Source organism: Agelaius tricolor, unplaced genomic scaffold (assembly GCF_023055355.1).
Source record: "Agelaius tricolor isolate 1412-34295 unplaced genomic scaffold, bAgeTri1.0.p SCAF_10, whole genome shotgun sequence".
Taxonomy (NCBI): domain Eukaryota; kingdom Metazoa; phylum Chordata; class Aves; order Passeriformes; family Icteridae; genus Agelaius; species Agelaius tricolor.
Genome location: NW_027269270.1, coordinates 8,440,122 through 8,512,210, shown reverse-complemented (window position 1 = coordinate 8,512,210; position 72,089 = coordinate 8,440,122).

Below are 72,089 nucleotides of genomic sequence, written 5' to 3'. Positions count from 1 at the left end.
AATCTTTGTGGGCAGGAATATAATGGATGAAGAAGAGATGTCTGTATCATTTCGTTCAGTTGGTCATTACATGGAATTATAAATATTATCAATAAGCCTCAATGTCATTATTTTGTTACACTTGCCAAATGCAGGCATGCACTCTAATGAACATTCTCCATTAGAAATATTGCAGCCCATTAGCCAACTCAAATGCCTGCAGACCTGCAGTGTGCTGCTTACCTGATCCAGGAATACACTGTACTGCTTCCACTGCAGCACCAGGGCCCCCCACATCCCCTTCCCCACACTCTGAGGGCTCTGGGCAGGCTTCAGCAGGATGTGGGCACCAGCAGCCACCTTGTTGTAACATTTTGCTGAGTCTGAAAGTCCTTCTTCAAAGGAAAAGAAATTTTAGTGCCTGTGTAGCCATATCAGTATCTGCACTCTGTGCAGTAAATCTTGTTGCAAGTTTCAGGGTATTTGTTTTTAAAGAGAGAATTAATAATAATTGTTTCCTCCCTAATGAAGATAAGCGTCACAGGAGACTCAAGCTAGCGTGTATTTCATGTATATGGTCTCAAAATCTTCTGTATCTCTCAGCAATTTATTTTCACTCAATTAATTTTATTTTATGATAAAGTAAATGGCCCACAGTGCTGATGGGCATTAGCTGTGGAGCTATCACATTATAATACAATCAGGTTAACTCCTAGCACTATGAGTTAACACTCCCATCTGCCACACATGTCCAAAAAATTATTATCTTTCTGGAAAAGCACATCTCTAAGTCTGCTGGTAACCTGCAGCTGGTTACTGTCACAGGCTGAAGGAGTGTGCACCCCACAGGGGCTGCAGTGCAGGACCTGTGTTCCCTCTGAGAAGCACCAGAGCAGGTCAAGTGTGTTTAATATGTTTGTTATTATTTATAGGATTTTTTTAAATTGTGCTATTCTCAATGTGTTAAACTTCTGTGCATTTTAAGCAGCAATAGGAAAAGTTGAGTTTCAAAATATTGCAGACTTTGAAAAAGAAAGTTGATATTTCCTGAAGATGCACTGAAAAATTGTTACAAACATTTCTAGAAGGGTAATCTGCTGCATTTGAGAGAGGACAACACAAGATAATTCTTTTGCCCTAAGTTATGTGTAATATATTCACAGTCAGGAGAAAACACATTTCTGTTCAGGTGGTCAGAGGTGCCTGCCTGCAGCCAGGGTGCATTTCCCAGCCTCTCTCCAGGTGTCTTCATTACATCAGTGGCTTTGGGGCACTGCATCTCAGCAAGGTGCAGTTGGATGTGTCTCCAGAGGCCTCCCAGCATCCACTGGAAACTGGGGAGGTGTGCTCCTGCAATGTTGATGCTGTCCTCTTGCTGTGCTCCCTGGACTAAGGATGAGTCAAACCACAGCTGAGACCTGTCCCATCTTACCCATCATGCTGGCATTCCTTTAGGAAAGGCTATCATACTCTTCTTTGACAGCTTCAGCATGAAGTAAATGAGCTTTTGCTCAGAAAAAAACTGAGCTCAAACCCATTTGTAAGGTTCAGAGCAAGGCTTAATGGTCATGTTTGAAATTTGCCCCACGCAGGGGTTTGTTGTGGAAGTGCTGCCGCAGCCTTTGCTGTAGCATTAGCCTGTTCTGCCATGAGCACCCTCTTCTTGTCAGAGCTGCCAGGTGGCATTGGGACAGGCCCCCACACGGAGGCACCCCACATTTGATAGGGGCCAGGTGGGATTTGCCCTGCAGCTCCTTGCTGCCACCTCTGCTGGTGCCATGTCGGGCACTCACAGAGGGCAGCATGGGCAGGACTGTTCAGAGGCAGTGGTGCTTCAGGCAGGTCCATGGCTGGGCAGACACAGTTTGGTTTGATGTTGCAAGTCCTGAGCACATCAAGTACTCCACAGTGATTACACTGGCTTGGACACAACAAGTTCTTGCTAACTGGTGAGATTGGGAGGCATTTTTTTTCTCACCCCAAATGTAACTGAAGACTTTCCTTGCAGTCAGTACAACTATAAACTTTTTTTTTTTAACTTAGGTCTACTGCCCTAGCTCTGGGAGGTGATACTTGAGGGAATAACTCTTTATTGATAGTGATAAAAATGCCTTAGCCCATAATAACATACTCCCAGAGTCTGTGCCACTGATTTTCCCTCCCGACAGAAATCCTTGCAGCCTAGAGCAGTTTGCTGTGTAGAGAATGCACAATCTGATGATTAAAAATGAATAGTTAAAAATCTTCCCAAAATTTAAATATTAAATCTACAGTGAAGTTTGTGTCTCTTTGGTTTGGCCTACTCAGAACCTGACTTGAAGCAGCCCCTCCTGGGCTGCAGGGAGCATGAGCCTGGGGCAGGCTTGGCCTGGCTGAAACTGGTTTTAGCTCAAGGGAGAGATCTGCTTGAGCTGCAGTGCCAGGGCACCATCCCACCTTCCCTCAGCATCCATGGCTGCCCTGGGGAGACTCAGACCAGCAGGAACCTGTGCAGGGGGCTTCAGGCAGCAAAATGGCAGTTTTATGGCTAAAGTGCAAACTAAAAATGCTTTCTGAACAAGCACCCAATAAAATTGCATTATTACATCCTGTGAACAGCTCCAAAATCCTTAACTTGGGGATATCAGCAGCTCCTCAGTGAAACTAAGCTAATAAACAAGTAGATAATTAACAAAGACAAACATGAATCTTGGTACCAGTGACTTCATATTAAGAAAACTTCTGGTTTTAATATTTGGCATGTATGCATGAAATAATTTATTGCTGTTTCAAAGCAATTTCAACTGTTAAACATTCATTGGTTTGCTGAAGGAAATAGTAAAAAAAATTCTTTCATGTGAACATTAGTTCTTAATTTTAACATTTCCTTATTTTCTATAATGGGATTTGATGTGGCAATAAGCTTTAGGAACAGATCTAAGTGGAAAAATATTGCTAACAGGTGAAGGTTTTCTTACCAGATCCCTGACTGTCTGCAGAGCAGGAAGGTTTCATCAGCAAGCACACTCTGAGGCACAGTGCTTGGGTGTTAGAGAGGATCACCTCCCTCCCATGCCTTCCTGAGCAGCAGCCTCAGGGATGGCTAAATACATCCACAGAGGAACACAGAGCCCATCCCTGTGCTGCTACTGCTGCCCAGAGTCTGGGAAGTATCAATTTACTGAAGGTGGATGTAAATAAGTGTATCAGCTTATGGCCGTGTGAGCAGCTGGGGGACCTGTGCATGGAAAAGTGCTGTGCAATTCTCACTGTGGGTCTGCCAACCCTTGGCAGCCCAAACCTGGCCACAGGCATCTGGTAAGCCCTGGTTCACTGTCAGAGCTGGGAGAAAAGCTCTGCTCTGCCCAGAGATGCTGCTAGTGGTAACTTTAAGTTTGTCAAAAAACTGAGTTGTACATAGAAATCGGGCGGTTTTGCACACACACAAATTCCGTGCCCTGTTATATCTGGTTTAGGTTTGTGCATTGATGGAAGAAAGAAGACATTTTACTTGACAGCACTATGCAGCTGAGAGATAATATACAGAAACATCTCCAAAATAATTCCCATCTATTTTTATTTTTCCAGCAGTCCTGGATAGTGTCATGGAATGGTACACCTTTAACTCTGAAAAACAAAAAGCCCATATGGGCAGGACCCATCATCTGTCCAGTGCCCAGTGCCAGACTGACCTTGTGCTGCCCCTGCTCAGCACGAGTGTTACAGCCACTGTGACCTGCCATGTGGCAGAGAGGTGGCTGCAATGGTGTTAGAGGAGCTTTGGCTGAAAGTAAAATCATTTGGTTCTGAAATAATTTCTAACAGCTAATGCAATGAGAGGCACAACCAGGACAGGGTGTGCTGCGCTCTCAGTTTGCCTTGCCAAGTCCCCCTACTTGCTCAGCACCAGTAGCCCATGGCTACCATCCCTTTGCAGTCCAGGCACCCCATGTGCAACATGCATGGCACGAGCTCCCTGCCTCACCACAGCTCTGTGGGTCTGCATTAGAAAGGTTTTATTTAACAGAAGCATGGAAAAGTGGTGATATGGTTTTGTTTCCCAACCTTATTTTACTATTAGTGCTCTGAGATACAGAGAGGTATGGAGAGGAAGTAAAGCTTTGGCATACTTTTGGATATGAAATTTAGCAATTTCTTTGCAGTGAATTTAATCCCCAACATTTTTCCCAGTTTGATATTCACTATTATTAGACACAATTAAAAATTAGTAAAGCTGAGGTACGAATTAACATTTGTAATTAAACTCTCTCTCCCTCCCATGGTTAGCATGAATTTGATGTCAATTTACAAGGAAGACTCCTTTCTGCAGCAATTAGCCTTCGAAGAAGTAGGCAGTAATGGAAAGCACTGGTTAAGTTAAAAAGAGTGGCAAGCCAAGGTTATTTAGAGTTAGGGGGCACTTTCTGCTCGGTGCAGGGCTGCTGTCAGACTGCATCCATCTCTGCCAGTGCCCGTGCAGACCCCGTGGCCACTGGCAATCCCCCACTGGGCACCCACCCCAGCACCTGAGTGAGCCCCTGCGCATGGAAAGGAGCAGCAGGCAAGCCCTGTGCGCTCACCCAGCAGCCTTTGTGTTGAAGTTGGAGGTGCTCTTGCTCCTCTTGCCGCCACTCTTCCCCCGCGCCGCGAAACCGGGGAGGTGGGAGCTGCCCGCCTGCGCGGCGGCTGCCCTACATAGAGCGACTTCCTAGGCTTGCATCTCATTTCAGTGCAAAAGTCAAACTGAATGACTCATGCCAAATCTTTTTATCTTGTCTCTGCGACTGTCAGCGTAGCAGAACTCCAATATGACTATACTTATTGGAAGGATTATTTTTAAGTACGAAGCATATATTTATATGTGCGTCGATACTTCATAATTTTCAGCTGAATTGATCTACTGGAGCAGAATAGTCCCTCCTTATAATAATCTCCAACATGTTAACTCATTCATCTGGGTAAGCCAACAAGTTCAAGTGAGGCCTCCAATATGTTAATTATTCATGCATGAATCTTTTATTTCATCAAGCCTCATCCGCCCCAGACTGCCTTTTCTAGGAAAGCTCTATGTTGAGAAGAAAGCAACAAATACTGTACGGTGATTTGACGGGGGGGAAAAATCATCTGCATATTCCAAATTATAAATTGTCTAGTCTCAGCCTTTTTTCTCTACTGCCATCTATTGTGCAGCAAAAAATGCATAGTTCAGTGGCATAAAATTGTGAGTTCTGGTTTAAATGAGAAGGTTTGGTGGTGGCTTCTGGGTGCTTGCAATTGCTTTTGGTTTATAAGAGAAACTATTAAGTTAATAAGGAGAAGTAAAACTGACCAGGAAGCAATAATTAGGAGGCCTTAGGAGCACCTAAGAATATAGATAGGATCTGGTGTTAGAAAGTACAAAATGGGCTGCCGGGCCTTTTCTTGTAAAAAATCCCCATAAAGGGGAAGCAGGCCCTGGTTCCCTGGACAGTTGGCACCTGGATGTTCCAGCACAGGGCCAGCCCATGCATGGCCTTGGGGAGAGTAGACCCAGGCTCCTGTCCCCCTGTTCAGGGCTTGTCCCCACCCCAGGGGAGCCAGGCAGGGCCCCCTTGTCTGTGTTTCTGCTCCCCCTATCCCCTGCACAGCTGCAGCCCCTCCAAAGGGCAATTGCTGTGCAACAGCAGGAGCTGACAAGAATGGAAATGGAGGTTTTGTCCTCTGCTTCTTCCCTCTTAGGGGCTGCCTCCTCCCTCCAGAGTGTCACGGCATTTCTGCAGAATGGGTTGTGCCACCCGTGCAGTGAGCTAAAAGACACTGTTGCTGTCTGTAGTGACAGTAACTGGGCAAAAATGCCTGCAGAAAGGTGTGTGCTATGGGCCAAGTGTTTTTCCTTGTGGGATTGGTTCAGGTGTGTCACAGGTGTTTTGTCTCTTGCTCCTATTGATTTTACACAAACCCTGCTCACTGAATTACTCCTGGTTTACCCAATGTGGTGGGAGAGCTCATGGCCAAAGCCAACCTCAGAGAGCCTGGGTTTTCAAAAATGTCATCTGGCTTCAAAACTAGCAGTGTGTGAGTTTTCCTCAGGATTTTACTTCCAGCCCTGGTGGCCAAAGACTGGGACCCATCATGGCAGAAATCAGCAGGCAGCCCTCGCCCTCTCTCCTTGCTCTGCTGATGGGATGTTGTGCATGTGGCCTCCAGTGCTGTGGGTTACTGGTGACCCCTGGTTCTTAGGGATGCCTTGTCCAAGTAGGCAAAGGCAGACCTGTCAGTAAAGGGAGGATTAGTGCCACTGGAATCTCAGGGCAGGCACCTCACTGGGGCACGGGAAATGCACAGCAGATGCACCAGCAGCTGCCTCTCCCGCTGTAGGGGCAAGCTCATATCCGGGCTACTGATTTGAATACGCCTGTATGGCATCAAAAACAGTAAATCCACAAAGTAGAGAGAATTCAGCAGCAAAATGAAGTGCAATATCACAGTAGCATTGATCTATGCTTAAAAAGATGAAATCCTAAAGATTATTATCAGAATATTTTCAGGTGAAAAGAAGGTTAAAATAATGAAAATTAGGATCAAGTAATGGCAAATATATAAAAATTAACAACCACCCTAAATACAACTTGCATGAAAAACAGCTGAAAGCCAGTTACTGGTGGCGTACATATGACAGAGTATTAAATTAGTTTTGAACATGTGAATGGTGTAATGTGCTGTGGCCCCAGGGCAGAAAGGAATGCAGCCACCACAGCAAGTATTGTTTCCTCCACCAAGGGCCATGGCAGTACCTGTTTTACAACTTCACAAATACTAAAAAGTCATCCATCTATATCTAAACCAAAATGACATTACATATTTTCTCAGATTTATTAGTAAACTACTAAGTAGTAACATTAAGCTTTTAGAAAAAGATTAACAACACTGGAGCAGTAACCTGTCATCTTAATTTAAGGGAAAGTCGCTGAGAATGCTCACTCTTTGTGAGGGAACATGCAAAATCCTTTGCTTAATGGATGTGGAAATGGTATTGGATCCCTCTCGCATCAGGACATTAAGAGCATGTTATTGGTTCTTTATTTGTTTGTTCTTTAAGTTTGGAGCTGGTTTTGTCTGGGGTTCGTTCGCTGCTGTGGCCGCTCCCCCGACCCCTCCGGAGCCCCTTCCCTTCCCGCTGTCGCCGTGCCCGAGCCCAGTCCCGCACCCCGGAGCCGCCGCCGCCGCCCGTGCCGAGGGTCCCCTGTGCCCGCCGCTCCCGGGGCCGCGGGCAGCTGCCTCTGTCCCTCCGCTCAGCCCGGCAGCGCTCCTCCGGGGCTTGGACCGTCGTGTTTGTGCTTCAGGCTGATTTCCCCGTTACCAAAGGCTATTTTGGTGGTGCTGGGAGAACTCAAACCTTTCAAAGAAGTTAAAAGCAGAGATGGGAACAAATGCCTGCATTCGCTGACATATAACAAACAGGATTTTTTTCCTCTTAGGCTGGGAGGAGCAATATCAATACATATTTTTGTCTTCATTTGCTTCTCTCCAAGCATCATGTATGGCAGCAGCTTCAGTCTAGGAGCAGACACTGATCTCTTCTCTCTGGTGGCCAGTGACAGGACACGAGAGAATGTCCTGAAGTTCTGTCAGGGGAAGTTTAGGTTGGATATTAGAAAAAGGCTCTTCACCCAGAGGGTGGCTGGGCACTGGAACAGGCTCTCCAGGGAAGTGGTCCCAGCACCAAGCCTGACAGAGCTCAGGAAGAGTTGGACAATGCTCTCAGGCACAGGGTGTGACTCTTGGGGATGGTGCTGTGCACGAGTTGGAGTGATGATCCTTGAGGATTGTCACTTGCTTCTAACTCAGCATATTCTGTGATTCTGTGAAAAGTGCTCCTGGTTCCTGCTGTCTGGAACAGAGCTGCCCAGCAGTACCCCACAAACCCACTTTTCATAGGAAAGCTCATGGTTTGCCAAAGCCAACAGATCTCCACAACACGTGGGTTGTCCTGCACCTGTGATGGCAAACCTGCCAGGCTCTGCTCAGTGTTGGTAAATGCTGGAGACAGGGTATCTGTGGACTAGTTCCTGCTGGAATTGTTTCACAAAGCCACCCAGGAGCCCCAAATTGTAGTGCCTAACTGTGTGCTGCCCTGCATGGAGCTGTGGGGCAAAGGCCACCAGGCTCAGCTTCACCTGGTTGCTGCCAGCTGAAATGTGTGTTGGCTTGAAAAATGGTAAATTTGAACTGCATCCCAGCATTAATTTACATTTATATTGGAATCAAAATGCTGCTGCTATGCTACTGCTGGGACCTGGTGACACTGTTGCTTACTATGCCTTAGTGTAAATGAAATGGAAGATGCCAAACTATAGCAAAGCAAACCTTACAAAAGCTTTTGAGTCCATTTGAACACAGAGGCAGGCTAAACAGAATTGTCCATATCGAGGCTGGACAAAAATTCCTGATTGCTTCCCAGACAAGAAGTCCTCAATATGTACCAGTGAAACCACATATGCTCAGACAGCCCATTTGGCACAAAACTCCAAGCCCACTTGTACCTGCAATTATTGTCCTAAAATCTCAGAAAACCACGTGAAGGGAGAGAGCACACAAAAATCTTGCTAATGATTCAACAATAAAATATAATATAGGTACTGAATCAGTATTGCATTCTGGTCCAAAGCTCATTTGGGTCAAAGCGTAATTCCAAAGGAATGGGATACAGATTGGATCAGCCCTTAATGAGGTGTCACAAAAGAAGTGTCAGTAAAATATACAGGCCAGCATATATTTTATGGGGAAGATAGTCTGAAGTCAACATAACAATTTACTAATTCAGTAGAACAGCTGGAAAAATAAATTTGTTTAGCTAGAATAGCACATCTATTTATTGAGCCTCCTTCTGAAGCTGTGCACATATCAACAGTAGGATTGGTCTCTAAAACACGGGGGAGGAGAGGAGGGGGATGATGGTGAATTCAAATTGATGCACTACTTATTCCACACTAGTAATTCAATTAATGATTTTATAGACCCTACGCTGTCTCACATTCTCAGTCGTTCTCAGGCAAATGAGATGGGGAATCAAACAATTAGCTGGGGTTGGCAACACAGCGGGTTCAGCCTGAGCAAAGTGCCGCACAAAAGCCACCCCTCTCGCTTCCTGCTGCAGTGTGGGGCAACAGGGAGCCTGCCTTTGGCTTTTGGAGAGGAGGCTGGGCAGCTGCTTTCACACTCTGGCTATCAGAAACTTTGGTCTGTTATTCTCACTAACAGCAGTGGACTGCTCAGCACCAATGCAAAACACTTTCATCTCCTTACTCGTATCTATAACCTTTTTGGCAGCAGAAAAACCCTAACTGAGGTTTTCCATACTTGATCTTTGCTGAGGGCTGATGACATAAGGAAATAGTTGTGTGTGATTTCTGACTTATGACCAAACTTTTGGTCAAAGCTACAGCAAAGCCAGTGCTCGAAATTTGAGATGAATGTAAACTTAATGCAGGAAATTGTTTCGGTACCTGCCTAATTTTAAGCAGTGAAATTGTCCTCCTGCATTCACCTGAATTGCTGAAGTGTTTGAAGATAAACATTTGCTGACATCATGGCCTGAGACCCCCTGGTCCATGCTACTCTTAGACCTGAATGAAGACAGGGCAAACAAAGTGAGGGTCTCCCATAAGTCATGGTTTAATATTTCATTTGGCTCTGGTACTTCATAGCAGTATTTGTTGTTCTGCATCAGCAGACCTGCCATCAGGAAGTTATTTTGGTATGCACATGTGCATGTACGTTGCAGACACCAGTCATCATCGTGTCCCCTATCCTGCCTGGGTTGGTTGGCTGGGTGTGTGTGGGTGCCCAACAAGCCCATGCCCTGGCGCAGTCTGGGGTAACAGCCTGTCTGGATGAGCAGCAGGCACGCAGCATCGAGGCATTCAATCTTTTTTTCTCAACCTTCATCCTATTAGTCATTGTTTTGTTTGCAAATGAACTTCTCTCTGAAGACTTCAAACTGCAGTTTTGCTAAGACATCTGACAACTGCCATCCTTGATCTCAAGGATGCTCTGTGCCCATGAGACAGGAGGCAGGCAGGAATGCCAGCTGGACACGCTGCCAGCACTGCCTGTGCTGGGTCAGAGCTGCAGGGAGAGTTGCACCCTTGGTGCATGTAGGGCATGGCCTCAGTGCTGATGCCTGCTGCTAAAGCACACTCAGTTATTTTCTTCCTATGCAGCAAAACTACCTTTTTTCAGGAGGCCAGTGGAGGTCTCTATATTTTATTCACATAATCCAGACCTTCAGTGTCAGTGCCTGAAACGAATTACTGTTTATATTAGAAACTTAGTTTAATAAATTAAGTCTGGTCTATGACCTGTCAAAGTTCCTATAGTCTGCAATTCATATAGAACAGATGCCTTTTCCATGACTCTTAACTAGAAGTGGCCAACTTGATTGCTTCCTTTTTGCCATTACTACATTCTGTAGGTTTAGTTATCTACTGCCTACAGAGAATTCAAAACAATTTAAAAGGGCATCTGGTATAAAGCACTCTCTGGGAAAAAAAAATCTTTCCATATACAATAACTTTCTGTTTAGGTCAGAGAATTATTCAATAATTGGCACTTGTTTGACTAGACCATTCAGAATCAGTTTGGTTTGGGTTTTTCAATTGTAGGTAGAATTACAGGACTTTTTTTCTTTCCAAACAAGCAGGTTTATAAGTCCTAATTTCCAACATATTTGTGGCACTGCTATGATTAAGACCTAACAACTAATTTTTGTACAAGTAACAAACACATATTTCAAAAGTGCCATAAATAATTCAGTGACTTTTTTTGCCCCAGATTGTTTATAAATTATAAATTTTCATTTACTCTGTCCTAGTTTTAGATAATACTGATAAAAACGAATAGCTAAAAGCAATGGTTTAATTGAAGAACAGAAAACAAGGGTAGGATGGTCAGAGCAGACCTCTCTGACTTGTGTTCCACTTTCTCAGTCCCCATCATTTAAAAGGCTGGACCCTCTAATACGGGCTGTTAGAAGTCCTCACTTCCAATATTTATGTTTTGTGAAGCACTCTTAATGCACAAACAGTTGTCACATGAAAAGTTAATAATGAAGCACATCTATGAGGATGAAAAGAGAGCGGGGCTGATGCTCACTGCATCAGGAGTTGCACATCCAGGCATTTCCAGGTAATATTTTTTTCCGTGTTGCACATTAAAATGATTCGTCGCAGGACCTCGAGCCTGCCAGCACAGCGGAGGGAGGCTGCTGGAGTGGGACAAGTCCCCACAAGGACCACAGGGAACAGCTGCCTGATGAAATTTTCATTGTGCTCCCTGCTAACATGTTAAGCTTTCGGGATGGGCTATAGCCACGTCGTGGTTGGAAGTGAGAAACATTTTTCTGTGTTCCTGTGTCTGTCACAGCCTGTGAGTAGAAACAGCCCCAGGACAGCCTGAGCTGGGGCATGCAGCTGTGGTGTGGTGCCCATTGGGCAGAGATCATTTTGTGATGGCTGGGCACAGGTGGCTGACAGTGGGGCTGTCAGAACCTCTGCACCCCTCGCTTCTCCAGGAAGGCTTAGCTCCTTTACAAACTTGTGTCCCACCACAGGGCTGTGGCCCATGAGTTTCCCATCTACATCCAGAGGATATTTAATGAAAGTGGCTGTGATTAGTGCTTTCTTTGGTGATGATTTTCACAGTTGGTGCTAGCTGTGTCATGCCACTGAACACAGATTGTGTTCTTCTGGGAAGTTCTTTGCTTTGGTGCTCTCCTCTTTGAGCAGAAAACCAGAGTAAGGCCAGAGGAAAGAAGAAATCTAAGCTGGATGGACCATCAGTCTGTCTGGTTTTGCAGCCTGCTCCCACCCATGGCAAAGCTACTCGAGTTAGAGGACAGCTAAGGAAATTTTGTAATATGACAGGTTTGAAATAAACATTAGTGAGCTTCTGCAAACTCGCAGCTTTCTCATATCCTGAGTTGAGAGAGGTCCCTACCTGCAGCAATGGGCTCTTCCTGTCCCATTTGGGAGTGAACACTGTCCTGGCTTGCTGTTTCTTTGGAAACCCTGTTTTGTTTTGTTTTTTTTTAATGTGAAGATTAGTACTAGTAAATAAATGTGGTTGTGGTGCAAATTGCCAGGAAAGCTGACATGAGGAGGAACATGCTGACACCCCCCACTGCAATAGCTGTGTCACCAGTGAGCAACACCAACCTGCAAGACCCAAGGTTTCTGTTTGTGATATAGAGATGCTGCTCCATCCCACTGCAGCTGAGTGAGTTTACACAGCCAAGAACCAGGCCCAGAAACCTTAAAAAGCCCGACTGGTTACCCAGTGCAGGCAGGGAGAGGGAATGCAGATGAGAGGAGAGTGGGGGCTGCCAGGCCTCTGCAGGGAGCTGTGCTTCATATTGAGGGATAACCAGCCCCAGGGACAGCCCACCCTGCTCAGGGCTGGGGCACACGGGGCGTGGTGACAGCACTGCCTGCTCCCACAGCCCCAGTGCCACCGTCACCTCGCAGAGCTGGGCTGGAGTCAGGCACTCAGAAACTCTTTATCCTGCCTGCTTTCAGCATTGATCACAACAACACGGGTGATAGGATTACTCATTAGGTAAAAAAGCTGTTTCCTCTGTGGAAAACAGAACTGCACAAGGACAGTAATTTATACATCTCAGTGTTTATAGTAAGTATACATATAAATTATGTATACACGTGTAAGTAATATGTAGAAGCATAATTCTGTTTGTGTGGGAGAGAAACATCTCTTACTGTGTTTGTGTAGACCCACACTCTAATGCAAATATGTTTTGTTGGACATTCAAACTCAAAACAAATAGCAAGTAGAAATCAGGATTGGGAAACCAGAACGTAAAAGGCAGAGCTGGGAGCAACTCTCTGCACAAGTACAGGACTGGTGCATGGGTTGCTTTCCTACAGGAGGATGAACAGCACTGGAGATAGGGAGCACTGGGAAAGTCTCATCACCTCACCAGTTTTAGTGCAGCACCTACTTTCTGTGAAATAGATGCCTGCAGAACTCATCCCATTGTAGTTGCTGGCAAAATTCCTGTTGGCTTGTGTGTTTTACATTGTACAATCATCTCAGGTTTCACGTAAGAAGGGATTTGGTACTAAACAGGGCTCCTAAGTGTGTAATTGTAGAGGTTGATGGTCTGTGCCATGCATGTGTTTGGGCACAGGTTCAAGCACCTTGCTGAAAAGGGCTCAGAGTTGCTAACTTGACTAAGGTGCTGCTGCTTCAGTGAAAGGCTTCTCAGTTTATATAATTGATTTTTTTTATTACCTGTCAGGCCAAAACAGGCAAGGATCAATTCAAAGTGCTACTTCCAAAAATACTTATTCTCTTCTCTCATGCTTCCTCTATGAATTTTAACCTAAGTCCATTCAGAAATCCTGTGTAATTTCCAGCTGTGTATTTCTTGGCATTTTTAAATTAATTTATTAATCTCAAATTGTTGGAAGGTTGGTCTTTCTTTTCCTTGGTGTGTATGTCCTTTTCCTGCTGTAGAAATGACATGACTCCAATCTGCTGGCTATGCCCTTCTCCTTCAATTATTCTGTTCTGAAACTTTCTTCATGTTTCTAACTCTTTTTTTTTAATGGCTTGTCTTTTTTTGACTTCTACCCTTTATTTTACTGTCTCTCCTCTCCACAATGCTCTAATTATCTTGGGTTTCCACAGCCATTTTGCAAGCCACTAGCCAAGGCAATTTCAATATATTTGAGCTTGCCAAAGTATTCTTGGATGGTCCCTGCAATGGAATTATACTGTACTGAACCTAAATTTGACCCGCTGCTGCTCTGATTATAGTCCTGCCTGATCTGCATTGAAAAACCCCAGCACATTTAAGGAGACAGGTTTCCTATTATCTTAAGAGGCAGCTGTCATTCTCCCACATTTCTTCTTTGTCTAATTAGTTTAGAGAACTTGTGTCTGTCAGAGCCACTCTTGATGGCGATCTTTGCGCTCCTTTTCTTAAGCTGAAATGCCATTGTCCCACAAACCATCAAGGCTTACTGTGAGAGACTCCATTATACAGCACTCTGAAATGAAATATTTTTTTAGCCAAATCCACATGTGCCTGGTTCATAGACCACTGGAATTAGAGGGACTCTTTCCACTGACTTCAGGGCTTTAGATTCTGCTCTATTTGCCCTAAAAAGTGCAAGCTTTTGGCTAATGCCCCATGGCATTGTCCTCCCAGACTTAGCTTTACCTCTCATGCTTTCCACTCCCAATAAAAAAGTTTCTGCACTCACCCTAGATGACCTCCCAGGGCTGTTTTTCACTCCATTGCAGGACTTCTGTTTTTTCAGCTGTTTCACCCCAGCTGGAATCACACACCCAGGGGAGTCAGTGGAAGACAGTCAGAGAATTTTATAATGATTCTAAGGGTTCAAATGTAGCAGCTCCCATAGTTCATGTCTATATCCATATGGATGCTGTGTGACCAGGACTGCACATCCCTTTTAGTGGGCACATGGAAAACCAGCACATAAAAACGCCAGGATCTGATGGAAGCAGGATTCAGGGCCATTCTTGTGGACACTTCTGGAGTGGACAAGCAGTGGGATGGCTCGAAATTGCCCACACCAGTCAAGACAGGGGGCACACTGTGCTGCACAGCAGGAGGAGCTGTCAGCCAGCACCTCGAGTCTCCAAACCCTGCTCAGCTTTCTGCTGCAAGGCCATGTCTTATAACAGCCAGAACGGCACTGATCTGCTGGTTCACTTATTTTATTTCAAGTATTTTTATTTCATTAAGAAAAAGAAATATCCCAGAATGTGCTGGGCAATAAAAATAAGCATCTTCATTTCAATTTTATTTTTATTTTTGTATTCTATCACTGTTATTTCCCTTCATCTTCCTCTCAGCCTCACTGCACGTACCAGCAAGCTCAGCATCATGATTTGTGGCAATGTATGAATCCCTTGATGTTTTTCCATTTGCAAAGTGTGGTATGAAAGCCAAATTTCATGTAAAGAAAGGTTAATCCAGTGATACCTGCTGAGTAGCTGATACCAACTCTGGTTTGCTTTGAGTGTCTCCCTAAATACCTGGGTCCTATCTGAAAGCATTTGGCAATGAGCTGTTGGGTTCATGAGGCTGTTGCAATGGCACTGTTGAACATTGCCTAGTTGAGGGTCTGTTGGGGCTCTGTGATCCTGTTGGGATCAGTGGGAATCGATTTAAGGGCAAATGAGCATCTTTGACAGCCCAAAGCCTGGGAGAGCTAGGAATGATATATATCACGGTCAGAGATGGCAAGCTCTTGGCTTCAGAGTCTTGGAAGAGTTCAATGTGGGCATCCACATATGAAGTCAGCCTGCAGGGGCAGAAAAGGCAGGAGCAGCTTTGGTTGTCTGTCTAGATAAATGTCTCTGTTCCGTCCCACTCAGTAAAGTCACTTCAGAAGAATATGATTTTAAAAAAATACAGCACGTTTTTAGTGCACGCAGATGCAATCTCCCCTGGCTCGTGCTCCCAGGCAGGGGAGCAGGGGCTGGCTGCAGTCACACACTTGGGTTTCCTCCCTGCACACAGGTTTAGGATATCTGTGTACCAGCCTGAGTACAAGCTGGGGGCATCAGGACAGTGTCTGCAGACCTGGGGACTCACAAGATAAGACAACTTGTTAGGATGGAGAGCCAGTGCCAGGAGGATATTTAAACACTATCAACAAACTAGTCATAAAAAGCTGAATTATCTTAATATTACCTCTGTATATATCTGTTGACCTTACAGGATGCCAATTCCTTCAAACTTAAAAAATCTATCCATCCCTTTTTGATGTCTGCTTCCTCCTTTCTGTTGGAACATACCTTTATTTCGGAAGCTGCCATACTGATACTTCTTTGCTCTCCTTTCAGGACGATCTAAGGTTTAATTGTGAATCTCCCAGACATTTTTCTAAAGATTTAAACTCTGCAGATCCACAAGCAATATGTGATCTATCCAGTATACCCGATGAGCTCTTGTTCAGTCTTGAAGCTGTCTTTCTCCCATTGATTTCCTAGCCACTCTCCTCCCTCTCTGCTGCAAAGACAGTGTAGACACTGTATGTGCATGGCTGGTGTCTGTGCTCCATTTTTTTGCTTGTCCCCAGCTCCCTGATGATGTGTCCAAGGGCTAAAGCTGTAGGGAAGCCCCTGGCCCCTCTCTAGTCCCGTGGAGCTGGGAGGGGCAGACCCCTCAGCGCCTCTTGATTATTTCCCACCTGCCATGAAGCTTTTTCAGGCATTGTCTTGGCAATCAATGGCTCTTCAGTGTTTTGTAAAAAGATTCTTCGTCCCTGTCCCTTGATGGTGTTGAGAGTCCCTGCTTACTCGCTTCAAGGTCTCCAGCATCGGCAGAGCGGTGGCGTCTGCAGATCACAGGTGGCTCAGGTCCTTGGGTCCTTTTCTTTATCCTTGGAAGCCTTGAAAGTTTTCCCCAGACAGGAGGTGAAGAGTCTGTTAATTTCACACTTCAAAATAATCTTTGCCCTCTATTTCTCATTCTTAAATAGGATTGTGTTATCCAAGGAGATGTTTTAGGGACTCAGGAACAATGTGGGGCTTCTCCAGCTTTCTCATCCAGTGCTCCCACAATGCTTTTATTTCCATCATCTTGAAGCATTTCTTGCCATTCACAAGAGCCGACCACAATGCCCTGCAGGCTGCTATCCCTCTGGCTCCATGTTTGGAGGCAACCAGCCAGACAAGCTGGTGGTAAATATCTAAATCTTGGCAATGCTAAATAAATTACTTTCCCCTGTGCTGCAGAAGGTAGGGGACACAGAACACCTTGGCATGTTTCTGGCAACCTGCATTGCCGAACTGTGGGAAAGTGAAGAAGGAGGCAGCCTCTGCTTCTGCCCACGGGGCATTGGTGCCCCAACAGAGGAGCCAAGTGCTGGGCATGAGCCCAGCAAAGCGTGACACCCCCCCACCAGCTGGTGTCTTCTCTTTCCATCTCAGCCCTTTAATCCAAAGAGGTAGAGAGAAACGTGTGGGATTTGCCTGCTGTCCTTGCAATTGGTCTTTCCTGCAGTCTGATGCCACCAGTGCAGCCCATTGTCTGAGCACAGCTCAGTGCCACTGGCCCAGTGCAACCCCCACCCCATGAGGATCCTCTGGCACTTCAGTCCTTGGGTGCAGCAAGCACCAGGTTTTATTCAGAGACTGCTGATATGAAGAAATTGAGGCAAATAAACATTTGTAGTTTACCAGATATGGTCACATTTCTAGTCAGATTTTCTCCTACAACTTTGATTCAATTTCAGCCAATTAAAGTTCTTGTCCTCAGCTTGTCTCATACTGCAGGTCTTGTGCACAGTGGCTGGGAAAAACATAAACTAGCTGAGTTCCATCACATTTTTAGTGGTGCAAATTTTTCAGATTTTCCTGCGTGGAGCTCGAAATATTTTAAAATTAGAATTTTTATGCAGAAGGATCTAAGAAGTGCTGTGGTGAGGCACCCACATGTAAACAAGAGTGAAGGACAAAATCATGGGCTGAGCTTGGCTGGGAAATAATGAGCCTGGATAACTGACATGTTCATGCTGCTGCCATGCTACCTGGGGAACATCTAAACACAGCTTTTGGCTGACACTACTGTCATCTTCTCTTCCTACTAGAGAAGAAACTGTGTGTGTATCTGCTGCCAAATATGGACCTTCACTTCTGTGCTGTGGGGCCAGGCAGCTCATGGAGTGCCAGGCTGCCCTGTGCAGCCTGCAGACCACTCAGACCCCACCCTCACTGAGCTGAGTTTATGGGAAGACTGAGGGGTCTCCCTTCTCCCTTCCCTCATGCCCAGATCCCCACCAGGAGCTCCAAGCACGCTGCCCAGTACTGGTGGGGTGCAGTGCGTTGTTCAGGGAGGGAGATTGGAGCAGGCTTGGGAAACAACAGGATGTTTTAATCTTTGCCTGCAAAGCTTTGCACAAGAACGGGTGTTATGTTTGGCTGCATAGAGGCGTCCTGTCTTAAAGAGCTGTTTTCCTTCTTGCCTGAGGGGGAAGGAATGATATCAACCAGATTTGTTGAATACTAGCAGTTTTATATGTCATCGTTGGGATTGTAAACACTTTAGGTTATCAGCCCTCTCTTCTCTCGATGCTTTTGCCCGGGCCCTGCATGAGGAGCCCCTTCCCCTTGTTTTTTGATGCTACAAGGACACTGCTAAGAAATCACAGCAGTATTTCTATTCTGCCCCAAAGGGCTCACAGCTGCAAGGGCTCCTCTGACCCCCAGAGCTGCTGCTGTGCTGTCCCCAGCAACACTTCTGTCATTTTAGGCCACGTGGGCTCTCCTGTGACCTCCTCAGTGGTGGCTGGTCCCTATCCCCAGGCTGCAGCAGCCAGGCGAGGGCACAAGTCCCTACACAGACACCGTTATTTGGAATGAACAACGTCTTCCTGATCACTTGGGCAAAGAAAAACCATATGTGTTTTGGATTAGTTTTCCCCAGATGTTTTTCAGCTTGCATTTACCCTGGAGCTGAATGGGATTTGTTTATGTGCTGCCCAGGTTTCCTGTTCCCGTGGGCCCTGGCACTGTACCCCTGCAATGTCTGCACTGCCCCCTGCCCCTGGGACAGCAGGTCTGATCCCTGAGGGCTTTAGAAACTCTGCAGACTCAATCATCCCAAACCACCCATCCCTCTGGAGACCCTGGGCCCACTGTTATCCCACAGTGCTGGCAGTGCCCTCTTATCCCCAGTGTGGTGATGCACAGGTGGCTGCATCCAGCTGAGCCAGTGGAGTTTTGTCTCCAGCTCTCCCTGCTTCTTGGAGTCCCTCTCTGCTCTGCACCCAAAATGCTCTGTTTGTGCCCTCACTGCAGCTGCCCCAGCACACATCATCACAGATCTGCACATGGCAGAGCATGTTTTTGGGGATGTGTGTCCTGCTCACACCCTGGCTGCAGGTGAGGCAGCAGCTGCCCACCCTCCTGCCCAGCTGTGGTCTTGCAGGATCTAAGCCAGCCATTCCTGGCTGTAGGAGCAGCCCACGTGCCATACAGGGCACTGCACAGCACAGTTATCAGCTTGGGAAACATCAAAGGGGAGGAGACCATGGTGAGAGGATGGACTTTCACAAAGGTGCTGGCAGCAGGACTCACCCTTCAGACTCTGCCTGCAGCAGGAACCTCTCAGCAAATTGGGTCAGGTCCTGCTTTCAGCAAAAAATGTTCTCCGAAGCTGTTAAACAACTTTGTATTCTGACTTTAAGATGTTTATTTTCCTCTATCTTTGTAAGACTCACTTTTACAAAATTAAGTGACAGAGCAAGGAACTGTGGGATCTTTGATTCAGTATCTTTCACTTTACCAAAAAAGTGAATACAGTGGTGAGTTCACAATGCACTATCTCATGCTACCTGGGAGCTTGGTAGGAATGGCATGAACTGGGGGACAAGTGACCCTTGCTGAAGAGCCCATCTTGATCCAGGCTGGCTTTGTTTGGGAGAGGTTAAGTGCACTCCAGCACTGATAACCATGATGTGAGAGGCTCTCAGAGAGAACAGCCAGCCCTCCTTAAAACTGAGTGACGGAGAGATGATCATCTCCACTTGGCAAGGAATTGCTCATACTTGTGTCTCTTGTTGTACTTAAGGAAAGCCTATTTCCTTCAGTCAGGGGGTCAAAATTGTGCTCTGGTTGCAGGGAGCTTGGGAGCAAAACATCCCATGGGTGCAGGAATCCCTCCTCAATTCCTGGTGTGCACTGAACCCATGCTCAGGCAGCACCTCTGCATCATTTATACTTTAGTTCCCTTAAGAATAAATACACGGTTTCCTCTCAGCATTTTAAACAACTAGAGAGGCAGCACTACACTACCAGCTGCACTGAGGTCTATGTGCCTTTGACTCCTGCTTCAGTGTCCAAGCCCCTGGTCTCAGTTTCAGTGAGGAAAGGCCATCCCATGCAGCACACCAGTGTCAGAAGAGCTGGAGCTCATTGTTTAAGAGAGCGTATTAACAGAAAACTCAGATGTTTAGTCTTCTCTTCCCTGAGGTTTTAAAAAAAAATGTTTTCCAAATATTGTTGCATGCCATAAGGTCTTTCCCCCACTGCCAGTCGCTTCTGCAGTGCTTGGATGGGAGTCACGAATTCACTGGCAGGCTGTGCAGCAAGCGCCGCTTCTGGCTCCTGCCGCCCCTACACCGGCCCCTGTTAGGAGGGATATGGCAAGTGCTTGATCTGCTGCCCGTATGGCAGCCCTTATGGGGCAGACTCAGGGAAAAGGGACGCCTGCCAGGGGGTTGGCCCCTCTGGCCGCCATCACTCTGCCCCCTGATGCCTCCTCCCCTTCAGGAGCCTGCCTCTGCTGAGACTCCACTCCCCCAGCATCTCCCTGCTGCCATTCCTCGTCTTTGACACAAAAATAGGGGCTGTGGGGTAAATCCCATCAAAATCATGATTTGCTGGGATGCTGATGCCCTTTGGGTTTCCTCATCTGCAGAGCATCACTGGTGACCTGCCATCAGCATGGTCCCTCAGTAACCCCATTCTCCCAGTTTGTTTTCCTTGGAAAGGCCGTGGCTCCTGCGGTTGCTGACAAAGTTTCTTTGTAAGCGTCCCGCGGGCTGTCAGTGCCTACTTGCCTGGCCGGCAAGGAGGGCTATCACTAATGTGTGTCATTTATCAAAGCAAAATTACATGTGTCCCAAAAAAAGGGACAGCATGCAGACAAATTACAGCATGCGGCAAATTGCTCACTTGCAGAGGAAAAAAAAATACAACCCTCTGTTTTCCTCCCCTCCCAGAAGTAGGTGTTTAATTCAACATATTAACACCAAGAAATATAATTATAGCTGCAGGATGAGGGAAACCCAGCTGCAGCACAGCACAGCTCTTGCCCCATCCGGTGGGTGTGTTGTGCCACATCCCAGCAGGGTCAGCCCACGGCCCGTGCTGCCCTGGCCAGGCAAGGCCCCCGTGCTGGAGCAGGGACCCGGCATGGGGAACAGCCCCGAGGCCATCCTGCAGCACTCCAAAGCACCCGGGGCCACAGAGGAAAGATGGCTGTGCAGGGTTAGAGACTTAGATTATGTTTTTAACTACCTTCCTGCATTGAGGGACACTTGCTTTCTGTCTGGCTGCAGCTGTGCTGCTCTGGTGTGAGCTGGGACTGAGGCTGGAGAGGAGGGTTGGCTGTGTTGGTGAGTAGCTGGTGCTAGAGAAGCGGGGCTGGAGGGAGACCCCCCAGGCAGGTGTCAGCCACATGCTCTGGGAGCCAGCAGCCCTCCCAGAATCCCAGGGCAGGGCATGAGCCTAGTGCAGCCCTGGTGAGGTACCTGCCACAGTTCCTCTGTCCCGAGGGAAGGGGAAAGGGGACCTGGCCCCAGCCACCCTTGATTCCTACCTGGCTGCCCTTGCAAGAGCACCTGCAGGGGTCTGCTCACCTGGTTTTGTCTTTCAGATAGTAAAAGCCTTACATAGTTAATTGATTTTCATTAATCATGTTCTTCTCATCTACTTGTTTATGTTCTTCACTATTCACAAATCTGATCTGACATCTGAGTTACAGATTTCAGAAATTAACCTTCCTCCAATATTTCTGTTTCAAGGTATCTCTATTTATTTACACTCCTGTCAAGTGCCTTTCAATAGGAGTGATTTCTACTTTTGGCAAGCAGAGGAGCCTATTGTTTTCCATGGAAATCAATTTTGCCAATGGGGCAGAACCTAAATGGGTGATTGTGGGTCAGAATGTAACACCCTTACTGGAGCTCAGCAGCCCTCAGCTGTAAGGCACCCCACAGAGCTGGGCTGCAATGCACCTGTCACAGCCTGGGCATCCCAGACACCTGCCAGGAAGAGGGAGCTGATGGCAGATCCCTCTGCTCCAGCAGGAGCCAGGCAGGAGGGCTGCCCTCTGCACTGTTGCAGCTCCCCAGCAAAGCAGCAGCCTGGCAATTCAGTTTGGTTTGCCACAGTGACCTGTGTGCTCCTCCATCAAACAGAGAACAGCTGCCTCCAGGAGCAGGGCTTCTGTATTTCTCAAGCAACAGTTAACCTGGCAATGACATTATTTTCTTATTTGTGGAGGATGGTGTGTGCATTATTACTGAGGCACCTCAGAAATAAAGCTCTCTGGCTCACTCCACATTCAAGAGCTACTGTCTTTTATGAAGCATCATGCAAAAGACAAGAGAAGCTTCTCCCGTTGAAGCTGCAACAGACTTTGCAAAGGAAAATAAAATAAACCACAATTCTTTATAAGAATAAAGAAAAAGAAAAAGAGAGGGAGAAAAGTAAGGGCACATTGCACTAAAAATTAAAGGTAATTTTGGAGTGGTCCAGAAACAATTGCCCCCGTTTTTCCTGGTGATGGTGGTGCTGCAGGCAGGAGAGGAATCAGGGAGTGAGAGCTGATGGGCAGCACCACACAGAGGCAGTAATCCCCACATCCATGCTGGCAGAGACAGTGACTTCATATGCTTCAAATGTATGTGTGGCATGAGAGGGTAGTTACTTGCTTGGTTTTTTAAGCATTGTTCTTGGGACTAGACTGTGCCTGTATGTTAGCCATTTACCTTGACACAAATGTGGTAATGTCCCCATGAAATTTGCTGGGGTGGACAGAGTGGAATGTGGTACTGGAACAGCTGGATGGCCAAAGTCAGGGGGCTGGCTGGAAGGAAGTGCCATGGTCTTGCACTCAGGAACTGCTGTTGTTAGCTAGAAGCACCTTGGTCAGGAGGTACATAAGGGCTGAAGACCCAGCTGAATTAATCAAGCTTTGGGTGAACCAGGAGCCTCAGCTGCAAGGTGGCTATGGAAAGGGGAAAAGCAGTGATGGAGTGTGTTGGTCCAGGCAGCCCCAGCAGAAGCAGCACTGAGCAGCACCATTCTGTTTGATGTCAAGGTGGCAGATAACCATTCACCTTCCCGGTGACGTCAGTGGCTCTTAGCACTGCAAATGAGCCTGACCCCAGAGCAACCTCACAGCCCTTCCTCACCCTTGGCTGCTCTCACCAGCAGACCACATTTGAGTCAAATGGCAGAGGGGAGTAAAAGCCACAACCTGCAATCACCAACCTGAAATAGCCCAGAGGGACTGGTTCCTGACCTCTCAGGCTCCCTGTGAGTGTCTCTCGCCTGCTGGAGCGTGGGTGGATGCCGAAACCTTGTGGGCCACCTGCACCCTGGGTGCCCTGTGTCATCAGTGAGGTGGTGGAGAGCAGTGCACCCAAAATGCCTCCTGTGACAGGGTGATTAGGGAATTGCTGGCCAAGCCTGTATGTCCCCAAAGACCAGGTCAGCATTTGGCTGCCCTGCGGTTACAAACCCAGCCCGTGACCTTCCTGCCATCTGTTGTCCGGCCTCACAGTAATGGAAGGGTTTCTATTCTTGCTGAGCTGAGTCCCCTGGCTCTTGCCCATCCTGTAAACAAAACCAGCCCTCTGGAAGTCAGCAGACACCAAGGATGTAATTTAGTTTCTTAACAGCCTTGCTGAGGCTATTTTGGTCCACAGGCTGTGATGGTGGCATGGCGCTCCCTACTGCCTTGGTCAGTGATTGGGGTGAGGAACAGCCAGGGATGAGAGCCTGGCAGGACACGCTGATGGTCGGGGAGCTTCAGCTGCCCAAGGGCTGCTGTGTTAGTCTTGCTTCATTACAATTATCTCTCTCCAATGATCTCCTTACCTTCTTTCTCAGCTGCAGTAAGGTTATTGTACCAAGCACAAGCATATTGGTTTTTCATGTCCCTCTGAAAAGCGAAGGAGAGCCCAGTTTTCCCCTCAGCCAGGTTTTCCTCACCAGCAGTGTCCTGTTGGTAGTTTTACTCCAGCCCAAGCCCTAAACTTTTTTCTACACTGGCTGTACTTTGCCATGGTGTTGCTACATGGCATGCTCATAGTCTCAGGGATAACGCACCATAAATCACTATTTATGAACACCCAAAAGAGTGTACTTTATTTTACGTCATTCACATTAGTTTGGTTTTGGTCTGCAGACCAGTGTGCAACTGTCAGAGCAGTGGGGCAGAAGGACGTAATCAGGAATATTTCCCTTTTGGGTACTCTTTAAGAGCAGCCAGGCAGCTATAAAGGGAAACTTCACTCTTCATAAAATATTAGAGGCAAAAATTAGTATCTTGTCTGCATTTTGTATCTCAGTTGTTCCCTCTCCTTTCACTCCCCATGAACTGTGCAGCTTATTCACCTGCAGCCCCCAGGATTTTGTCAGTTAAGGCACCCTTCAGGAACGTGCTCATTGCCATGAATCCAATGGCTGTGGCAGAAGCTTCACACAACAGCTTCACAGCTGAAATGCCATCACCTGCATCCCAAGGCTGCCACGGTGCCGGTCTTGGTCCCAGCATGCCATATGACCCTCTACAGCAACTCCAGTCTTGCCAGCAGCCAGGAACACCAAAACCATGTATTAAAACTTTAGCTGTCTGAAACACTCGTTCATTAGGAACCAGGCCCTTTTCCTCAGTGCTTCAACTCTCTGTACGTGTGCAAACTCATTCAAAGCCTAAATTCCTTTTCTGAATTAAATTGTCAGCCTCCCACTCAGGCAGATACATAATCTCTGACTGTGTAACATCAGCTCAGCTTTCTGTATAACACATGAATAAGCCTTTAAAATTGTATATTCTGCCCTGCAGCATTTATCTCATATTTTGATCCTGATTTCTCCCTGCTAAAACTCTTATTGGTCCCTTCAAGTGCATTGATGGTTTACACGCTTCTAATTTAGTGTTCATTTGGGACTTGCCAGTTCTGTGATCATTCTGTATCAGTTTGTTCATTTTCTAATGTATTCTCAAGCCACAGATTATGATGAATTTCTGAATCTGGTAAAGATAGCAACAAAATATTTTCTTCACATTTCATAATATGAAGATGTAGCTGTTTATACTTCTGAAGGAGATATTAATCACCATTTTAATTCTCTTTTTGAAAGAAAAAAACTCATTATTTCTATTTAGAAGCAAAGGGAGGCTTCAGGGGTAATTTTGAGGGTAGGGTAAGATAAGACACTTCAATTCATTAATATTAAAAAAATTATAACGGCTAGTGTTGATACAATACTCCAGAATTAGTGGAGATTTGGTGCCTGCCACAGAGCAGTAGGTTGAAACATGGTGATTAATAATAATGCATTATACTTTCAGTAAATTGTCTAATGTATTGCCTTCATGACATTTCTCATGACCAGTTTTAGTTCCCAGCAAACATTAAAGGCCAAGAAATAGCATCTTGGAAGCCGTGAGAGGAGGAAAACTCTGAGCCATGGCAGAGCCCTGGTCATGAGGCTGTGGTAGGCACTGCTGCTATCTGGGAGTCGCTGGGAACTGCCAGTCTCCAGCTCTTGCAGATCCTGCTAGATTATAATAGATGGCAAACCTCCATCGACTTTGAGCAAGGAAAATATCCCATTTTTTCATGTGCAGTGTGAATAATAATTAAAAGAAACATATGGGTTTTCAGCTGATGTACAACTACATAAGGATTATCAATGATATTTTTCCCCCATCCATGTCCTTTGCCCCATGGATCGATTCACTTATCCAAAGGCATCAAAACTCAGCAAAAAAAAAAAGGCGCCATGCTTCTATTGTGCGCTTCCAACTGCAGCGCTACCTTTTTCTTCCCTCAGAAAGAAAACGCAGCCCGCCCTGTAATTAGCAGCAAAACCATGAATACTTTCTTCGTTAACCACAAATGGTTCTTTTCGCGACGAGCGGGCTCACATATGTTCTAAATATGTTCAGTTTCATTAGGCGGCGAAGCGCTGTGGATCTGCTATTTTATTCAGGAAGGCAAACAAGAGCTGCATATGTGCAACATAAGTTAAGGAGAATGGGAGAAACTCAAGGCACTTGCAGAGTGCCTGAGATGCTCGGACGTGATGATTTAATGTGGGATTGCACCCAGCTTGTTTCCGTCAGCCTTGTCACTCGCAGAGATCAGCGTGATCCAACCGGTGGTGCTCTGACTGGTGGTGATCCGACCGGTGGGGCTCCTGCCCTTTGCCAGCTTGCAACTCCTTCAGAAAAGTGGACCTGGGAGCTGCAGGTGACCAGCGTGTGGGGATTTGTCTCTGCTGCCCAGCAGCAGTCCCCCAGGCTGAGGGGCCAACAACTGCTCCCCAAAAACCCTCTTAGAACAACAGTCAACAAAGGCGGCTGCAGCAGGATGTGCCACTGATTCCTGATGCCTGCAGGGTGAGAGGGATGAATTCATCCCAAGTCCAGACCCCCACACTGGGGAACAGCTGGACCTTGGGGTGCCACAGCAGTCTGCAAGCTGAGAGAGATGGCTGGGGGCACCCCCAGTTTATCTCTTACTGGAGAAAAATCTCTCCATTTTTTTCATTTGTAGTCATTAGGGATTTTTTGCTTTTTGCTTTGTTTCTCTCGTTTATCTGATCAAAATGTTCCAAGAATTGAAAATGTGTGTTTTTTCATAACTCAGAAGCACACTCACTTTTTCTTTTTTTTTCTTCAAGCCATTTTGGACACAGGAAGCAAAGTAGCAGGTTTTTCAGACCTCAGTGTCCTTTTTCTGTCTCTCCCTGGAAGGCATGATGGACCAGTTCTAATCTATGTAGCACATTTATACAGCGTAGCAAAGGAAGATTTGTGTAAATCACATTTTTTATGTAAACACATACAGTGTTAAAAATATTCACACCCTTGAGTGTTTCCCCTTCACGTGTGCGCTAATGAGGGGATTATGAAATATGTTTTCTGTGCTTTACACTTGGTCCCTCTGATCCCTTCTCTCCCACCAGAAGGGACCCTGGGGAGGGTGGCCCTGCCTGCGGGCAGGGAAATGCTGCTAGGAGTCGCAGGAATGTGCGCTGTGTCCTTGATCCCTGACAGGAGCTGGAGCCACTGCGTTACTGACGCAGTGTCATGGGACTTGGCATTCATCACAGAGAGAGTTGTCTCCTATGGAATTGCAACCTGTTGCAGGCACCTGGGGGGACTGCAGTAGGTGATGCTGACTGGATGTCCACCCATGCCTGCAGCCTTGCAGTGCCCTCGCTTAAATTGCATGCACGGAGTGATATTCCTCAGAAATAAAGACAGCAAAATATAAACAAAGAAAAATAGCTCTCAGAGGGCCCCAGGAAAGGAGCCGTAAGAAATTAAATCTGTTACAATTTGCTGATGGTGTAGAGATATGTTTTAAATGCCTGATTTGTGGCAGAGAAGCAGTTGTAAAGCACCAAATCAAATAAACAAGTGAGAGCTGCTGTTGTAGGAGCAACCAGCAATCAATAAGTATCCCAATGTCTGCCGCAACTCTATTCATTTTTCTTTCCCCTAAACCCAGGAATTCTATTAATAATGTCTTAGGCTGTGCATGGACTGCTCTGTAATCTTTGTGCAGTGCTGCTGAGCAATTTTCACCTCGGCACACCCCATGCCTGCTGCCAGGATCTCAGGAAGCATAGAGTTAAATAAGTTTGCTTTTTCCTCCATCCAAACAATTGGAATCAGCAGTTTGCATTATTTTAGAAATGAATGCTTGGAATCAGCAATTTTCTTTTTCCCTTTTTTTTTTTTTTTTAAGATCTTGAGGGTTTTTTTTATTTAAAGTGGAAAACTACATTAAGTGCAAGGCACTCAACAAAGAAACAGTCATAAAGCCTAAGTATTCTTAGAGTTATAAAATATGTCCGTGGTGGCAATTCTACTGCCAACAATGAAGTTTTAAGCATTAATATGCCTTCATTGCAGTTTTAATGCCTTAATATTGACTCTATAGCTCTTTTGGGTAATTTTGCTTTCTCTGGTACTTGAAAGGTGATGATGTCAGCGTTCTTCATACTGATTCATATGCAGGTTGATGAAGCTGAGTTATTTATTGAGTTCCATTATATTTTCTATAAACATTAGTTCTCAATAAACAGAGACATTTAGCCGAGGGTTTATTTATTAAATAGGTACTGTACAGATGGTTTTGCCACACATGATGTGCTGCAGAGGATATTACTCAGGAATAATCAGCTGTGTTATAGCTTGGCTAAATTAATAAGATGATAATGATGAAATTGATGCTTTTGAGCTAGGCTTGGTAAATGGTTTTTGCATAAACAAACTGATAAATTTGAGAAGCAATTACTTGCTTGTCAAAGATAAAAACACAACAGGGCCCATTTATAGTTAGGTCCTATTTATTTTTAAAGATTGTACCAGATTTTATGTTTAATACGCTGCAATTAAAAAATAATACTTAAATGAAGAATAATAAAAAACTAACTTTCTGAGCTCTCCTTCAAATCTGAAGATGCAGCATTGCTTGGTTAGACATCAAGTAAACTTTTTTCAAGGCTTTCACTACATCTAGAAAAAATATAATTGTTTTGTAAAAGATGCTGCCTGGAGTTGTGCAATGCAGACTCTGGCAGCGCTTTTGGTAGCAGTATTTGCTCTAAAATTAAGCTGGATTTCAGCTAGAGAAACACAGTCTCCAATTCCCTGTTTAATGTGGATTTCTCTGCAGTGATCACGCAAGCAAACAAAACACACATGTACTCCCCACACACCCACCTCCAGGTACTTGCCAATAAAATAATGAAATGGGTGTGGAGAGAGGTAGGTGTGTACCTCTATATGCACAACAAAGAAGACATCACTTGACTTGTTTGCTAGGAAGTGTGTGTGTGTTATGTGATTTTGCACACCAGCCAGAGTAGCTTATTCCTGTTCAGAAAAAACAAAGGGACAGGTGATGTGCAGCCCTTCAGGTGGCCCCACTGGAGGGCAGCTCCTGAGCTTCTGACACTGTGTTCTCAGAGAGGTAGCAGCCTCTACAGTGACCATGGTTGGTGGTTGGTGGTTTCCTTCTGAGGCTTTGAAGGCACCTTATTACACACATTTTAGTTTTGTAATGTCCCTGAGAGAGAAATGTCACACAGCTTTTTGTCACCTCCATGGTGGGGTCAGGCAGCTCTTGTGTGCACTGGTGGGACAGTGATGCTCCTAACTTCCTTCACCTTCCTATGCACTGAAGGAAAGGCTCAGACCTCCAGTTATTTCTTTATTTCCTTGAAAATCTCTGTGCACCCATGTCTTCTGCATAAAAATGCTGCTGTGGGCTGTCCTAAGTGACTGTACCTGAGAAGAGGAATCAGATGGCCAAACACAGCAAGCTGCACAGGGACGTCCTAACTTAGGAGTTTCCACTACACACTTTATGACACAAAAGGCTTTTACTCGTAGTCCTAAAAGGATTTTTGCTTCAGTGATTTTGTCTGTAAGGACCTAAAGCCAATAGCAATGAGTGGGAAGAATCCAGTCCTGCAGCAGCATGCATCAGCACAGGCAGGGGATCCTGCTTGCCCAGGACTTCCCACCTGGCAGTGGCACAGCACTATCAGGAGGCTTTGCAAAGGGAGTGGGTGAGCAGCCCTTCCCCTTGCTATTTAAAATGTCACACCGTGAGCAAAAAACAGATTTCTAACAATCCTCCTTTGCTTTCCTAAAAAACCCTTTTTCTTTTTTTTAGGAAATTTGCTCCTGAAGTACTAGTGCAAGGTATTCTATGACTTGATGTTAGCAAGTACTTCAAGTGTTTGTCTTGCAGCTGTTGATAAAGGATTTAAGGTCTTATGCCAACCTGAAACTCTCGGGAGGGATGAGCAAGAGAATCATTCTCTCAGAATGTAGGCAACAATGGCTACATAAAGGAAAATTCATAGCGTGTCACAACTTTAGCTATATCTGTAAATTAGTCCACAACTAGACACAGTTTTTGCTCTTAGTACAGGTTGATTACCTGAATTGCAGGTATTCATTGTAACAAAATGAAACAAGAGCATTGGTTTAGCCTTAAAAATCTGAAATGAAGTTGTCTACAGTACTTGTGCCAAAGGTATGAAGCTCACAGGTGGGCTTTTCCCTGCTGTGTGGGTCTGGGTGCTGCCTGCCAGGGTGCTGGGAGCACCACAGCTCCTGCTGCAAAACCCAAACCAAGCTGGCAGCCACCACCTTGGCTCTGCCCAGCTCCCACCAGCCCAGAGGGAGAGGAGCCCCTGGAATGCTGCAGTAAATGTTCTCTGGACCCAGAGCTGCCATGCTGCCTTTATACAGTTCCCCCAGGTTGTGCTTGTGGGAAACAGAGGAGTAAGTTTGCATTCACAAAAATATTATTTATATCATTATAACTATTTATAGGCTTTCACAAATATTTTTAAAGTTTGCTTGTTGCTCCTCAGGGAGATTGGAAATGATGTGACTTTTGAAAATAAAAAAAATACGGTGCAGATCAACTTGCTCAGCTGAGATGGGTTTGCAGGGGACAGGGACTTCCCTGCACTGCTCCTCCAGGAACAAACTTAGCCCAGATATCAGTGTGAACTGACATCCCTGCTGCTGAACTGAACCATTTTTAGCAAGGAGGTGTTGAGTAGGGAAGGATGAAGCCATTTCCATGTTGTGGTGCCACATTTACCCAGGCTCGAGGTCAGTGTGAAATGGAGCTGATGGATGGCATGGGTTCACATAAAAGTGGATCTTGGCAAAAGACTTGGGTGAGAACTTCCTTGGGAAAAAAGAGACTATATTCTTTTGGGTATTGCCAAGGCTCTTGAGGAGGGAAAAAATTAGAGAAATCGATGTCACTTCAGTGCTTTCAAACAGAATAGCTTTTTATGTATTACTGGAAATTTCAGGTTTAAAAAGTGAAGTTTTTGTTTGGCTTGTTTTGGGATTGTTTTTTGTTTTGTTTTGTTTTGTTTTTTAATACCACGTTCAAAGAAAATATTTACTTCAAGTAAAATAGTGACGATTTTCTGTCAATGAAAATCTTCTTTTCCTGTATAGCTTTACAATACCCAAATATCTTACTGGTCAACGAAAACTGAGACAGAATTTTCCCAAATTTCTGTTGAAGTTTTTTCCTGCTTTAGACAAGGTCAGTGTTCAACTTTGGTTTTGGTAGGAGAGTCAGCTCTGATCTGCTGCCGCCAAAGAAAAAAAAAAGTGAATAGAGAGAAAGCTGGATCTGCAGCTGCCCGGGACGCGGGGACTGAGGGCGGCTGGCCCCAGGGTGAGCTGTGTGGAGCCTGCAGAGCCCGTGCCCGGCCCCTGCCCGTGCGGCTGAGCATCATTTGCTGGCGCGTTTGTTACCGCACGGAGCAGCCGAGCGACGTTCGCTGTGACTCCTGCGCCTGCCTTGAAACCCTGCGTACGGCGGCGCTCCCAAACAGAATCATTCATTATTAATTAGGTCACAATAAAAAAATCCTACGGATGCATTCGTGACACTAAATGAGCCGATCGCAAATAATGCGACTGTAATGAATTCCAAAGGAATAAATAATGGCTGAGCCATTAGCATAAAGTGCCAGTCGCAGCTCTGCGCTGCCCGCCTGCCCGCCTGGCACCGCTTCCAAACCCGCCCAGCCGGGCCAGGCGCGGGGGTTCCTGCCACAGGCTGCCGGGGAGGCGGGAGCTGTCCCAGCCCCTGGCATGCTGAGCGGGTCAGGACTCTTTGGTAACTCCACTGGGGCTTGCCGTGGCATCACCCCCAGGACGGCCACCCCAGAGTCCCTTTGCAGGCAAGAAATAAGATAATGTGGAAGCATGCAGGAAGATATTTTTGCACCTCTTGCTCTAATATATAATCAGAGCTTTTGTTCCATGTCTTGCACAAGCAAATTAATTAGAAATTTATCTGACCAAGAGTTCAGTGCAGCATACATTTAAAGCAGAGGACATCCCTGTGCTTTTGTTTGCTCTCCGTCATGGAACAATTATCTGCCCATTTAGGAAATTCAGCATTTGTTTCTATTTTAATAGAAGGTCCTAAGAATACAAAAATACCAGACCACTTCTGATTGCAGCGTGCTTAAAAGCCTCCAAGAGGAAAACACCACTTGCAACCTCCCTCCTCCCACCCAGAGCGTTGCCCCAGGTGTTTCCAGGAGGCCACTGGGCAGGCAGCAGCTCCAGCCTGCAATGGGACAGATCTGCACAGTGCTGTCAGTGACAGCACAGCCACCTGGGCAAAAAGAGAGCTCAGAGAGCAGGGAAATAAAGACAGGATAAGGCTGAAGGGAGAGGGGTGCAGGGAAGCAAAACAGGGCTGGTGGGGTTCTGGGAAAGTGCTCTTTCCCCCAAGCTGTGTGGCTGTGATGTGACAAAGTGACATGGTAAACACTGCACCAGTGGTTCTGGGGACTTTGACCCAAAACAGACCCTTCCATCAGCCTCACCAGGCACCCTGGCATATTAAATAAGCAGAACAGGTAATGGGGTGGTGGTGGGACCTGTTTTGTCAGCGTCCCTTCCCTCCCAGCATCCAAGCAGACAGGCACGTCAGGTGCTTATGCCCCTCTCATGTCTGCTGTTAAAAAACCCAGCCAGGGAATGTCATTAGAAACAGCCACACCATCTGCCTTTTCCTCCCCTCCCCTTTAAATAAGGAAACACCTTGTCAAACACATCCCACTAAATATCCCTAACACCCTCCCGCGCGCTTCGCGCTCAGCAGTTCATGGGATCGTGCACCATCTGGACCCTCGCGCTCCATCTCGCCGGCGAGGGCCCAGCTCGGACCCACCGCGTGCCCGTGGCCAGGGGCAGGGTTGTACCACCCACATCCATGCATGCCAGCAGGAGGTCAAGGAATTAAGCAAAAGCAATGAGTTCATGGGGGAAAAAAAGACCACCATTCCATATTGTTAAACCTAGAAAATTAACCAAGGAGGACCTTAAACATAGACATTTATTAACATGTAAATGGACTGAGTCAGCAATTAGTTAATAGTCAGCATAATTGAATAGAATATAGCAATGAAGGTGCCATTTAATTATTCTCATTTTGTTTAAGATAAATATTTACTACAATCGTGGGATTTCCCTTGTCTTTGGCAAGGAACACCAATATCAAAGTATCAAACTGTGTCAAAGTTTCTCAAGAACTTTAAAAAGGCAGGTTGCCACTTCCTGTCCTCACAGTGCTGGTCCCTGACGCCATGGATGAGCATGGCTGAGGAGCACTTCCCACTCTCCTCTGCTTGGGATGGCTTCTGTGGGACCCAGTGACTGGCGCCTGTGGGCCCTGAGCACACAAGGTGGGCACTGAGTGTGGTTTGGGGTTTGCACGGGCTCAGCTCCCTCCTGCCACAGCCCTGCAAAGCCAGGCAGTGTCTCAGGCACACGTGTGGCACACAGCCCCCCAGCCCTGCTCACTGACCGTGCAGACGAGTCTTTGTTCTTGGTGATTACTGTGCAGACAACACACTCACCCGGCTGCACCGAGACACTGCGTACGTACGCACCACGCAATCTGCTGATAAGGGAAATAGTGTGGAGAAGAGCCTAAGGAGATAGAAGAACATTATTTTAAATTATCTTGAACATAAAAACAAAGTGAGGATTTGGCAACCTTGCAGCAAAAACCTCAAAACCAGTTATTCCTTTTAAATAAAAACAAAAATGAGAAACAGTAACTATTAGAAATCCCACCTGGTGCTTTCTCTGCGTTAATGATGCTTCTTAAATTGCATGTGGGTAAATGGTAATTTTGTCTCACACCATTAAAAACTAATGGAACCCTTGATGATAAGAAATGCCATAGCTAGCTTGTTGGAAAACGTTTAATTAATAAAGTAATAAAATTATTGTAAACTAGTGCAGTTTCACAGAGGATTCAATGGGATATAAAACAGATAAAACATCCATGAGAGTTGATACAAGAAATAAATGCTCCTCTATAAAAAACAGCACTATAAACTTAAGCTGGTCTGTGTTATACTGACTTAACACAAGCTATGATGACACTAAAGGTGTTTGGATGAGCCTTTCATGGGAAGTGGTGGGAAAACCTCCTGAGCGCAGACAGGTGTTTTCATGAGGAGCAGAAAGCCAGCACACCTTCCCCTGCACTGGTGTGAGCCCAAAGGTGGCTGCTGGTGGGCTCTGCAGCCCTGTGAGCCCATGAGAACAATGCTGATGGCGTTATTGCTGTTACTGTCCTGACCCAGAGGCTCTGAAGTGAGGGACACCACCTTCACTAGCCTGAGTGCCTTTGGGATGAGGCACCATCCCACCCTGCTGCTACAGCCACTTTGGTGCATAATTTTCATTAAACAAGTGGTATCAGAGAGTGAAGAGGAGGCATCAGACACTTTCCTGCCCCAGGGAATTGCCCCTGGTGCTCTATGTAGATGGATTTCAGCTCCATGCAGGTGACCAGCTGGTGGCATGGCTGTGACACCATGCTTGTACACACTGGTGCATGTGCATGACATCCCAGCTGCCCTACAGGAAAAAAAAGGGTTGGAGAGTGGCAGGTATGGGGAAAAACATGATGGCAGAGAAGGTGGGTTACTGCTCCTCATCCTGCTGCTACCCCAGTTTGTGTTTCACATCATCCTGCAGACATTTTCTAGCAAGATTTGGGAACAGTTTCCTGTAACTGGGAGATTGTAGAGAGGCTTTCTGCATTGCACAAGCTGTGCCAGGTACCCCGGTACATACTCACCCATGTATAGGAACCCATACTTTTTCATTACACTCACACCTCAAAAATTTGCACATGTTTAGCTTCAGGATGTCATTTCCCAGGTGTCCAAACTTCCCTTTCTCCTGAGACTCAAGCTGAAATCTCAGTGACAAGCACCATCAGCTCTATTTGTGAGCAGCGCTCAGCCCATGCTGACGGGACATGGGAGGAAGGAATGGCTCAGAGAAAGGCACACACAGGCACATCCTGGATTTTGGGGTATCATGAGAGACACTTGCAGCACTGGCACTTGTCAGCCCCTAAGCAGAACCAGCACTGTTGGGGCAGCAATGCCAAGCAATGCCAGCACTCTGAGATGTGCCACAGACAGATCTGGAAGGTTTGGAACCAACATGGGCCAGTATTTTTCTAAACCTCCAATAACGTTTCTCTGTAAAGAGCTGGAAGTGTTTCTTTAGTGGGCAGGCATGCCTCTTTTCCTCCCACATCAGAATAGTTGATGCTCACACTCTGCTGTGCTCCCAGTGTGGATGGTTTCTTTTACCAGAGCTTTGTACAAACACCATCACAGCCGTGAACTCTGCCTCCCATATAACTAAAAGACATGATATTGCAGTATGTATAACTGGTACATTGCTGCAGCACAAAGGTTAATCTTGTGTTCCTTCACTGCTTATGGCTTGGTTGTAATAAGGGGATGGTCAGACCTTACTCATAGAAAGTCTGATCTCCCCACCAAGCCACCACAGACACTGCTCTGCCACTCATGAAACCACAGCTTCTGGTTAGTGTTTGAAGCAACATCTACTTTTCATTTGAGTGTCTCTGGTTTCCTCAGCAGTCTCCACCTTGATCATAAGTTAGAAGCCATCCTGCTTGATCTGTAGTTTTAAAATGTAGTGGGTGATTTTTTTAAACAACATCAGCATAAATAACACTGCTGACAACAACAGTCGCCCACTACTGCCCAACTTCCCGGGTGCCACACCACACCAAGGGCTCCTTGCTCACTTTGGCCTCGACATATGGAGAGACTGGCAATAGAAAATCATTTCTCCACCCAAGGCACCATCCGCCTCTGGGAAACCTACTGTGGTTTCCTCTTGTAGGCAGGTTTATTTTTGAGGTAGCCTCAACAATGTGGGCATGGGGAGAAGGCTGCTGCTCTTTACTGAGGCAGAGTGAAAATGTTTATGGGGCTCCATAATTGAGCCCCACTGGCAATACCAGCAATGACTTTTCTATTTCTGTGGTGTGTGAGAAATGAAAACATAAGTGGCAGTGCATAGAAGATTGGTATGGCCAAAGCTGGGATATTTGTTCCCTGGCAAACTGTGGTTGCTCTTGATTTAGCCACAGTTTTCCCAGCTGATGTTTTGCAAACCCCACAGAAGATTCAGCTTTCAAGGCTGTGAAAGTGAACGTGGGGCTGGAAGCCGCCCCTGCGCACACTGGCAGGGAGTCAGGCCGAGCCTCCTTCTCTCAGAAGATGTTGCTTGTTCCAGGACTGTGTGGCTGTGGGGGCAGTTTGGGGACGGAGATTTAATCTTTTATTTTTCCCATATGTCATAAGTATGTCTAAGATGATGACAAAATAATAAGTTGGTGGCTGCTAGAAACTTTTTTTTAGCAGCTGTGTTTTTAGAATATTATAATCAACCATCCTTTTGCCTTAATGACTTAAAGACTTCTAAAATAAGTGGGAGTTTACTGTACCTTTTCTCAACTTAAAGCTTTCCCATGGGGGGATTATGACTTTGTTTCAGGAAGGGAGGGCAGAAGAAGCAGGGCAGAGCTAGAAACATGGAGTCAAGTTTATCAGTGTGGATTACAGTATAAATTACTAAAATTACTGTAGGTAGTTTAACTTACAGCCATTGTACTAGGAGCAGGAAAAGAGGTGACATTGTATTTCATCTGCACAGTGACTGAGTCCCTTTGCCTGGGCTCATTTTTTGCAGAAATTTTAACGAAGCAAGTACAGTATTTTTTGGGAAAAATAAAGGGTGAAATGTGAATAAAGGGAAAAGAACAATTAAAAGCTGACTGTTAATAAAGCATGTGGGTGACAGGGCTGTCTCCCCACTCGGTTCCAGCGCTAGGCTCAGGTAAAAGCCGAGGGCTGTAGCTCAACGACGCACTCCTGTCTGTCAGTGTTAGATTTTCGGGGGTTTTTATAAATGACATGTTTTCTTTTGGCAGATGGGAACAAGCCTTGAAGAATAAATTTTTTGGAGGCAAATTGGCTGCCTGGAAATATATGTATTTAGGAACCTGTCGGGTGCTGTGAGTGTCAGCACCACCCCAGCTGAGCTGGCCGGCACCGCTCTGCTGCTTGCCTGCTCCAGTCTCCTCCCAGACCCCCCAATTCCCCAGCCGACCACAGCCAGGTCAGAGCAAAAATAACAACTCCGATACAAGATTTGCTCTGGATATTGCTGATATTGCTTTGTGCCTGCCTTATAAAACTTCCCCGTTGGCTATTTCTCCAGCCAGGGAATTTTACCCAGATGAATGTGCTTGCCTCCCTCTCACCAGCTGCCAAAATCCAACTTATCTGTAGGTGGAAATAATGCTTGGCCTCGGGTCGATCAGAGCCGCAATGCTCTTTACGAGAGGAGGCGAAATAAAACCGTTCCCCGTGTTAACAGCTGTGAAAGCCAACGTGCTGAGAGGTTAAGTGATTTGCCGGGTGTGAAGGAGGATGGTGCCTGGATCTCAGGAACCCTTTTTTGGGAGGGGGGTCAGGAGGGTGGTGGAGGAGGGGAGCACAGACCCCAGGCATCACCACAATTCCCATTCCCACAAGAGCACCTGGTGGGGAGAACCACCTGTAACATGCCTTCCCCCAGGCCAGGTGTAAGCAAAGTTTTACCAGGAAAAAAATATATTCTGCAAAAATCCTCCTAAAACTAGGTACTGAAAGTGGGTGTTGGGTTTTGTGAGCCAGCATCAGAAATAGGTGGCAGCTGGAAAGATTTTGGAATATTTTAGAAGTGCCGAAGTGTTGGGAGGTAAGCAAGGGAAGAGGTAGATTAAGCCAGAACCCAGACGCCTTGAAGCCTAAATCAGTGCTTATGACCAGCAGTCTCTTGTCTGCCTCGGGACATTTAGGCCACATTTAACCAAGAGAAATGGCCACTGATTCAGGATGAAATTTAGGGTGTCCAAATCAGAGCCTAAGTATTTGTATCATTCTTCAATATAGGTGGTGCAGCATATGTTCATACTACAGAATAGTTCATTTCTAGAAATGTAGTATTTTTTGCCACTTTATTCAAGGGATGTGCTAGACATTAAGTGACTATATATGTACAGGTAAAGGTAATAGGGAAGGTACCATAAAAGGCACACTGAAAAATTAGGCAGTGTTGTTCCCCAGTTTTGTAGGGTCGGTAAAACTGATAGCAGCTCCCTAGCAGTGGCTTCATCTCCACACTCACAGTGTGTGTTCTTAACACCTTCCTTCTCTGCAAAACTGAAGTATTTAACCCAAAACATACAAACAAATCTGTTATTCTTCTCCTTTATTAACCTTCTGAGTCCTCTGAAATCACACACGAGGAGAAAGCTCTTCCCTTTTCCTTTGTCTAGGAGACAAGGTTTAAACTTCACATGCAGACACATGTATACATGTAAACCTACCCGTGTAATCAGGCACATACAGCTCACTTTCTTCTTCTCTATAAATATATATACACATATGTATATCCACAGATATGCAGGCATGTGCGCATATGTGTGTGTACAAAGAGAGAGAAAAAGACTTTGAAAATGAAAGACAAATGTTAGAGAATGATATTCCCAAGCCCTCAAATCCCTAATCATGAGTTTGATGCAATATTTGCCCTAATGGGAAATGATAACTGGCACTATTCCAAAGCAAACCTCGAAGAAAGGAGCAATAAAAAAGGAAAATGCTAGCTTGGCAGTTAAAGAAAGAGGAGCCGAAGCGAGAACTGCTGTCGGAGATAATAAAGAATTAACCACAAACCCCTTTTCTATTAAGCACAAAAAAGGATATTAAAATAACATGCCCCCTCCCTAAATGTTTCAAGGCTTGTGTCATGCTTCTCTGCGCAGCTTCCCGGGACGTTGTGCAGTGCAGGGCTGCAGCCAGCCCCGTGCAGCCGCCTCCCGCTCCCTTCCCGTGCGAGGGAGCCGCGCTGCTCCAGCGCACAGCGAGGCACAGGGACGCTCCCGGCTTCCTGAGCTCACACAGTGCTCTCCAAACCTTGCCCTTTCCAGGGACAGGGCACTGCCTCTGATGGGGCAGTTCTGACAGGCTCCCTCTCCCCTTCCCTCCCCCTCAGGAATCGTACACATTGGGATGCCTGCTGTACAATGCAGCTTGGCTGCTGTGTTTCCCACAAGGTCCACAGGCACAAAGACATCATTGAAGTATACGCTGATTCTTAGTGCACTGTTTTCCAGTTACAGCAGCAAGCAAATGTTTTTACCTTCATGTTCTTACTATGATTTTTACATTTAGGGCATTTTCTCACTAAGAATTACATGCCATAAATTACACAGAAAGTGCCACAGGTCTGGGACAAAAAAAAAAAAAAAAAAAAAAAAAAAAAAAAAAAAAAAAAAAAAAAAAGTGTGAAAAAATTGAATCAACAGCTGCTAGCTATAGGAAAAAAGAAAACAGAAGGGAGGCCCCTGATTCTGGAGCCTCCTGGGACATCCTGTAATGTTACCAACAAATAAAGATGCTGCTCACCGTGTATGTGTGCCTTGGATGCCCTCATGGAGCTCTCCACAGCCAGGAATGCACTGGAGAGCCCCAAATCAACAGCATTTCTGCCAAATGAAATGTCAAATGATGTGCAGGGTTTTGGTAACTGATGTTACCCATTTCATGATTACCCAAACCATTTTAGTAGCAAAATTGAAATTAGGCATTCTTTGAAAATTTCACCTCAACTAAACAGTAGATTTTACTATGACAATTTTTAGTTTGCAAAAGAAGTGGTACTCAGGGCACTACAAACGCAAAAGGCTGAAATTACTCCTTTATATCAAGTCAAAAATACCCTCAATAATCTTACATTTCAAAGACATGACCTAACTTTGGTTCATTAGCACATAAGAAGACATTAATGACACAGAGTAATGAAATATAACAACTCCTTGAGTACTTTCTTATTATCTGGGTCTTTCACATGCAGTTTGACAGGAGCTAGAGTGGCAGCAGTTTTAACAGCATTTTGTAGCTGGTGCACACTAGGAATGCCCCAACCTCAAAACGGCATAAGCCAAAAAGGTGAAGATGCAGTAAGGAATCATGAAGAGTTTATTGTAAATGTCAAATGAAGTGTATCTGCAAATAAGGGCTTATTTTGAAAAACAATGTGTGGATTGCACTGATCTTGACCACTGCAAGGGTAGAGCTTTAGAAGGAAAAGAAAAAAAACGCCCAGCTGTACCAGATAGTTTTTAAACCTAAATATCTTGCTCTTCTGGACTTTAAAAAGCCTTTGTGAAGGAATATAATTCACAACTCAGGAAAATACTAATGTTATCTATCTTTCAGAAACAAAAATCACAAGTCCCACCTGAGCTATGTCCATGCAGAGAAAACAGAGTTAAATATCAGCTGTTTTTATCTGAGTGCCTAAATGTAAAAATACTTAACCAGGATTTTACCAACTATTACATTAAAAACCATCATTTGTCTGCCAATACCAGTCTAGGTTAATTTCTTAGCTGAGCTTAAAAAACGCCCAAAAGATCAATAAAGGTGTAGGTGGAGAGGTTTAAAAAATAACTACTGGAAATGATGAGCCAAGATCTTTGGAACAACGTGTCCCTGCCTGAGGTACAGGCAGGCTGGTTTTTAGATCAGTCACCTACAACTGTGGTGTCATAAAGTGGAAAAATACCACTGAGAGTAATTTTTAGCAAAGAACACCAACAGCTCCTCTCACATTCACATCCAGTGAAACTCCATTCTAGTTAGATTCATTGGCAAATTGTAAATTCTTATTTGATTTATCAATCATAATTTTATATTGTTAATTCATATGTTCATTACACAAATCCATTCCTCTAAGGTAATCACTTAAGGTACTGCTGGCATGTGAACATGCACAAATGGATAATTCTTAATGACCTTCCAAGCTGACATATTTTTGGCATCAGTTTTCTGTATCCTAATTTCAAGCTGCCTCTCTGGTGTTATCATAGGGCTGACATCACTACACAGTCAAGGAGGACTTGCAATTGGAAGTCGTTAGTAAGGTTGTTCCCATCAGATATCAGCTAACAAGGAACAATTCAAATTCTCTCTCTCCTTGGATGAAACCCCTGTGCTTCCAGCTGCAGAGGTCAGTAAGCAGGCTTCATTTCAGCAGCCCTGAAGGAGGAAACATTCACATCAGACAATTTGACCAGATTTGTGACTTTTTCAGGATTTCTGCAGAACATACTTTTTGCTCTGCAAATGCTTGGTGCAAAAAAAAAGAAAGGCAGGTTGGAACTAGATGATCTTTAAGGTCCCTTCCAACCCAAACCATTCTATGATTCCAGGAAATTAAATTAAATATACGTCATCCCAGGCTATTATTCTGGCAGCTGCTCTGCACATTGCCCTCCCACAAGGCCAGGTGTGGTGCAGGTGAGCCACAGAGCAGTGGAGATACGGCTTAGCCACAACCTCTTTCAGGGGTCTGATGTAGGAGCTTGTGAGGAGACCTGTGGGTGGACCCTGCACTGGCTGTGCTCACCAGGTTTGCAGAGTTACAGAGCAAACAGGTCAAGTACCAGAAAATGCAAGAGTAGTTTCCATATTCTCAACCTGAGAGATGGTATTTGCCCAGCTGAACGACCATTATTCACAGTGGTACCCAAACTCCAGAAGACTCTGGACCAGTGTTATCCCTGCTGAGGCTGTTTGGGGTCACTCTCCATCCCCAGCCTCACACCTTTAGTGCCGCTCATCCAGCACCATGAGAAGGGGAAAAACGTGCCATTGTCTTAAACACAGGGTTCTCAGGGTTGCCAGCATTTCCACAGTGCTCCCCCTAGAGCAGATCCAGACAAGGAAAGGGAAATTTCTGGCATTTCCCAGAGTATACAAGAGGACGAAGAAATATACAGGGAAAAGGTGGGGTAGACACAGTGCTGCCGTCCACTGAGGTTTGGCAGTTGGCTTCTGTGGGCTGGGAGGCAGACTGGGAAGGGAGTGAGGTGCAACAGTGGAGAGAGAAAAGCTCCAGGAAAGAGCCCTTCCCCAGCTGGTGGCCAACACAGGTGACAGCCCCCCACAAAAGGAGCCGCTGTGGCCTGGGGCTGTGGGTCGCAGTGGAAGCTGCAAGGGGTGTGTGCAGGCTGTGCCCTCCATGCCTGCCCCACTACAGTCAGGGCCCAACCCAAAAGTCAAAGAAAAGAGTTTGCATCCCTTCCTCAAAAGCACAGCTCGGGATGCAAATCCAAATGTATGGGCAAAATGTAAATGCATTGTGACAAGCTGTACGGGGAATCAAAACAAGGAACAAGGAGCGTATGTTTCTTTTAGAGAAATGTCCTTTATCTCGCAGACAGAACGAAGCGTGTGGCATTCAAATGTTAAGATTTTTACACACTTTCATGAAATACTAAAGAGAAACCAAAAAAAAATAAAAACCAAAAAGAAAAAAAATAAAAAAGAAAGCAACAAGAAAATAACCCAAGTCCATGTCACTTCTCAGCTAGTTTGGTTATTGCTGCTCCTGAGTACTGTAACATATGCACTTTCCCTTTTGAAAATGTATCAAAGTTGTTATTTTGGGGGTGGGATAAACTCTTACCCATGCATATCTTATGTTTTGAAGCCAAGAATGCTTAAGAACCTGCTCTGGATCCGCACATCAGATGCATAAGTGATTAGTGACAAGTGACACAGAAACAGAGAATGTGCTGTGTTACGATGAATAATAAACACGCGCAATTTATGCAGGCAGAGCGAGCGAGGAGATGGCATCCTGCACTTTTTCCATATAAATAATGTGAATCTCTTGGCAATGAAGCCAGGCCGACCAGGGAGTTTCTCCAGCCCGCCAGCCGTGCAAGCTGGTGGGAGAGAGCAGGGACGGGCCAGGAGGGGTCACCTGCCAGCAGGGCTGCTCCTGCCTTAGGGGTCATCGCAGAAGGAACTGGTGGCCATTAATTGTCTCGCAACTAGAATCACCACAGAAACAAAATTCACATTGGGCACAATTTTTCACTCTCTGGGAGAAAGGAGCTTTTAGATAAAAGGAAAAAAATTACTGAAGAACACTCCTATGGTCTTCTATTTATTGGGTTTCTGGAGAGCATCACTACAGTGATAGGATTAGTGGTGCTTCTCTAAAAAAAATTTTTTAATGAATAAACTTGATTTTTACATCAAATTTCTCCAGGAAAGGCAAGTACATGTCCCTGGGAGACCATCAGGGCTGAAGAGAGCTGGCAGCAGGGTTTCTGAAGGGCCATGGTACACCTGGCAGGTACCTCACCACTCCTCCATTCTCCATTAGCAAAATCACACACAACACCAAAATATCCCCCAAATGCCAATGCCAGTTAGCCATTCATCCTTAGTCCAGTACGTGTGATTTTCTTTTTGTGTGCCTCTGCCACACACAAACAGCAGAGCTGCAGGACAATGCACACACAGTCCCACAGCCCTCAGCCTCATGCTCAGCTGGGGGGATCGTCCCAGGCTTGACTGCAGTATGGGCTCCTGCAACATCCCCCCTTTGCCACCTTCTTTCCTCTGCCCCTTGCTGCCCTCCCACAAATGAGCCATCCTCCAGGGAAAACAGAAAGACATCATTTTTTTAATTAAAAAAACATCCACCTGCAACTTAACTCTGCACATTTTTTCCTGACTGTCCTGGCCTGCCAACTCCGAGCAAGCTTTTCTCTGTCATTTTTGCACTCTCTCTACACTTCCAGAAATGCACATGGATAAAAGTAGAACTGAGAGGGGAAAATGCATATTCTGTTAAATAAAAATTAAAAAAAAAGTTGAAAAAAGTGTCTAAAAGATGGATGTGTAAAGAAATCATAACCATACTTTAACTCTGAGTTTGAGTTATATAAACTGTACTGTGGTAATTACCAAGCTCCTCCAGATTAATAAACAATTACCATAGTAACTACACTATCATATAAAACCTATGCTCATGAATTTTTAAAGCATAAATGGATATATACGCTGGTTGAAAAAGTCTCCTATTTATTTTGTTCCTAGAAGACAAGGGAGAGAGATCCATTAAAGGATCTCATCAAGTTATTTTTTCCTCTGCTGGTTCCTGCAGCCACACTTCGGACAAGTGCCATATATTATGTACTAACTAGGAAAGTCCATTATGTGAGCAGGGCCTGGGGCCGGCAGGCAGTGGGGCTGGCCTCACACCCCGCTCCCTCTGCAGCCCCCGTGCTCTCAGACCTTGTTTTCCCAGAGGGTTTAAGTGACAAGGTGCACCTCTTTTTTTGCCAAAATTTAAGGGGTTTGTCAGCATAGCAAGCTATCCCTAGTGGTGCACTGGGCTCTTTTTATTCTTTTATGGATTATGTGTGAGAAAACTTTTGAGTTGATACTGCATGACCACACACAGGGAAGACATCTCCATCAAATATTTGATAAGCTGACTACCATGAGAAAGTGCACAAATACAAATCTAACTTTCCATGGCATGGTGTGCCTTATTTCCAGCACTTCCACCAGTGTCCCACCAGGCTGACCCCACCAGAGGGCATGTCACATCCTGTTTTCTACATCTGGAACAATCTAGTGTAGTCTGCTCTTGTGCCATTGCCCTGCACCCAGGATCATGCCAGGCACGTGCATTCAGCCACCAGGAAAGGGCTCTCTGCAGCCCCTGTGCCTCTGCATGGAGGGGAAGGGCCAATGCTCCAGCAGAGCAGCACTACCCAGGGGCAGACCCCTGTTACCTGCAAGCCAACAACACAGACCCCCGAACAACAGCAGGAAGGGCCTCCCAGTCTGACATTGCCTTTCCCCCAAAGCCCAAGCAAAGCAGCCCCTCAGGACTGCCCTGCACTCCTCTGTCTCTGAGGTACTCTTGACAAAATGTGCCAAAATTTGACAAAACGTGCCCTCAGTTGTAGGAGGCATCAATGATTAAAAGCAGTCTATGAGATGCACCCAAGGTCATTAGGGGAAAAAAAAAAAAAAAAAAGGCTTTCTCCTGCCCCAATATGAACACTTGTTTTTATGTTATCATTGACAAAACTTTGGTTTGAAAACTCATTCCCATAGTCCAGAGCTTTAACACAGCTGAATCTGGCTTTACCACACTTTGCAATTTGTTTGTAACATGTAAAAAAAATCCCAAAATGACAAATAACAAGATTATATATCAACCTGTTGATCATTCTGACAGGAAAGCTGAAAAGCAGCCCTGAGTTAAAAAATAATGTTCAGCATTTGAAGTAATAGTCTAAAAAGTAATAGTCTAAAACATGAGGTGAGACCTTTACACTTCAAGTTTGAGCTGCTTACTTTTAATAATTTTGATGAGCTGAAATAATATCTCCCTTTTTGCAAGAAGGTATTTCTTCAGACACTCTGAGATTTAGGAAAGCCATTAAATCCTTGTGGATTGAAGGTAGAAAAATAAATTGTATGTATTTTAGACTTTGAATGATCTTCCTATAGCAATTTTCAGGGAAAAAAACTAAGAAGAATTCTGCAATTTTAATCTCCTCAGTAGCTTCCCATTACTAAACAAGCAGAACACCACAGTACAAATGTGGATGTTACATGTCATCTTGATCTGCTGCTTTTTTCTTTCATTAAAGCTTTAATGCAGCAATTATGGCTACGTTGCCCTATAAAAAAAGGAAAAGGCAGTTTACTTTAAAAAGTGAAATTGCATAGCCTACTATTTAATTATACACAAATGTAAATGGCCTATTTTTCCATAACTGGTTATTACAGCACTGTTTTACTTTCTGAGTTTTCACAATCTCTAAAACCTACAACGCTTCCTGGTATATAATTGTTTTGCTACATTATTGTTTTCATCTTATTTTTTCTTTTAATGCGAGTGCAGCGGGATAAATCTTGGTTTTAAGCCAGCCAGTACTTCATCTACTTAAGCTTTTATAGATGAAGATTGCTGTAATTATCAGAATACCCGCTTATTTCTGAAGTATTATCTTGGCAACCTGCTGGCATTTACAACCAATTAACAAGCTTTGCCCATTAGTTGCATAAGGGGTATCACAGAGTAAAACCATTGTGTGCTAATTTTCTATTTTAGATAATCAGTTTGGCCATCCAAAATGGAAAGGGGAAGAAAAGAAAGGTTTGACACCCAGTGGCAGACATGTAAAAATTACTACATGCCCCCCTGAGACAAAGGTATCCAGCCACTGCATGATTGCTTCACTGTCGTCACCACTGGGTTTTAAGTATTTATTCCCTTTGTCTCTTTTGGAAGAGAAAATAGAAAGTACAGCTTCAGCAAAGTAATCACGTCCTCTTTTTATTTTTTAAACAGACTGGCTTCTCCCTCTGTCCTCGCAGGCTTGTAATTTCACCAAATTGTACAAGTGTTAAACACGATTTTAAAAAAAGAAAAAAAGAAGGGAGGAAAAAAGAAAGAGTAAGCAATAGAGAAGGAAGCCTGTTTGCCAGAGCAAATCTCAGCCTTCCTCCCCTAATCGCGGGGCCGAGCAGAGGCCTCATGCCAAAGGCAGCCCCTCGCTCGCGTCGCTGCACCGCGCTTGGTTAAAGCCATGTGCAGGCTGCGGGTTTAACCAGGCGCTGCTATGAGCAAATGGGCTCCCGGCCGACGTTCAGCCCCGGCTGCTGAGCTGCCGCCAGCCCCGGCTGCCTCCTCCCTGCCCTGGGGAGTTTTTTGAAGCATTAACCTTTGGTCGAGGCACCGTTTCCTTTCCCTGCTCCTGGTGCAGAGCAGGGAAGATGCATCGCCGTGTAGGTGCCCTGGGCAGGAGAATGCTCGTGCCCGTGACTGTAGTGCTGCATCCTGACAGCACTCCCTGAAGTGCTCATCCCCACCACACCCATCTCCAGAGCTGCCCCATGAGCACCCCAACCCTGCTCTGCTGCCCCATCCACACAGCCTTTGACTGGGTCCCATCTTGAGGACATGCACCGCAAATCTGGCACAGAGGGAAGCGGGCACAGCTTGCAGCACCACTCTGCCCCTGCCCCTCCAGTGACCCCACTGACAGCAGTCCCTGTCTCCACCTTCCCAGCCCATCCCTGCTGCCCAACCAGCACCAGGCACGAGGCTCAGTCTTCCCTGATCTCCTGCTGACTCCAGGCCATGAGCTTGGCCCTTCTGTACATCTCCATCCCATTTCAATGCGCAGCCAGGACCAGAAGGGTCTCCTCCCTGCTGAGGCTTGCTCCACACCACACAGCAACAGGACAAATGAGTCTCTGATCCTACCCAAAAAGCCCCAAGGTAAATAACAATGATTAAATGATTATGCTGGAGGCAACAGGGCTTACCCATTTAATTGTATATGAAATTAGACATTAGACCTGGTATAGATGCCTGTGTTTTGTAATAAGGAGAGAAACTAATCAGTTTAAAGATGAGCACAGTCCTTAAAGCATGGTTAGATCCCATTTACTCCATTGAACAGAATGGATGGATGGTTCATGTTGTAAAATGGTTTTATAAAATGTAGTGAACTGTACAATGACGTGTTTTATTTGCCTCCTGTGGTTTATATTCATATTTTGCTTTAGCGTAAGTTAAACAAAATTAAGACTACGATTATGCTAAGAGGATGTAGCCAGTAAAGACAGAAAATGTTGAACTCCTCAAAGTCGTAAAGAATTGTCAACTGAGCAATTAGTAAAGGCTGAACATATACACTGAAGTCTATTAAGTCATAAATGAATGAGAAAAATGTAGTGCTTGGCAATTTAATGTGTATATTTGTCTTAATTATTTTAAATTAATTGCTATTGGCTACAATCATTAGAAAATTTAAGATTTAAGTAAGGTACAGTATAAACCCTCCTATAAAGTAAATCTAGTTATACAGCCAAACTATCTAAAAAATTATTTCAGCTACTGAAAAGAAGTAAGAAAGGTTGATGAGCAGAGTGCTGGAGACAGTTTGGAGCTCCCTGCAGCCCGTTTCATCTGATGCTGCCCCAGCTTGAGCACCTTGAAGCCCCCCCACTGCTGGCAGGGAGCACAGATCAGCCACCTCCAGCATCACAAGAGCTCACACATCTCCTTTTTGGGCGCTTCTGGGCAATTTTCCCCCTCAGGTTTCCATTTTTCTAATATGAAAAAAGGGAACTTGTATTTTAGAGGAATTTCTTTCAAAGTCTCAGGTGTAAAAGCTGTTATTTGCCCAATTCTAATTAAGTCATTCCCAGTCAAGAGTAGTGTGCCCCAATAGCCTTACCCAAGATGATGACAGAGGCAACTGGAAAATGAGTGAGCAGAGAAATTCTCCCCAGGGAAATGAAACAGTACCCAAATTACCACAATATCTTCTGCATCTGCAAGGAAGGAGACACGTTCCTCCAGGACTCTACTCTTCATCACTAATATTATTATTAAATATTTACGTACCACCCTAAGTTTGCATGACACTTACAGAGATAAAAGATGCTCTCTTTGCACTGAAGATCTTAGAGCCTACATCAGACAGTGAAAGTAAAATTAGCAGAAAGAAGACATTATAAAGATTAAGAAAAGGATCTAATGCTGGTGACCCAAAAGCATTTTTAGATTGTGACAGCGTGTGGGACTAGGGCCCCTCTCCTGCCTCCAGACATGAAGGGGACTTGGCAGCCCCAGCAGGAGCCAAGCCCACCCCACAGCTCTCTCTCTGCAGTGCTGCACCCAAAACTCCCTGGGATGGGAGACTCTGAAAGCAACAGCAGCAAGGACAAGGCCACCAGGCTTGAGAACAAGGGGCAGTCAAAGAAGAGAGATGCTGGAGCCTCCACCACAGGGATCCAGCTCAGGTGGCAAAAACCCCTTCTGGGTCCTCACTGCCCACCAATTATTTTCATTCACAAATTTGGTGATCAAGAAAAAGACATTTTCTGCCTTTTATATTTTTTAAACTAATCTTAGCATAATCAATGGCAATGCAAGCTTTCCCCAGGTTTCCCAGAAAATACACATTTGTTGATGGACCCGAGGCTTCATGCAGAGAGAAGCAGCAGCACACATTCAATCCCCTGAGACAACAAGAGGCAGGACGTGCAGGGCAGAGGAGGTGCAGTCAGAGGCTTCCAGCAGCACAGAGATGCAGGCACACATGCACACAGAGACACACACATAAATGCACAGATACACATGCACACACATAAATGCTCCCAGCAATTCAGTTAGATTAATTTGCTTTGGCTATTCCATTATTTTCCTGGTAGAGTACTCAAAGAATCAGGTTAAGCCTTTGCATTAGATACACAAACAATGCTCCTTTACCTCCACATGGGTGTTGTGAGACTTTAATTAATGTTTGTAAAGTGCTTTCAGATCTGCAGAAGAAAGGCACTATAGAAGTGTATAGTCTGATTATTTCACAGCATACAAAAGTAGAGGTGAAAAGAAGTAGTCTCCTCCTTATACATAAAACTACTGATCTCAACTCCTGCATTAAAAACACCCCAAGATGTTAAGGAAGAAAAGAGTTCTGACCATGAACCTACTTCAGGCTTCCCCTTTGCCTTTTTCATCTGATTTCTGGTTGAGTGAAATAATAAGCTATTGTATTGCTGTAAACTCTTTGTAAGTAGATTTGACTAAGACAACAGAGTTCAGTGCCAGCAGCTACTCTGATCATTCTTTTAAATGGAAATTTACCGTCTGCTGCATCACATGGAAAAAATATAGAACTATTTTTCACAGCTTGTTCACTGAACAGATTATTGGAGGGAAGAAAAAATAAAAAGGCTTCATTTTCTACAGATCCCAAATCTTAGCGTAGAAAGTCTTGGCAATTTCCTTTTGAGAGGAGACAGATTTCACTTTCACATTGATTTAACAATGAGAAGTGCATCCAAAATGAGGGTCTGATTCTGAGCATTTAAATGGTTAGCCATAGCTGACTCCACAGCTTATCTATGGGAGCAAAACTGCTCACATCAATAAGCCTTTGTAGGATCTGGTCCTAATATAGAACCAGTTCTCAATGTCATAAAATCTTTTTTAACAGCATCTTGTGTTACATTTAATTTATTTCACATGGCCTCATAAAATAAGATAAAAGCTTGTAAGTCTAAAAGTCATATTAAAAGGATGGAAAAAACCCTCCCTACCATGTATTTGTGTTTATTAAGTATTATCTTCATGCAACTTACATACTTTTAACTCCAGAATTTCCAAATTGCTTCTAATCCTAATGGCAGTCATCAAGACCTAACAGTGAATAATGCAAACATATTACAACACACTCACTTTTTGGAAAAGAAATCCCTTCCCAAAGCTCTCACCAGATAGGTCATCCCTTTCAGCTTGAGGCAGGAGCACAGAGCCTTACAAGGTGCCTTTGCCCTCGTTTGGGTAGGGCATGGACAGACCAGGTACAGCTGTGTAATTTCCAAACTTAGCCCAGGAAGCTCCTGGATGACAGGCACAAGAAGCACTGGCTTGCACCATGTATGGTTTAATCTGACAGTGGCCTAAAAAGTGCACAAGCATCTGTTCCTTAATACACAGAAACTTTCCAGACATAAAAAAACATCCTTGGGGCCAAGAAGGATTCACTTTTTTAATGAAGGCGATAAAGTGCTTCCCCTCCACCACTGAAAATGTGCTTTCTGCTTCTGCCCAGGAAGGGGAAGGAAGGGACTGGAGTCACAGCCCCCAGAACATCAGCTCCACTGGTCAGAGCATGGTGCTAATCATGCCAAGGTTGTGGGTTTGATCCCATAGGAGCTATTCACCTAAGAGTTGGCCTTGATGATCCTTGTGTGTCTCTTCCAACTCAGAACATTCTGTGATTCAGGGAGAGCTTACCTGAAGCCCAGGGGACACAGCCAGGACTTCCCAAAACACATTCATGATAGCCTCTGGTGTGGTGTAGCTTGGCTCTCACAGGTTCCCTACAGAAAAGAGGCTCCTTTCTCAGTGGTTGAGGGACAATGTTCCTGGATCCTGGGGGATAGGTGGATTCAGGGATGCAAGTCAGGGGGTAAATCCTGGTCTACCTTTAGGGCTCCCAGAGGTGTGTGTGCATCTGAGTGGTTGGGTGTTTCTCCAAGGCTGGCAGTAGGGCAACCAAATGCCAGATGGCCACCTTCCTATTCACAGTATGGGTCCCTTACTTGTGCAAGAGTATCGTAGAATTTATTATAAAAGTGCCTTCAGCATCTCAGAGCATGTCAGTGACCTTAGAGAGCTACTGGTATGAGTACTTGTTTGCCAACAAGAAAAAAGCTAAAAATTAAAAAATCCCAATACTATGGTATACGAGCTAAGGCAATGTTCCATTAAAAAACAAACCACAAAACAAATACACACACACAAACCACTGGCTCTTTTTTTCAGCTCACATTTCCTTAGTTTATCAATGATAACCATTACCATAAGAAAACGATGAGGTCTTACCTGATGCTGCTGCTAGGAAAATGGTTTCACTACAGAAGGCCAACACAGATGTCAATGTTTGAGGAACCAGCAGCAGACCCACTGCCTCTCCCCCAGGATGCACAAGCCAGAGGCAAACCCAGGGGCAATGTGGTAAACAAACACTGTGCTTCCAACTTACGCCCTGGAAAAGAAAAGTTACTTTTGATGAGCTAAAAGAATTCCTGAGGACAACTTGCAGTAAAGATAAACTTTAACCATGATCTGACATGACAGTCAATAAATAACTTTGATATAATCACAGTACCTCTTTGGTAGGCAGTGGTCTAACCCAGGCAGAGATGCTTTTAGAACATGGCTGTTCTCACCAGCCCTTGATATTTTTCTTGCGATCCAGGCAACATCACATTGAAAAACCTACGCCACAGCTGTCAGGGCTTCTCTCCAGCAGATAATTAAATTCCATTGTGACAAGTGAGCTCAAGTTTAGTGACACCATCCCTGCCAACCAAACAAGAATGAGAGCCATCAGCTGCACAAACGTTGATCTCTTTGCTGAAGAAGAGATGCCTGCAAGTACTTACCAGCATCCTCCCAGGGTAGGTGCTCGGCCCCCAGGAGGTACCTGATAATAACATGAGTACATCTCAAAGGATGATTGTGTTGGGAGCAATGTGCTTATGCAAGAAGGCCTGACAAAAGTGGAGCAAGTCAACAAGTTTAAAGGACATTCAAGATGTTTTCCAAACCAGAAAAATACAGTGTTTATCTTAGGTAGTTGCATGGTAGGCTTCTGCTAAATGCAAAAGAGGAAGCCATGGATTTTTCTCCCATGGACTGCCCTCTCAGGTTTCTCTTCTAGGTAAAGAGGTTTTTTTTTTTTTCCTCATCGTATGTACATCCTATATTTTTGCAGATATGTCCATTTTCCTTAGAATATAGCTTTTAAACTTAACTTATCCATCAAAAATCAAACTGCACATTAACTAGTGTTAACAACTACTCTTCCTTTGCTATATTGCTTCATATGTAAATCTGTTATTTCTCAGCTAATTACTGAACTATCCAGTTTTAAGTGCAGCTGGAGGAAAACTGCATTTTTTCCTCACAAGAGAAGAATACTGCTTCTCTGCTGGCATCCCAAAGAGACTCCCCCAGTTAATAATGTGTGGCCAGGTCTCACGTTTAAGAACTGCACGAGCCATATCTGTTCACTTACTTTGCTCATGGCTCAAGTGTTTCAAGGCAGCATTCCTGCTGCAGTAGCTCCAGAGACGCTAGTGGGATGTCACAGTTACAGAGGCATACATCTGCCTCAAACGTGCTGTGCCAGCCAGAGAACAGCTCAGATCCCACACAGCCCCCAGGCTCTCTCCTGGTACACAGGAGGAGGTGTATCTGGCCTCCAGGGAGGCACTCCAGGAGCCTACTGCTGAGCCAACAGCCAGAAAATGCAGCGCATTTGAGCAGGAAATTAAACCTGACTCTCCCATAGCCTCAACAAACGGCTCAGCCAGGCTGCTGCAGCCAGTCTCTCGGCAGTGTCTCCATCCCCTCTGAGAACTGAGCACTAACACACACATTCTGAATCAAAGCCGGCTGCCCCGGTCCCTGAAACGTCATCACTGGCAGCTGGGGGGGGAGGCCTGAGGCTTGACAGCACCTACATGCTGGGTGTAGAGACTTAAAAACATGGCTAAATCAGTTGGCCCCTTTCTAGATCTCCTCCTAGGCTCCCAAAATCTGCGTTTATTCATCACCCTATGTGCTTTGCTAGCAGCATTGGCTTCTCTGCTTGTCAACACGCCGACTTCTGAATTCTCTGTGCAAAGGAAGCCTTTCATGGTTTGGCATCTTCTTATATGTTTATGCTTCTCAGGATATATTCTCTAGCCAAGTCTTTAAGTTCTTACATTAGTCCCCAAGCCCAGACATCAATATGTTGCTGATCAGGTCTTTTCACATCATGCTGCTTTTATCTGGAATGCTGTTTCTGATATATCCAGGGAAGCTGATGTTTTTAAGAATGTGGTTAATTAATCTTTTTCCTTTTTGTTTAAAATAACACTTGAGCACAGCTATTTCTTTTGCTATAAGACTTCAGCAAGAAATTTGCCTTCTAAATGCTATTATGCTGGGGAGGTCCTGATCTGCATCGTTGTCCTTGGATAGCATAGATGCAGCACAGGGGTCCACAAACAGAGATTGATTGATTCCCCCCCCCCCCCCCCCCCCTTTATAGTCTACAATAAAAAGTTTCTTTAAAGGGGAAGAAAAGAGAAGCACATACTTAATATTGAAGAATAGCCTGCTTGTGCTTGATACATTGGAGAAACAGTTCAAGAACACTTCATCCTCCTGCAACTATTTCCAGCACTTCTGCCAAGGTTAGGGAAACCTTGGGTTAGCTGCTGCCTGAATACCTTGGGCATCAGTCTGAACAAGTTCAACTGACTGCTTGGATTTCCATCTTTATTCTGCCTCCCGTTGTCTTCCCACTTTGGCAAATAGAAATCACCTTCGACTTTGGGGGAGGCCTCAGCTGAAAGCATCCAACAAAGAGAATTCCTCAAGAGATGCTGGTTGGGGGGTCAAGGTCCTTTCATTGAGGCCCCTAACTCAGCTGTGCTGGTGATCAGCCATCTGTCATAAAAATAAGACTGTAGATCAGCCTGGTCTGGGATCAAGTGGGTCAGAAAACACAACAACATAGTCTCATAAATGACTGAAAAATTAGACAAAAAAAAAGAAAGCAAGAAACATCCATCTTTCTCATACTTAAACTCCCCTTTTTTCACACGAGTGAAGAAAACAGAAGTAACAGAAAGAAAACTAATCAGGCAAGTATGACAAACTTTACCTCATTTTTCATTTTGGCTTTAAATGAAAAACACTGCTTGCCAGAACAATCCTCGGATGCCGATTGGTTTTGCACTCAGCTCCTCTGACGTACGAGCCAGAAGAGAAGCAGCACAGGACAGAGAACAGAGCGACCGACGGCTCCCAGCTCCCAACAGCTGTGGGACAAGCAGCCCAGCACGGCTGCAGATGGAGGCTGCAGTGCTGCTCCTGCACTCAGCCAAGCTGCCCCTCACACAGGAACCAGCCCCTTCACTGTCCTTTTGCACTGCTCTGGGTCTAAGGGCTACAGCATTTTGTGTGTCTTATGGCAAGAGGCATGTGGGTCAACCTGACCTGCTGGAAAATAAGTGAAAAATACAGCAAATTTCCCCTCTAATGGTTGGGGGGTTTTTGTAATAAGAATCATGCTAACCACTGCTTTTTGTCACAGGACCATGGTCTGGGCCGAATTTTAACAGCTTCAGTCATTTATATATAGGAAATGCAGAAAATGGGTGGGGAAGAACTCAAGCACTTCAGCAGATACAGGAGAGCAACACCTTCTTCAGTGAGCTCCCTTGGGGAGACTGCTGAAGGCACATTACCATGGCTACCTACCTTAACAGACAACTCTTTTTTTCCCCAGTTATTTCATGGCAGAAGAAGGAACCCCAGTGCAGCTTTCTTTTTCTCCTTTCTTCCATGAGGGAATGCCAACAGTGGTTCCTACTGGCCAGCCCACCTCCTCCCATGGTGTCTGCATTCACCAATCCCTTCAAAATCTCCTGGGGGCCTGGGGCTGTCCTGCCTCTGCTCTCTGGGCTGCTGCAGATACCCTGGGGATGAGCTGCCAAAACCCCTGCCACCATCCTAGAGGGCTGTCAGGGAAAGGACCCTGCTTGAGGAAAGTTCAGAAGCGGGAAACAACATGAGAAGAATCGGAGATAATGGGGGAAGAGCACAGGTTTATTGGGGAGGAGATTTCTGGAAGGACCAGGGTGCATTTCATGACTGTCAAGTCTATTTTATGATACCTTTTTCTCTCCTTTCTGAACAATTGTGGTTAGAATACCATTATTGGCAGTAATGCTACTACTGGATAATAATGCCTTACAGACTGGTCTGGAGCTCATGCAAAGAAATACAAAGATTCCCATTATCTTTGTCTCAGCTTCACAAGGAATAGCCAAATTACATAATTAAACACATCTACAGATTTATTTCTCTCCAGTTAAAATTTTTGCTTCCTAAAAACGTTGTCTCTAACCTCATCAGAAAGAAGAGAAGTAGAGGGTGAGCAGAGAAAGGAAAGGCATCGTATCATAAGCAGCTCGCAATGTTACAAACATGAGAATAATCTTTTTCTAAAAAAGAAAAAAGGCACCACTAACTTTTTCACATTTTAGCAAACTTTTCAATTAGGATTTCTTCCTGGCTATTTAAATATGCTTAAAGTAATGATTTGCTGTAATTTGTCTTTTTCCTTTGGAAACATACCGTGCTATTGTCAGCTTTAAAAAAGAAGCAATTTTCTGACTTTTGAGATTGAGTAGGTCACGGAAAAATTACTACTGTGGGAGCCTGTAATTAAATCGAAAATGCAGCTGCACCTATAAAAAAAAAAATAAAAATTAAGTTTGTTCTATTAATACTTGAGTCTAGAATTGTATTTGACTTTTCAGACACAGGTCAGCTCAAACTGTACCTTAACTGCAGAACTTCAGTAGCTGCACAACCACTTGCAAAAGCAGACATGATATAGTACATACAGACATATTGGCAAGTATTTGCTGGTATCTGAATTACAGTCAGTGTAGCATGATTGTCATTTTCACACACAGAACCTTTCTTTCCTCTTTTCCTAGAAATGGCACTACATCTTTAGGTGTTGGTTTTGTGCTTGTTTTTTTTAAGAAACTCAATTAAAATAAATCCAGGTAAAATCACTAATGTTTATTGTAAATTTAACTAGAAGAAATACAGAAGGGGGCTTTTGAAAAAAATAATGTGGTGCATCTGAATTGAATAAAGGTCTTTTCCCTGAATTTGACTAGTCATGAAATGAAAACAAGGTTCTAGACGGTACCATGACACAAAACCAGGCTTTGTGTATTTATAAATAAAATTTATCATAGATCCTGACTGACTGTTCACACGGTACCAGATACAGGCTTTGAATTAAGTATTAAGTGAAAATTTTGAAAAAAAATTTTGTGACACACAAGAGATATTAAAACACCTAAAATATACAAAATTGACAAAAGCCTCACCAAGAAAATAAGATACAGATGTTGTCTAACAACTCATGAGACTTATTCTGATGCCTAATGATAAAAAATACTTCCACAGAAATCTTCAAAGAAATATATAAAATCAAAGAAGAAAATCAATCTAAAATAATGGAATTGATTTTGTTTATTAATAGTAATAAAAATAGCTTTTTTAAAATAATTGCATTTAGGATTATCACCTTTCATGATTTTCTAGGGTTATAATAGGTGGCATTCTACAGCTCTTCTCTATTGCATGATTCTATATATTACATAATAATTTATAAAACTACATTTCCTTAAACTACATTTCACTAAGTTTAAGGCTTATTTTTTTCCTTTCAACTGACAGGAAGGAAATTATTCTTCTTCTTTTCATCAGTCATTCTCACATGTCCAGCTTTCCGTGCTATTATAAAGAACATACCTAAGCCCATTCAGTTTATATAAATGTCTATACCCTATTTATTACATATAATAGGCTGAAACCCTTTCTTCGTGTGCAAACCCCACTATTTTAATACACTTACATATCACATCTAATACAGCTATCTACAACTACTGTGAGAGTAAAAACAGCATATCAGAAAGGCTAAAAGAAAGAAAAATATTTATGAGGAAGCATTATACACAGCACAGGAGAGATCTCTTTTTCCCGCTTCAGAAATGACTTGTGAGCCACAGCGCTGTTGCAGAAAGAGCCCACAAAACCTGGATCGTCGCATACACCACTTGATTAAGCCCAGAAAAGGTCCTGGGAGCCAGCAGTTTAATTATTTGATTTCACAGCTACAGATCGCTTTCTCCCGGCTGCATGTTTGGTCAGAGGCATGATGATTTTTTAATTTTTTTTTTCTCTTTTCACTTTGTGCCGCGGAGCTGGATTTCTATTTTCCAGCTGCATATATTCCATGGAGGAAAAGAAAACTGATCCATGAAGTTCCTATTTGCATAAAGTGCAGAAACATCTGTCACAAGATTCTTGTTGGTGGATTGAAGCATCAGGACATAGTGCCACCGATCATCTGCCTTAATACTATGGAATTCTGTTTCTGCCAGCAGGAGCTCTGGGCGAGGGTGTTTGAGGAGGCAGAGAAAGGAGAGTTTGCTCAGAGCAGACATATTCCTACTATGACATGAAATGAGGGATCGGTTACGTGACGCCGACTCACGCTAACACTCGGGAATGAGCTCTGTCCCAGCATCAGTAAATGCCCTGTTCCATCTGAAGCCAGTTTTTTTGCAAGTACAGATCTTATAAAGGTATGCAGTGATTTAATCAGCATCCTGCAGTTGCCTATAACACACAGCAGCTTTTTTTTGTTAAACCTCGTGCAATGAATGATCCGTGTAGCAGGGCTGACGTTAGAAAGTGCTCGCTCTACAGTGCTGGTTTGAGTTTTGGTTTTGGTTTAGGGAATCAAATAAAAAATCTAGAGGAATAATTATCTGTGTCTCAAATCAGGAAAAATTTCATTCTGTTTCTGTGTGTATATATAATGCATGACTACAATCATAAATATCAGGTGGAGCAGCCAATTCATTCATACAGAATACACAAATAGAGCAGAATCTCCATGAAATATAATAGCAACAATTTAAAAAAACAGAATGACTTTAGGTCAAGTGTTATTTCTAAAAACACTAAAAGTACTTTTGTTAATATGCAAATTTCATATTTTTGCATTACATTCTGCTCTTTTTTATTACAGATGATTTTTAAAATTCACTACCTCTGTTGATAAAATTGTACAGACAGATTTCAGGCTGGCCTCCTCCCTCACAACACTGAGAGTCAGAAATCAGTCTAATCTACAGTATGCAGTGCAAACAAAGTGCTCCTCTCAGCTCCTCTGTTTTGTGGAGTTTAACAGCCAGTCTGAGAGGAAAATAAAGTTTCTTCACATTTACTGTCTACTTATATCAGAAGTAGCATGAAGGTGGTCGATACAGCACTACTCCCTGTTTTCTGTCAAAAAGCTCCAAGACACTCAGCTTCCTAAGCTAGGTCAGCAGAGATTAATACCACATTAGTAAAATCTCATTCGTCATTGTCACTGCAAAGCAACAAAGCTTTAAATATTTCTTATTCATTGCTGATCTCTGTAACATGTATGTGTACTGCTTTTTTTTCCCCCTCGCTCCTTTATATTCACAGATACCTCAACTCAACTGCAAATGTCTGAGTGCAGGAAATACCTGCTCAGGAGCACAGCACAATAGAGTCACAGGAAATTGTGAAACAAACAATTGTAAAAATAATAATAATACCCCAACAACTGCATCAGAAGGGAGCCTTGCTCCCATAAACGTATTTGTATAAAAAGTTTCTCTGGCAGTGGTTCACCAGCAGGCAGTAATCAGCTAAGATACTTCTTTGTAATTTTTTTGTTTCATAAATAATACAGGAGTTTACTAACAGGAAGTTTGTGGGAAGCAACAGTAAACAGTCTAGCAATCCATCTGTTATTGCGGAATGCAAGAAAGCTGAATCAGATTCTGTGCAAGTGGACTATTTTTGCTGTTTGTGCTAGCAAAGATGTGTGGGAAACGGGCATTTAGAGTCATTGTTAACATGAACTCCTGTGGACCTCCTTTCTCCCTCGCCTTGCAGAAAGGGATGGCTGGCTGGCTGCAATTTCAGCAAGAAGCCTGAGGACTTCTGTGGCTACAAAGCAGCTCATAATAAACCTGAGCAAAGCAGACAAGGCATTTGTATCAGACGTGAAATATTCAAGTGACAGTTACAAAGGGACTTTTGCTTCCTCGAAATCAATCTCAGAAAGAATGACTTCTAAATTAAAACACTCACAAACTCCTGTTAGCGCCTTCCTCAGCATCAAGATATTTATCAGGAAGAAGTTGAAGGTTTGGAGGGAACTGGAGTAGGAGGAAAGGAAACAAGGAAAAATAAGGTAACGATGGAGGTTGTACTGACAGACTTTCTGTGCCAGCACAAGTAGAGAGTCAAGCAAGGGTGAAAAAGAAGCTAGTATCTTTCCTGAAGACAGACTGTTCTGCTGGCATTGGTCCACCCTCGATATATTGCTTATGAATAGAAGGCTAGAAAGAGAGCGGGGGCAGGCGTGTAAATTAGTCACTACTACTACAAAAGCAAGCTTTCCTTGCCAGCGGCAACGCAGTGTCTCACCTCAAAGATTAATTTGTAGCGCTGAAGTGTGTGTCCAAGACAAAAAGTTGTGCTGTGAAATAAAAGAGAGTCAGAAGTCTAAGTATAGGATTATACCCTGTGCTTACTAGGAATCACTTATTTTTAACAAGCTAACAAATTCTGCTTTTTCATAACGCGTCTGAATATTACGCATTGTACTTGGTTTAGAAGAGACAGTAAATACCAAGAAAACCTCTGTCCAAAACAAAACCTGCTAAAAAATGCATGAAGTTGTCAAGAAACAAAAACGTCAAATTGCGGGGCACGGTACCAAGCTGATGGTTGTGCGCCGAACAGCGCCGGGGCAGCGGCGGGGAGGGCAGCTCCAGCGGGATGCTCTCAAGTGTTTACAAGGACAAAGCGACGCCTTTGGCCGCCGGCCGGCCCCTCACGGCGCTGCCGCACGCCGGGAGGAGCGCGGAGGCGATGGGCTCGCTGTGGGGCGAGGGGTATGGCCGGTCCCGCACAGGGGAGCCGCTCCCGCCGCCGGGCAGGGCCGGCACCGCCGGGCAGGGCCGGTACCGCCGGGCAGGGCCGGTACCGCCGGGCGCAGCGCGGGCCGAGCCCCGCGGGAACCGGGGACCGGGAGGGCCCCGCCGGCCGTGAGGGCCCCGCGCGCCTCCCGCGGCGCTCTGCTGCCCCCTGCCGGCCCCGCGCACCGCCGGCCCCGCGCCCTGAGGGGGCGGAGCGCGCGGCCCGGCCCGCCCGGGGACACCCGGGATTCCCCCGGGAAAACGGGAACGAGCCCGGGGCCTGCAGCCCTCTGCCGGCACTCCCCGCGCCGCACAGAGACGCTAACGGAGCGCGGCCCTCATGGCCAAGCTGCCCCTTCTCACCAGACTCAACCCCGTTTGGCGAAGGAACATGAGGACTTGTCAGTGAGGGTTTCAAGGCTGCGCTGTCTGCACTGGAGTGCAAACTTGAGCAAAAATGGTTTTGCACGGCAGCACTGGACCCTTGCCATCGCAGCTGATACTGACAATTCAATTATTGTTCCTCTAAGTTGTAAAGGACATTACCTGTGCTTGAGCAGGGAGCTGGGCCCCGATGACCCTTTGTGGTCCCTTCCAGCCTGACCCTTTCTGTGACCATCGTTCTGTGAACTGCAGCAGTTACTAATGCTGCATCCTCATGATAAAGTACTCCTGTACAATGGCCAGTAACCTATTTTTAATTTTTTTTAAAATAGGGCTAAATCTTTTAGCATTTTCACTCAAACTGGTAAAAAAGCCAGAAAGAAAATCCTTGTTTCTAAAAGTCAGCATCTGAGTCTGTTTTGTCAGTGACTGCACAGTGCCCATCCCTTCCTTGCACAAGCACCCCAGAAGTAAATGACACAGCACCCCCACTCTACTGCAGGTCTCCCATAGGGGCACATCAGGGGCACAGTAGAAGTGAACTTGTCAAATTGTGTGTCAAACAGCTGTGGCACTGCTTCCTATGACTCCAGCTGCAGCCTAGCACTGGCAACATCAAGTATTTCTAGCTCCTTGATTTGTCTGGGTTTTGGTTTAGTTTTTTGAGTGTGGTAAAACCTACTGCTCCTGACTGGTTCCTGCCAGCATTCACCTCCAAGTGACAAAGCTCACCTGTGTGACTTCTTTGCTTTGAAGACTGAGAAGGATACCTTTTATCTGATCATCTAAATCTTACCCACTTCTTCACAGCTCAAGAGATGTGCCACAGGGCCAGTTCTACCCCAAAAAAAGAAAAAAAAAAAAAAAAAAAGAAAAAAAAAAACTTTGCACAGTAAGAATTTGTGTGATTTTGTAACAATTAGTTTTTGTCATGCTTGTTTATCTCTGCATCCTGATGGGATTGATTTCAACACTCTTCAGTGTACCAGCACAGCCCAGGTATTGAGTAAGGGAGTTATGATGGTCTGGGGCTCCACCTAGGCACCAAAGCCTCTCCACAGCAGCAGCAGCAGAGCTCACTTGAACATGGCATGCACAAATGTGCACAGTTTTTCTCTTTCAGAGAAAATGTCAGAATGAGACACAGCAAGCTCAACAATCCAGTGTTCTCTGTCACCAGAAACTGCTGTAGTGACAGGTCCTGATGGTATTTCTGAGTATCCACTGATCTGCACTGCTCCTGCAACCCTGGATACCCAGAAAAGCCCATCCAGCAAGTGTTTGGTGTTACAGACATTTGTGCACCACAGGAGTTAGAAATGTGAGCTAACTGCAGGCTGGCAGAAGGGTCCCAACGCTGACCAGTCTTGACCCAACAGAAAGGTGTAGCATTGGGTGCAACTTGTGCCATTACTGATCTGGATTTCCTGGCAGAAGTGTTCTCCAATGGACCCAACAGACTGAAAGAGATCCAGGAAACCTCCTCTCTTTCCCAATGCTCCAAGGGAGAAAGTGGAATCTCCACAAGCATGCCAAAATGTCTCACCACTTTTGTTTAGCCTGCCTTAACAACCCTGTTGGGTGTTTCCTTAGGCCTCACCTCCAGGTTGGCAAAAAGAAGGCTGCTTCATGTCCTCCTTTTGTGTGGCAATCCTCTCATTCAGACACTTTGCTCAAGCTGCCATTCCCCATGAGAGTCTCTGCTCGGGTTTATGGCCCTGCTGTGAGCTCTCAGGACATCTCACACCTTCTGTAGCAGTTAGTGCTCCTCCCAGCTGCAATTCCTGCAGAGCCTGCAAGCAGGGACTTTCCACAGGGGTCAGGAGCTGTGTTCAGGGCTTTCATGGAACCCATGAGAGCCAAGCATTTCTCCTGCAACGTTCAGAAGACACAAGTGAAGTAGATTGGATTCCCAATATGAGTTTGTCACTGTAATTACAGAAATGGATGGTCAAACTCCTCCTTGCCAGAGTTCCTACACCTGATGGAGCTACACTACAGGAGAGAGCTTTTCCTAGAGAGATAAAATCTTTCTCTAAGTTCAGTAACCTCACTTGGATGAATCAATCTGTATTTTATACCACTCCTGTTACTGCTGTTTCTCTTGCATTTGGAAGTGAACTCATGTTGAAAACCACCACTAACTACCACAGTCAATTAAAAGTCTTATAGACAGGGACCTTAGAAATTGATCCTAGACTAGAACCTTTGCCCAGATTTATTGAGTTGTGGTGGTAATTTATTTCCTCTTTACCAGGGGATATCCCTGTTTCTATAGTTAACCTTTTTTCTTTGCTCCAGTTTTGTGCCCAGTTCAGTTACCTGATCCTTCTCCTGTTCATGATGACCAAACCCACTCTATGGGTGGAACAGTATTTCCACCATATGGCTTTGAAACTAGTGAGGATCATTTAAAACAGATTAAAATCACTGGAATTTTTTAAGACGTCCAAGACAAACAATCCCAGATAAAGGAACTGGGATGGACAAACTACTGACATACTTGCTGACAAAAAATACATTTTCTTCAAAAACGGGAATGCATTGCTTCCAGTTTGATTACTCACAGAAAGTGCTGGAGATATATCAGAACTACACACCTACATGTTCTTTACTCTCAAATAATGGCAAATACAATTAACATTAGAGGTGATGAGCACTGATGCATATTTTCTCCTGTTAGTGGTATAGCTCTGAAGTAGGAAAAATTACATTGAAAATTCAAGGCATCTAAATAGGGGATGTATTCATAGAACTCAGTTAAAAGAAGACATTGTGTTTTATAAGGAGTAAAAAGCCATTCCTAAAGAACAAGCTTAGGTCATCAGTGTAGTGTCCCTCTGTGTGGTGTGAAATGAACACAGGACATGTGTAAGGACCTGCAATGGGCATGCCCAAAACGTGCAGAACTAGAATCTACATGAAAACTGTGTGTCCTCAAATAAAGACAAAAATACCTGGAAGACTGAAACACAGGAACAATAACTTTAAATGTTCATCTAAGGAACATTTTAAACTAATTTTGCTTTTAAACAGTGACATTTCTATTAGAGAAACAGAGCCTCAGAGATAGAAAAAAAAAAAAGCCAGATCTTTACAACTCTTAATTCTACTAAAGGCCATCATGAGGTCAGTTTTTATGATGTTCTTTCTGGAGAATTTTTCCAGCCCTAGCACTCTAGACATGTTTTTCTGTCTTTGCATAGTTTTCCTTCCCAGCCCCTCTTATTACATGCGATAATACATCCTCTGTTTCAATTTGAGGCTATTGTGTAATGTTCCACAAATCACATCTTGGAACTAGAGTGCTCAGCTTTCTTCTTATGCCTTTTTATTTATTTGTTTTCTGCCTTGCTTTGGGAATATCTCCTTCTGTCTGCAGTTGCAGTCGTGTTCACCAATAGCTCTGGTATTTCTTGAAATAATTCCAATTTCCAGCTGCTTAATGTTTTCTCTGTCTACACAATAGCAGCAATACCTGCATTTCTGAGTGCTGCCCCTCTTTGTAGGATCTTATTTCTCCCAAACTTCTGGGAAGCAACAGGTCGCAGCTGCTCCTGCAGGTGACTCTGTGTATCGCTGTAAAACTGAACCGGTCAGTAAAAGCACCTGCGCCGATCACGAAAGGACAACAAGCATTCCTGTGCTTGAGAAACGAGCTGTGAGACTTCCCGACCCAGTTCCAGCCTGGGACCGGAGCGGCTGCACCGAGATCCCCGCAAGGCGCGACCCTCGAACCGCGGCTGGCCGGGCCAGAGCGCGCTGCCGCCGCGCCGCCGCCAGAGGGCGCTCCCGGCCCCGCCGCTCCCGGCGCAGCGCGGGATCAGCGCAGGGAGAACGTCCCGCAGGGAGGAGAACATCCCGCAGGGAGGAGAACAGCCCGCAGGGAGGAGAACAGCCCGCAGGGGGGAGAACGGCCCGCAGGGAGGAGAACAGCCCGCAGGGAGGAGAACGGCCCGCAGGGAGGAGAACGGTCCGCAGGGAGGAGAACGGCCCGCAGGGAGGAGAACGGCTCGCAGGGAGGAGAACGTCCCGCAGGGAGGAGAACAGCCCGCAGGGAGAACGTCCCGCAGGGAGGAGAACGTCCCGTAGGGAGGAGAATGTCCCGCAGGGAGGAGAACAGCCCGCAGGGAGGAGAACGTCCCGCAGGGAGGAGAACGTCCCGCAGGGAAGGTGCCGGTGGCGGCGGGAGGAGCAGGGAGGCTTCTTTGGCACATGGGCACTTTGGAACACGCAGGAAAATACATGAACGGGTGAAAAGGAGTGGGCAAGTGGGTGGGCGCTGCGCTTACAAATAAGAAGAAGGACGTACGTGATGAGGAATCAAAGCTCTGCTAAGGCTTCCCCAGAGTGTCTTTAGCAGAATGCGGCGTGTGAGTCTGCGAAACAGAGTATCCAGCTACGTGTTATGTCATGTCAATCAAAATGTGGACTTTACAAGATGCTGTTCTTCATCTTCATCCCACACAATCCTTGAAAATTTTCTCTTAAGAGAACGTCAAGTTTTAAATAAGTCGTATTCATTACTTGCAATCCAAACCCTTCCTTTTTAGTATATATGTGGAATCTAGGTATGTATTTTCTCATTGCTTCAGCCTAAAAAAATGCACCGAACAAATGCTCCAACATTAAAGCTGTATTCATTCCAGGACTTGGCAAGGCTGTATAAACCTCAAGTCAATAGCTGTAAGTGAACTGCACATTTTTCTCACAGTACATTTAATTAAACTCCCAAAGGTTTTAATTTTAAAAGACTTTTTAAAATTTTTATATTCTCCTGTTTCTTTCTTAATATAGACTGGAAGATTTCTTTGTGTGGTCTAATGGGAATATCTACAAGAAAGCATTAGAAACTGCATCTCCAAGCACCTTTCTTTCCCAGCTCAGTTACCAAATTTATTTCCTTCATTGGTTCTCAACCAGCTGCAAGGTCTGAGAAGTGTGTAATGCATTTTCAGCAGAAAAAGTGTCATCTGTGTGGATTTAAAAGTTGTGTGTGCATAAAAATAATAAAGTTCAGTGATAATTTGAGGCAACCTAGACAAAGGAAACTAGACAAGGAAGAGTTCAGCAGCTCCTCAAGCCTTTTCAATGATCCCACTAAGTAACGGTTCCCAAGGCTCAGTCACGCTACCAGGAAAGAGGAAATAAGTCTACATGGCATGGATTGGTACCCACCCCAACTCTGCTTAGTCCCATCACCAGGCAGACAATCAGACAACAGATGCACAGATTTTTTATGCCCAACACATTTTCCTTCCCCAGGGAACTCCCAGCAGAGGGGACTAAAGCTGCCCCTGCTCCTTTACCTCTTCAGGTCCCAGGCTGCAGACAGGGTGAGCAAGGGAACCCCTCCATGGGGTGTGACACTAGTACAAATTGCCTCAATGGGAAACTGTTCCAGCCAGGAGATTTCAAAATAATCACAAACATCCACTACTTTTTTGAGGTTGTATTTTCCCAAGGTCATCCTGATCAGTGTTTTGCCTATTAAATATAAATTTCTTGAGAAAGCATGTAACTTTCAAAGGGCCAAGTTAGCTGTTATTGTTACAGTAACATACAGTGTCATTTTATAAATAATGACAAATTATTTTGGAATAATTTTTATATCAGTGAAAAGCAGCCAGAATGCATGGAATTTGGCTCCTCTGGAAAAGTAGCAAACATTTATTTTATGTTCCACTTTCTTGGGGGGGAGGGAGAAGCTCATTTTGAAAAGGTCAAAATTTACAGGAGGAAAAGGAAGGCTTTAAATCCCTAAAATGCAGCAGGTTTAACTCTGTCCCTTTTAATCATCTGGACTGTATGAGCTTGATCTTGGCTGACACCAAATTAAGGAAAACTGAAACCAGATGCTGTAGCCAAAGATTTCTATACTGATCTTTTAAAGTAGCACTGACACACTTGAAGAGAGGTAAAACACAGTTATGTGAGGAAAGCACCAACAAACTGCAGCCTGTAAGTGAGAAGTTTCAAAGCACTCAGGTCTTTGGTGGCTGCACGGTAACAGTGACTGGCAAACACAACATACTCTGAAAATAAATTCCTTTCTCCATTAAATTGACTTTGGGTTTTTGTTCCCATCTCTTCCCCTTTCCACCAGCAGGGGTCTCACAGACATTAAGACACAGTAAAAACTCACAAACGTGTTAGGTTGGATTTCTTTTTCTAGTTAGTTAATGAAAAGTCTTCCATTGCAAGGCATCATAACACTATTCCAGAGATATTCCTCTATCAATAGCAAGTTGGCCCTATTTAATGGAGGCTTGAAAAGTACACTGTCAAGTTAAATTTGTACCCACATTAAAAAAGAAAAGAAGAGAAAAGAAAAAAGTTTAGCAACCCATAAAACTAGTAGGAATGTTTACACAATTTAAAAACATTCCAGTAAGGACTGCAGCTATTAAACAAATCAGCCTGTTCCAGAGTGTTTGAAGCCCAAGCACTGAAACACTATGTACTCAGGAGTATAATTTGAATTTAAACACTTCTTTGAAATGAGATGCTCTTTATTATCAACAAAAAATCCAGTAAAAATAACTGGGGACAAAGCAATCTCCTGAGTGAATACTATAGACAGGGTTAAGGTTTGCAGGGCGAGATCCTAAGCAGGAGTGGTGCTGGTTGTCATGTCAGCTGAGGACTCCAATTATGATTTATAAATTTGCAGTCATTCTGTTAAGGGCACTTTAGCCCTTTAGGAGAAGGATCTGGTGAAGAACCAAGTCTCCAGTGAAGTCAATAGCAAAAGTTTTTCAGTGCACACGAAGCAGCCCTACTTCTTTCATTTCAAAAACTTCTAGTACTCATACAGAAAGACTTTATTAAATTGCTTGCATAGTACAGCCAAACTATGTTCTAATAGGTGATAAATTCCTCTCCTTTTTTGGCAAAATCCCTTTAGCGGAAGTTAGCAACTCAGGACTGGCCTGAGTCCCTTTTCTGCATGACACTTCTAAGTATTCCTAGCTGCAGGGCACCAAATCCCTCAGCACAGGGCTGATGGTGAGGCATGCTTTGCAAAGTGTTTCTCATGCAGTGTCCTTTTCTTTCTAAAGAAGGAAGCAGGAATGTTTGCTTCCTAATGGTCATCCTACTGGTGCCTGAAATACTTCTATCAGCCCAGATACTTTTTAGGAGCTACTATTTTTTTAGGAGTTATTTTACAGGGAAAATATGGTACCAGTTCTTTTAATGATACACTATAAAAGAGGAATACACCTCAGCTTCTCTTAATGTTGCTATTAGATTTATGAAGTAGGGCCTTTAAAAGCTTGATTATCTGTGCTGCTACCTTAGTCAGCAACCAAGACTTAAGATACATCAGCAGGTCATGAAAGAGAACAAGAGGGTGTCATCTTTAGAGGGGCTTTCATCTATCATAAACACAACCAGCACAGCAGAAATTTTCTTTATCACCTTTCCCAACACAGTGCCATCCAGAAGGAATGGAGAAAATTGTGTCCATTTGTGTTACAAACGCATATCAATGCAGTTACCAGATTTAACTATTTACTTTCTGGATCTTCACAAATAACTTCTTCAGAGGACAGGGTTCCCATCTAGTTGAAGCTTCTTCTCTTTCTGTCCCTGTATGTCCAATAAAACTGCCCCTCCTGTTCCTACTGATCCCTTCTGGGTACTTAAGAATAGCTCCAGAGGACATAGCATTTGGAAAGTGGAACTGGAGACATATGTGGAGACCACAGGAGTGCACTGAGTTCTATGACCATGGCAGAGGCTGCAAACACCATGAAATGACCACACAAAATGTTCTCCTCATGGGAATTTTAGATCAAATCTGCAACCAGAAAGTCTGCAGGTGGAACTTCATCCTGGTTGTCCATTAATTCTCCCAAGAATTGAATTCCATCCTGGTCAGAAACATTCTTTGATGTCCTTAAGAAAAAGAGAAGAATATTTCCACCACTCCAGAGAGATAAACCAGGACAGCAGCCCCAGTCACGAGCTATTGCAGGCTCAGTCACAAGTCTCAGGGCTGTGACTGGGCATACAAGCAAAAGGAACCAGCAGTCAAACTAAAGAGGACCAAAAAAGGAGCCTTTCCAAGTGACTCACTATAAAGGATAAAAAAGGAACTTGCATAGATAGCTAAGTTCTTCAGAGCACGAATGATCTCCTCTGTGTGCATCCCTGCTTTGGAATGTGAGCCAGCATCACAGCATGTGGGCAGAGGACTCTGGACAGCTTTCTCATGACATATCCCTGGCAATCCATCCATGTCTCAGCAGTTTCCTTGGTCATTATCCCACTGAAACAAGGCACAACAGGGAACATTGAACCATAGTGCAGATAACAAGATCCAGACTGTATGCAAACTGCTCTTGTGACATAGAAATTCTAGGACCCAAGTCCACCAACAAAACAGAAAAGAGACTCCTTGTTTGGCAACCAGATCTCGCCTGGGTTTCGACAGGGAGAACACAAATCAGATCAAACATGTTCCTGTGCTGTTTAAGACGAGTTGTGGAACACTGCTAGAAATGTGCTCAGTGTCCACATAAGAACCTTCATCATGGATATATTTAACACCAGATTAGCATTAAAGGCATTTTTTCCTACATAACTTTGCTTCTTAGTGGAGATACAGCCAAATACGGTGAGTCCACTGGTCTTTAGCACTCCATACAGATTGTCTCACATCTTCCTGCCCTTGCTGAGCATAACAACCTCTTCCTTTCTGACCTGGGATCTCCAGTCATACAATCCACAGCTTTGCAGGCATTAATAGAGGCAAAGCAGCTGTTACAATTCCAGACTTGAGTTCAGCTGGAATCCCCACTCGAGCTTGTTCCATCTGCTGCAAAGATGCATTTGTCTCTGGGTAGCTCAAGTACACACCACAACCATACATCTTGTGCAATGTGAATGAAATCAAACAGACTTGCACAGGAGCTCATATTGGCTGAATCTCAACTACTCAATACTCAAATAATAATCCACTTAAAAAGCAGGGTTTTCATTTTAACATGCAACATAAATAAAATGTCAGCTAATGCTACTAAAAGACAAAAATGTGATTTCTGTAACTTCAAAAATCTCAAGCACCTAAAAGTCATAAAATGCATGTCTGAAAACATCAGTTCTCACAAACCCCACATTTTTTAAAAGCTATAAAAAGCACATACTTTGTCAGAACAGTAATGGTATTTGCACACCATTTCATCAAAACTCAACACTACGTACTTTCTTTGATGTGAAACACCAGCAAACTCTTTCTCAAGAGGCAGCAATCAGCACTTTCTGAAAAATCATTGGTGAGAGGATATCACATCCCTAAAAGTAACTTGTTAAATCCACTGATCAGAACTGAAGTTGTAAATCAACAGCTGTGGTCTTATGTCTGAATGATATGTTTAAGCTGCATGAACTTGCAAGTCCTGCACTTGATCCCCTATGTTTGTTTTCTGTGAGGAACATAATAGGGACCACACCGTCACTTCAGCAGGTAAATAGTTTGGTTTGGAATTACTGATCTACCTCAATTTTGTTCCAATTCAAAGTTGTTCTGGAATTTGTTTCAGCTTTCCTTTTTGACCCCCAAAAGAGCAAGATATTTTCTCTTTATACCTAGCTGCCAAGATCCAAATCTGTAGTTTCTGTGTTTCCCTGGTAACAGCTGGTGATGTCATAAATTTACTAAATGGTAGGGGGAGATGGTATGCTCTGTGCAGCCATGAAAGTCTGGAAGAGAACAGCACACTGGCTCCCTGCCCAGCTCCAGCAGCATTCACCTTCTCTGCCTCTCCAGCTCTGTATCTGGATCAATTCAGAGTTCTCCAGAAGCCTTGATTCTCCTTGGCAATGGGAGTCAGAGAAATTATTTCTACTGTCCCAATCTTGAGTGCTTTGTGAGCTCAGTTTGCTGAGAATTGTTTTCTAAGAAGGGTTTGCATCTGAAATGACACTCTGAGTTTTGGTTTGTCACCAAGGTAGCTGTCAACCTGCTCAGAGCTGGCAGTGAGCTCTTCTGCCACAGTGCCCTGCTGTGAACGGCCACCCCTGAGCTCCCAACCCATAGCAGAGGTTGGCAACTGGTTCCTGATCAGTCTGGGTCACTCTGCCCACTGCTGTGTCAGGATGCAGCTGGGAAATGGAGAACAAAGAGAGCAGGCATAACATTCTGGTGTCTTACCTGGAGAGTGACTTCCAGAAAATGTGCTTATTTCCAAATAATACATTTGAATGTGTTATTTAATCCATAACACATTCAAATGTGCTGCTTCATTAGAAGTTTCATGCTATTTCACAAAGGAATCACCTGGAAGCATTACAGCATATGCATAAGAGAAAAAAAGCTTTCCCATCATTAAATACTAAGAGGTAAAAGCAACAATCACAGAATGAGATGCATAAAAATTCTGTTGTTTGTGTGCTGCAGTCACTTACCTCCCAGTGTGTACAGGCAATGAAACTGGCATTCCAGTCCTGAGATATGGCTTACAACTACACTGAAAGGAAACAGGATTGCATGTTTTTCTTACAGATTAAGCAAAGCACTGTGGATTCTTATTCAGGGCATTTCTCTTTGAGGAAGAGGCCAAGGGAAGAGGAAGTTAGGTTTGCTACAGAGTGATTTGTTACAATGTGACTTGAATCTGATTTATCTAATGCTTTCAAAGTGAGATCCTTCTTGATCCTTCTAGACACAGTCCCCTGTCATGCCTCAACTGGACACTTTCAAGAAGATAGGAGGTAAGGGAATCCTGTACATAAAAAATCAGTAGGCAGCTGGTTGCCCAGGACTGAGAGACAAAAGAGATTTTATATTTTTCAAGGTCTGCACTCCTTGTAAGCTAAAAACAAATCTGCCAGGAGCAGATACAGAATTCCTGTAGCAGTTTCACTCAACAGAGATAATGTGCCTCTCTAATTTCTACCTGATTTGGAGTTCTGATGTATACAGAATGAGGAAACACCTGTGCACTGCATTGCAGAGCCATATGGCTCAGGCACCACAACCAAACCCAGCCCAGGTGTCTGTACTTAGCTGTGTGACCTTTCAGTTAATCTTGTCATCCAGGGCTTTACTCTGGGAGTTCATTGTATGGATAATGGTCCCTGATGTTATTTTCAGAGTCAATGCATTGCCCATCTCCAGACAAAGCATGGAAGTTTCACTGGTGATCCCATCTCAGTCAGAGCACAAGAGTTACAAGAAAAAGAAAGAGGTGTAGATGAGCAGGAAAATAATGAGAGCTTTTCCTTCTCCATTTCATTGTTCAGATCCAGTTTTGACACCTAACAGCAGAGTGATGTCTCACAAACTTGTCACAGGGGACATCCCAGGAAAGATCAAAGAGCTGCATCTACTCAGAAATATTGTTCTTGTCTACACTGAGTGTTCCTTCAAGTTTGGTCTAAAGGATTTTGGAAAGGCTCTCCATCTGACAGCTGGTGTCTCTTCTTGACCTCTTCCTTCTCTTAAACTGACCAAATAAGGAGTTTGCTTGGGATTTCTTCAGCACCAAAAAGTTATTAAAAGAAATTACTTTGAGAGAGAAGATCCCCATAATTTCTGGTTTTGTTTATATATCTTTAGCCTAGAGCTCAGTTCTTGCATGAACCATAAGGAAAACAAAATAAAACCCCACGAAACCCAAAGTCCCTAGACAAATAAGAGGAACTCAGAGCACAGTGATGAACTGTGCAGCAGTCCCTAGAAAATACACCTAGGAAGAATACTACCACTGGAAAAGCAATCATCTTCACTACTGATGCAGAGTGAGAGAAGAGAAAGCCCAAGGCTGAAATTGGTATCAAGCTTATTTTATTATTTTCTTTTATTAAATCATAAAATATTTGAAATCATTAAGAGGCCAAACTGGGCAGCTGAGACCAATTATTATGGAAAATAGGACTCTTGGAGAGGAAATCTCTCCTGAATATTAGCAAGAAACATGGGGAGCTGCTCAGTTTCAGTCTCACTGGGGATATGGAAGCATTCTTCATATTTTCAGCATTTTCAGCAGTAATGGCTAATGGACATCTGT